The following is a 60,948-nucleotide window of genomic DNA, read 5'->3' as shown; positions in this document are numbered from 1 at the left end:
AGATGACATCTTATTGGCTTGCACTAACATGAAGTTACTCAAAGACACAAAAGCCTTCTTATCAAATAATTTTGATATGAAAGACTTGGGTGAAGCATCCTATGTCTTAGGAATTGAGATTCAAAGGGATAGAACACAAGGTGTGCTAGGCTTGTCTCAACACAATTACATTTCCAAAGTGTTGAAAAGAATTGGAATGGAAACTTGTGCTTCTGGTGAAGTTCCCATGTCCAAAGGAGATAAACTTACCAAAGGTTCCAAAATAGGGGGAAGAGTGATTCTGAAATGGAGAGCAAGCCTTATGCTAGGCTAGTAGGCAGTCTCATGTATGCACAAGTCTGTACTAGACCTGATTTATCATTTACAATAGGTATTTTATCCAGGTTTTAGTCTAATCCTAGCCATGAACACTGAATTGCTGGTAAGAAGGTACGTAGATATCTTCAAAGAACTAAAAATCACATGTTGGTCTACAGAAAAGTAAAACATTTAAAGTTAACTGGATTTACAGAGTCAGACTTTGCAGGTAATTATCTTGACACAAAGAAATCAACTAGTGGTTATGTGTTTATGCTTGCTGGTGGGGCTGTGGCATGGAAAACCATGAAACAGTCATTGATATCCACTTCCACTATGCAGGCAGAATTTATAGCAATTTATGAAGGTGTTTGTGAAGGTATCTGGATTAAAAATTTTCTGTTGCATACCAAAGTCTTGAGCTTCATTGTTTCAGATGCACTTAAAATTTTTTGTGATAATGAGGCTGCAGTTTTCTTTAGCAAGAATAGTAAAAGGTCAAACAATTCCAAACATATTGATCTTAAGTACTATAGTGTGAGAGAAAGAGTGAAGCACGGAGAAGTGAGCATTTTGAACATTGACACAGACTCTCAGCTTGCCGACCCATTTACAAAAGCATTGTCAGTTGCAGCATTCCAGAAACATGCAACAAACATGAGAATTTTGTCTGAATTGAGAGCTTGAGCTCAGTGGGAGTCAATTTTTATTTGAATTTATTTTTGTGTAATCAGTTCCTTGATTCAGCTATTTTTCAATTTTCAGTCCACTTGTAATCTTCATCTTACAAGTCATTAATAAAATGAGGTATTCCAGTTATGAATTTCTTTTGATGGTACCATTTTAGTTTTCTGGAATAATTTGTTGGATTTTAAATTGTGTGTTTTGTCAAGTGGACTATTGTGCTATGCATGAGTTTACAGGTTAAGAATCAGACTACCAAGTCCACTGGTGTAAAGAGTTAGTTGGTGTGATCTTGAGCTTACAAGATCAATGCAGCTGGACTGAGAACAAGATAACCTTGCAGGTAGATATACAATTCTCTTGTTCTCATTATTATCACATTTTGAGTTTATGTGAATCGCAGCAATTGATGTTAGTAGTCTTTAATCAGTATGGTTGTGGTAATTATAATTGATTCTTGGTTCTGCATCAGTTTCTGCATTTTGACCAAACTGAATGAATTCTGAGTATCCTTGTATTTCAGTGCACACTTTGGTTGTTGTTTGTTTTAATCTATGGTTCAATTGTTTTGGCATATAGACAATGTGAGTCCAAGTGGGAGAATGTTAGAATTAAGTGGACTTTACATTATCTATATTCATTAAGTAAATAACAATTGATTTAGTTTAAGATAAATAACAAGAAATACATGAGTTATCTCTATCTAGTTACCTATTGAGATTGTATGACTCTCTTTAGGAGTTGGAAATTCAAGTTAACCTTACCTGATTAACATTAAGATTATGTGATAAACTTTAGTCTTCTAAGCGATAAGTTTAGGCTTTATCTGGACTCCTTTATGGGATGAGTTCATCTTGATCAGTTTTGCTTATATATATAGCAGGAGATAGTCCCTGCCTCTACTACGAAAACATTCAGTTCATTTCCCATTAGTGAGGTTTATAGTAAGTAGAAGGCAGAAGGCTATTCCCTTGGAGAGTTGCTGCTGCAGATTTGCTTCATTGTTGCTGTGTTGCTGTGTTGGTGATCTGATGTCAAACATGTACTCCTTTGGCCAAACTATTCTAGATGGGATCAAGAGTGTGGATGCAGGTGAACTACTAATTCTATTAGCAATGTTCTTGAATGCATATTTATATATATAGCTGCAGTACATGTATTTGTGTAATTATGAATTGATCATGGTGAGTGTATGATGATATGGTTGCTGCATCATGTTTACAGATCGAGGCTGGAGTCTGAAGAGAGAAGAAGCTGCATGGTCGGACAAAGAGGAGGGACCGGAGGGGTTTCCTATTTTTATATGGTCGGTTCAAATTGACATGTGCTCGAGTTTTAAACAGCTAGCAATTGTCTTTGCCATCATAATGCAAACAAAATCTGTTGACGGGTACATGGGCAATTTGTATTCTTGCTGGATATGTTTGGTTGATTTATAATTTTGGTCATATGAAAGAATTTAAATAAGATTTTGATGTGTATCTACATGGGACCAACTCTATACTTAATTTGATATCAATTCTGCTGGTTGACAGTTTGACGAGGTCATGAGCATGAAACAGTAGTCAAACGAGTTAATCAAAAAAAAAAAAAAAACAGTAGTCAAACGAGTTGTATAATATCTCAAATGCATTCAAACGCTTGGTGTGCAACTCAATTTTTAATTCTCGGTGGGCTATTCATGAATATCTTTTCAAATTCTATTTATTATCTCTAACGACAATGGCTATCGGTTTCATATCATTAAAAAAAATAAAACAATATATGGCTAAGCTCAAAACTAGTTCTATGTACACTTATTATAATTGAAAATTCGATCTACAATGTACATTATGAATGAATGTTCCATGTTACTTAAATTCCGATTTACCACTGCCTTTACTACTTCCCTCTCCGCATTTACCGCTACCATTACTACCTTTTAAATGTTAACCCTACAATCAAGGTAAGTAAAGGGAAGTAATGACAATATTATAGCCGTAAATGCGGCGATCAATGCATCATTCAGTATGGCAATCATGGCCTCCAATAAGTGGCGGTTATTGCAGAAGTAAATACGTTCTTAATAGTGATTTGCAGCCCACGCCGTAATGCACCTATAAATAGAGGGCAAGACGACCAGGTATGACATCCGATTCTGATTTCTCTGACTACGCTTGACTTAGACAGTTACTGACTTAGGCATCAGAGGGTCTTTTGCAAGTACCCCCCCCCCCCCCCCCCCCCCGGATGCGGAGAGAGGTGATGTAGCGGAGAGAGGTGACGTAGCGAAGAGAGGCTACGGAGCGGAGATAGGTTACGGAGCGGAGAGGGGTAACGTAGTGGAGAGAGGTTACGGAGTGGAGAGAGGTTACGGAGTGGAGAGAGGTTACAGAGCGGGGAGAAATTACGGAGTGAAGAGAGGTTACGAAGCGAACACAGATTACGAAGTGAAGAGAGGTCTCTGCTTCGTCAACGTAAGGTCAACGACGAATAGAAGCTTCTCGATCGTCCCCTGTTCAACTCCTGCTCCAGACTACATTAATTGTTGGGTCAAATTCCTAATCGGAATTTTTCATCACTAACAATCATCTTAGACATAGGTGTCATCCTCTAGCTCTGATTTAACTTGTTACTTAGATTCTATTCTTATTTTCTCACCATAATTTTTACACCATCAAACAATAATCATGATTTTATTTTATTCTATTTTCAAAGTCAATAAACAAGAAATTAATTTTAAAAAAATTATTTCGAGATTTCGGTGTTCTATCAAGTGGAACACCTTTCAAAAATCATGCTTTAGGAATGATGAGCTTATGGTATAGAAGAATGTGAAGAGAAAATAGGATTAATAAAGTTTAACACGTTTCGGCATGTCATTGCATTCCACGAGTGCACCATAGCACCTCCCAAAGTGTCAAACTATGCAAAACCCAATTGTCATGTTTCTTAATCTTACCATAGTAACCATGACATTTAAAGTGCGTTCCAATTGCTAGACTACCAAAATCAGTAATGGATTTTTTTTTTAATGACTTTCTATGTCGAAAGATAAGAAAATTCATATATAAAAGCTTGTTTGATATTTTGATGTTCCACATGTCCAAAATTTTAAAAACCATACTTTATGAATTATTGAATACTAAGCTCATGGTGCCTGTGAATTTTAAAGGACGCGCGAAATTTAAAAGAACTCACTGTTGTCCATACATGCCAAATCATATCAATCATTATTTCTATTCAAATTCATCCATGCAATGAACTCACCCTCAATAAAACATGATTGCCAAAATAGTATTTCAATTTACAGAACTCGAACTTCAATCCCAAAGCCTCACACTTTCTTTGTCTGCTCAATCTATGCCGAAACAGGAAGAACTTGAAGCCCCTCAAACTTGAGAGAATAATGAGATAATTTTATTCTTCTCACAATGAGGTATTTATACACCAAGGTTACATATACTAACTAGGTAAGTGCTAATTATAATTAAAGGGATAATTACATTCCTAATTGCATACAATTAGTACATTCCTAATAGAATAATATTCTAAATAGGATAGTTGACTCACGCTAACACTTAAGTCCTTTCTCGTGGTCCTGGGACTTATCAACAATATTTCTGTGATTGAACATAGAACAATTTGTTAGGTACTGTTTTCATGTGGGTGCTTCACGTACATTTAGCTCTCTCTCTCTCTCTCTCTACGTACATACCAACAAATCAAAAGGCCAAATCTTGGTTTACAAAACCTGTTAATTATGTGCCTTGCAAGCATGACTTATACCAAGACCTCTTGTGTGCGTATCTGAATTCTCGGGGTTTGGGTTGCTCTTAATAAGATGATTTCACATTTCCGTTTGTGATTAAGGCTTGTGTAGCTTTGGGTGTTGTTAAGATTGGAACCTTCAATAAACCTACTTGAGTCTCTGCTGGGTGCTTGTAGCCTTGTAGAATTCATGGAAATATTGAACTTGAAGAGAAAATTGGTGGGTTGCTCTCTGAATTGGACCTTGAAAATTCATGACCACGTACACGTAATGCTTCATAATATTTATGCAGCAGCTGGAAGATGGACTTGGTCTTCGCATGCGACATTAAGGCATTGCCTTGAAGAGTCTTCCCATGGAGATTTTTGTACAAAGAACCTAAACGGAAGAGAGTTAGGATGAGATCTTTCTTCCCTACCTTCACAATCAAGTGTTTATCTCTCTCGTCACATGACCAACATTGACGTTGGACTTTCCAGTGCAAGTCCAACTTGGAGCTTTGTTGGGTAAGGAACCCAGAAAGTGCTTTGGGAGAGGCTGGAGAGTAAAGAGTGAAGAAGTCAAGAAGCTGCTTGGTCGGAGAAAATGGAAGGACTGGAGGGGTTTCCTCTGTTTATAATATGGTCGGTTCAATGTAAACACCTAGCAGTTAACTTTTGGATCACTGTGGTAAACAGTTAATGGGTCCATAATGGATCTAATGCATTTAAGGTCTCTATCCAATTTAACTCTTCCTACTTTTGTCCTCTGGCTGCGGAGAAAAGTCCTTGTGCATGCACAATGTAAAAGAGCACGTTTGGAATTGAAGGGGTTGTAAACAGCTAGTTGTTGTACTATATAAACTCAAACAGTTAAATAAGTTGGTCAAGTCTATCTAAGCGGGGAGCCAAGTCAACCAAGTGATCAAATAACCATTAATTCTCACTTAGAGTTATATATCACTATATATCCAATTAGACATTTGTTGGAAAAATAGCATACCTTGCCTCATAATCCCCATTCCATCTCTTTTAAATGACTCCAACGACAATAGTACTTCCTCCTTAGTGCCATCTAACAGAATGAACTCTTTGAACACCTTCCTGGCATAAATCAAAAACTACGATTGGCTGAGTCCTTAAACTGAAATTGCAAGCTATGTGCTGGCAAAAATTATGCAATGTGATTCTCATAGACCTTATAGTTTAATCAGAATACCATGCCAGACACAAAAAGATTCTGATACTATTTAAGTATTCAAGCTGAGAACTGGTGTGTGACTCGAGGATTTAGTTTTTTGGTAAACAACATGGGGGCAGTTCAAAAAATTCACCGTGATCAAGTGAAATGAAAGTGTTTGCCTTAATTGAAGTTATTATGCAAATGCGTACATATAAGTTCAACATATTGAGACTTCATTTAGAGCTGGGCTCAACCGATCTAGAAATGTCCTCGCATAATCTATGGATGCCTTCTTCTTCACTAATTTGTGGTTCGGAAGCCATATCTTCATTTAGTGGGATCTTGCAATGTCAAAAATAGAATGCAATGGTTGCAAACTAATTAAACTAGACTAAAGGGGGTGTATTGTATTTGGATTTGTGCAGACTTTTTTTAAATAACAGACTTTTTGAAAAGTCCACAGACTCTTTAAAAAGTTGATAGACTGTTATGGATTTCTTAAAACCATTGATTTTAGCAATAGACTTTTATTGATTCATGAAAATCTATATATTTTATTATGAATGACTTCTACAGATTTCCTAAGATGTACAAAATATTAAAAAAAAAAAACAAACAAACAAACAAAAACAAAAAACAAAAAAAATTAAAACAAATGCAGCTCAAACACAAAACAAAATAATAACTTGTTGTCTCTTCAATGCTCCAGTATCTTCTAATAGATATTGGCTCAAATAAATGATTGTTAGTCTGTCTAGCGAGTTTGTTCTTATTCCTAATCTCCCAACAACATAAATATACAATATAGATCACTTGATGTTTATGGTTAATTATTCTCATCAATTTTGTTTTCACCGATTAACATATATTGTAGCAATATTGGTCAATGTCTTGATCTATAATCAATCAATTGAAATTCAATTGTTCAACCTTTTTTTGAACCATAATATAAATTCAAATTAATGAGAATAATTATTTAATAAGATAAAATTTAGTATGGTTCAAGGTCTTAGGGTTAGACCACAATATTTGAGTTTTAGGGTTTCATAAATCATTTTTATTGCTATTAGGGTTCAAAGTACCACAATTGAACAAAAAAAAAAACAAAAATCACATTCAACGACTACAATGAACATGTTGGGTATCAAAAAAGGTTGATATCATAAAAGGGGAAATTCTACAATATGTTAACATATGACATGCATACAATTGCCTTAAAGTGGTAAAATGAGTCCTCAAAATAGTAATATTAGTCCTCAAAGTAGTAACATGAGTCCTTAAAGTTGTAAATTTTCTTAGCTACCACATGAGTTCTCAAGTGATAAAATGAGTCCTTAAAGTGGTAAAATGAGTTCTCAACTATGAAAAACATAAATATCATTCTACACTAAGAAATATTTATATATCAATAATATAATAACTTTTTCAAATGATAATTTCCTATAGCTCTAACAATATTCATTTATAAGAGTTTTACTGTATAATAAACCTATTTACAACGTAACCTCTCTAATATATAGAATTGTGATACTTAATATGGATGAATAATTAAGTAGGTTGTTAAACTAATGTTTTCATCTCTATGTAAGCAAGAATGTGCAGTCAATTATAATTATGAATGAATTTAGGGAATTTTTTTTTTTTTTTTAACTATTGGTACCCAATATGAGACTTAGTCATCAAGCATTTTTCACTAATAAATAGAAAAAATACAACAAGGGGACGTAATACCAAAACTCAGTGAATGAAAAGGAACAAGTATAACAAAAATCAATTAAATAGAATATACAATTTTTTTTTGAACTAAAGCGTCTCCAGGACATATCATTAATAAAAAAAGGTAAGGCCAGAATGACCATTACATTCCGCTATCGTCTACAGATAGACAAGAAGTTGTAATGTAAAAACACCACGTTGATACATAGGATAGGACCATTCATTCAATTGTTATGCTCACTTATTCAAAGTAAGCCTATTCAACTATGAACAAACGAAATATAGCAATAGCCTAAGTTTTTACACAAAACTAACTAAGAATTGGGTATAAAAACCCAATTGCCCTTTTGGACTCAAGAATATTAGGTCCAAAAGTCAACTGCAAAGCCTTACGCCCATCTAGTGGCCCGAGAGCCCATCAAGGGAAACACCTAGCTAGCTGCAAAACAGGTAGCCTCCAAGTTGCTACCGCCTCCATTAGAGATCCGGCCGGCCAAACATTCCATCCGACCCAGGCCGCCATCATCTCCTTCGCAAGCACCACAAGATGGGCTCGGATTGTAGCCCGCCACGCTGATCTGGACACCCTGAACCAAAGCACCCGGACACAGCTTCAAACCACAATCCATTCTAGCATCCTCTGCAACGTTGGCTAAGAAAAGGATGAGCCGCCTCCACCTGACCTCACCCATGATGGCCGTAAGAGATGAGTAACCATAAGCCAACCATCAAAGAATCCAATTCAAAACTTCCACTCCAAAAGGCAGAAGTGATTTGGTAGAGGGAGAGAGGAGTAGGGAAAGAACCATAAAAGGTTTCAACGCGGTCGGAGCCACAGTACCCATTGCTGCCACAAAGGAGCAGCGTTAGCGTGAGCACCAGGAGGAGTGCAGCTGGAAAGAGGCGGTCTCTCATTGTTATTTAAATGAAATATACCTAATGTACTAATAATGAGAGATATCACGATGTGGTTCGATCTAGCTAGTTGGATTGTTTCTATTTAGTATCATCTATGAAGTACTGTTCCTAAGTATATAGATATTGATATCGATTATGGTACTTCATCACATGTGTATTGTCTTTTTTTTATTTTTTTTATTTAATTTAATTTTTTTTATCTCTTTCACAAGCGAAATTTCGACTATAATATGCTCGGATTCAAATTTGCTCACCACTATTCCTTAGGTGGTGATACCACCACTCAATAAGAAGCTGCTATGTGTGATAACTCATAACCATGCTGATAACCATAATTAACTTAATTATCAGGAAAGAGAAAAAGAGATTTAATAATAATTCAATCTTTATCCTCTTATTCTTCTCAAAAAAAAAAAAAACCTTTATCCTCTTAATTTCCGAACGTTTGCTTCCTTTACGTGACGTATTCATTTACGTGGCAGCATAAAACAAAATTTAGGCCATCTCAATATGAAAGCCATTTCCATTTCCCACGTGGAATATGCCGTCCACCGCCATCCCAGTCTTCCTAGTATTTGCTTTCCAAACGTGACCCACACGGCCAAATCATTTCCTTTTGGTTACATAGATACCAAGCATTTTTGTTTCCTCGAATATCTGGTTCTCTTCTCTACTTCTTTTGGATGAGAAAATCTGGAAATTGTACTTCCCAGCTAGCTACAGTACTCGACTCAATAATGAAAAGCAGTGGGTCTCAAATGCCCTCGCATTCCGGCGGTTTATCCAAGGAGCAGGAGCACGCTATCATTGTCTCCGCCCTGTTACGGGTAGTCCGCGGTGGCACCACCCAGCCACCGCCGCCGCAGCTCCATTATGCCTCATCATCACTTCCTCCGACGGGTGGCACCGGCACCGATCAAGTCGTGATACCATTTTCGGATTGTGACACGTGTCAGGCATGTAATATGAAGATGGACGATTGCCTCGGCTGTGGTTTGTTCCCGCCAAGCGAGCAAGACAAAGGGAAAGGGAAAAAGATGAAGACGAGCAAGTCCAGGGGAGTGCGGCAGAGATCGGGGGGAAAATGGGCGGCGGAGATTCGTGACCCGCGTCGCACGGTTCGGGTTTGGCTCGGGACGTTCCAGACGGAGGAGGAGGCAGCCAGGGCTTATGACACGGCGGCGATCGAGTTCCGAGGAGAGAGAGCCAAGCTCAACTTCCCACTAAGCAGTGAAGCTGGTACTACTAGTGCAGCATTGACTACGCAAAGCATGGAGACTGGTGAGGTCAATCAAGTCGACGCGAGTTCTGTGAAGTCAGCGAAGCACGAAGAGGGACAGAGTAGTGATGTTAAGGACGAAGACATCCATCGCTTCATCTGGGAAATGCTTAAAGATGACGATGAAGATTTAACTTTAAGCATATGGGCAGTGGCGGAACATGAAAGTTATTTTTGGAGGGGATGAAAAATAATAATAATATCTTTATTGTTTTTCTAGAAATGTATATATTAAAATCTGTATTAATATTTGAAAAATGCTTTTTTTTTTTTTTTTTTTTAACCCCACCCCACTCCCACCCTTGATGGGACTCGAACTCTTGACCTCTCATATGAGAGACCAAAGTCTTACCACCCCACCAAACACACACACCCATTTGAAAAATGCTTGAGATTCTAAATTTTTATACAAAATTTAGATCTCAAATGATGTAGCGGCAGTCATGTCAGTGTTTGGCCTTAAATTAATGAAGTGGAATTTATCTTTTTTTTTTTTTTTTTGAATAAATTTTTTATTTTTTAATTCTTAATCCCCTACTCATCCTTTATTCTTTTCTTTGGTCCATCGTGATTTTTTTATTGATTAATTGGGTTTTGATTGCTGCACTTTAATATCAGATCACTTATTTTATTTTTCCAATGAATGATACGCTTCTCATTCTCCAATTCAACCAAACACTTCTCTGATAAAGTTTCTCCTCAGCATTTTTGCATCACTGAATCAAGCTGTCAACAAGTCTTTCATAACTTCCTTTTGCACAGATTGTGGAAACCTCAGAGGTGTAAATCAAACGAACATATGCCTCACCAAAGCTCCAAAACTATCTTTATGAAAAAGCATAATGATCTGCATCTTTTTATGAGACATTGACTAAAGCAAGCATCAAGATCCAAGTACCATCATATTATTAAGTTGGGAAATCTCAAATCTGGATATAAGTAAGAGATCGATATGAGAGTGTACGTAGTCGATCTACTGTAAACAAAATTTAAGCAACATGCATGTTCTTCCGATCCCCAGCTGGTTTTGGCAACATTATCAACCTACATACGTACCACTCTATTAATTGATAAAACATAGAAGATCCAATTTTCCAAAGTATCAAAACAGAACCTTTTAAGCCTACTTGAGACATATATTGCTGGGGACTGCCCTGTAAACCTGCAATAAGCCTACTTGAGTCTCTGCTGGGTGCTTGTAGAATTCATGGGAATATTTGAACTTAAAAGAGAAAATTGATGCCTTGCTCTCTGAATTAATGGACCCTGAAAATTGAAGACCACATGTAATGCTTCATAATATATATGCAGCAGCTGGGAGATGGACTGATGCTGATAGAGTAATTAAGGTCTAGGATGGAAAAGAGACGTTTGAGAAAAGTACCTGGACTTAATTAGTCTTCTCATGGGACTATTAAGGCATTGCCTTGAAGAGTCTCACATGGAGATTATAGTACAAATTAAGAACAACTTAACCCGAAGAGCCTGAGGACTTAGGAGCGGGTTATTGTTCTCTACCTATAGTCCTACACAATGTGTCTATCTATCTCATCACAGTACCTACAGTGCTGTTGGAGTTTCCAGTGCAATTCCGACTTGGAGCATTGTTGGGTAAAGAACCCAGAAATTGTTTTGGGACACGCTGGAGTGTAAAGAGAGAAGAAGCAGCTGCATGGTCGGAGGTCGGAGGTCGGTTCAATATGACATGTGCTCAAGTTTTTTTTTTCGGCAAGAACACGTGCTCAAATTTTAAACAGTTAGCAATTGTCTTCTATGAGAATAAATAAGCTCAACACACAATTGTCTCTGTGAAACCCAATTGGTCCCCCACACACACATATCACAACTTCAACAACACATAAACATTCAGATAAAAGAAAAACCATTCAAAAGCAAAACTTTTTTGAACACTTCACCAGAAAAATCGCCGCAATACTAATGTTGATGACCTCGTTCATTAGCTAATCAATTTTGTATCGTTAATATTGTGGCTGCTATTAGGGTATTTCCAACCCCTAGAACGTAGGCTAGAACTAAAATGAGGTCCTATATCTTAATTTGAGACTCGAAGTCTCAACAATATGTATGGAGATCATCAGTCTCTAACCATTGTCTTATCTCTAGGTCTTATATTTATTTTAATTATTTTAAAAATTATTTAACTACAATATAAACTTATATATCATAAATAATTTATTTCTATATTTATAGTCGTTAGTTGAATTCTTTTATTTTCTAAATTTTTTTTTTAAATTTCTCAAGTTTTTTCTCGTTTAAGAAATTGTTTGCCGCTGAATATAATCTTCACATATTTGATATTTCTAGCCATCAGATTCAAAATAACTAATTAGATATTAACTCTCTTTTTTTTTTTTTAGTCCTTTAATCTTGACCATTATTTGGAATCAAATGAATCTCTGCCGTTCATTTAATGACAATTGCAATTGGTCCAACGGTATGTTAGTGCGAAAAAATTTGATAGAAGATCTCTTCACCTACTTTGTTGACTGGAGTAAGAGTGAATATCTTAGGTGAGGCTGAGCGGATATCTTAGGTACCTGCACGTAGTTGTAACTTCCGCAAGTCACGCGTTAATGGATCCATAACACCACTGTTAAGATAACGTAGAGGAGGGCTTCTCGGTTGCTACAGATTCAGTTGAACTGACTGACTCCGCCTTACTTAGATCCACCTCAAAGAGATTTTGCCTTGAGAAATTTTTCAAATAAGTTGGGCCGACTCTCTCTGCCTATTTATTGACTAGAACCCGATTCCACCTTCCCCAAATCCACTCTCAGTGGATTCATCGTCGATGAAATTTCTTGATTAAGAACTCATTTCAATACTTTTTTACATCCCTACTCGGTAATTGACCACGTGCCTTCACATGTCAAAATTAATTGTAGCACGTCCCATGACGGGACAGCCGTTCTTTTTGTCTTACAGCGAGGATGGAGATCCAGTTTGGTATCTGGGACGAATTTTGAGACTAATTTTAAAAGGGTTGGAAATCCAATTTTCCTTGACCCAGTTCCAATTTGTTTTTGGGTCTAGGACTCGAGATGCACTTAGTAATTAAAAGAGTTTGGGAAGATCAGCTTTTCTTAATGCCCTAAATGCTTTTAACTTCCGACTGTTTTGGATCAGGTTATTCATCCCAAACCCCCTAAGAGCGTTTGTATTTAATTTCCTTCTTCTCTAGTCTTTTTCTTATCAAAAATAAAAATAAAAGACAAAAAAGTTTCTCGGATGCATGGCTTTAAAAATGAACTGTGCTCTTTTTAAGAAGGTAATTTGATAAGGGAAGACTGTTGTTAGTTTCTTCAGTAGTCAAGACTAGAGAGAGACAGAGAGAGAGAGAGAGAGAGATAAGAGCATCTGAAGAAGCATCAAGGGCCATATATTACTAAAATGGGGAAAAGAAATGTTCATCTGGATACAACATTGTAGATTTGTAGTACATCAACCCCAACAAAATGACCAACTCAGTTTGCAGCCAACAAAGAGTTCAGTTCAATTCAAACAAAGAAACCCAATGGACCACAACTGAAATAAATAACCACTATCCATCCCCCCTTCCTTTTTTGCCGAAAAATGCTATCACCTTGCCATTTATGCAAAACCTTCATTGGGAAAACCTAGCACAGCTAATATCTATAAATATATCTGAACAAAATCTCAATCTCAATACTAGACACGCACCTACCGATGCAATAGATGCTGCGAAAAGCAACCAAAACTTCTTTATTCCTGAACAAATATGCTTCAACCCGAGTGCTTTGCAGATGAAATCCAAGCATCTCGTCTTCATGATACCGTTGAATTGCCACTTGGGGTCTGTTTAGCCACATAAACTTGCTTCATCTTAGATGGAAAGCTCTTTTCTGCACCCATAGATTGATTCCTTCCATGGAACCCCATTCTTCTGTGGGACCACTCGCCCCCTGAACTATTTTTCTGAGATCCACCTCTCTGATAATAAGAGGAATGGCCATACTGCTGATTAGAGACGTTATTCTTGTGCTGAGAAGGCTGAGATTTGACATTAGAACTTGCGTTGTTATGTCCACTAACACTGCTACTACTGAGATTCTGATCAACATCCGTCTTGCTAGCATCCCCACTGGTGCTTAAAGCTGAGCTCTTAGTGACAACACCCTGTGTTGAGGCCCCAGTGCTGCCGGAGCTGGAAGGGTCTACTAATCCCAGTTCATCTGGAAATCGGGCGACAGTAGCATCTGTCACCACAGGAAAATTCCGACTATTATCAAAAGGTGCTGAAGCTCGAGACTCGGGGAACCTGTTCCCAGTTAATGATTGGTCAACAGGACCATGGGCATGGCTAAATTTGGAAGTGTGCATACCATCACTCTGTTGTTGCAATTGCATCGACAGAGGAACAGACTGAGGAGGTGCAGCAGGAACATGTGGCCAACGAGCTTGAACTGACATGTCAGCAGATGACTGTGCAAAACAAGTTTTATCAATGGTTAGTTTCACCAGAGGAGAAATATGGATAGTACCACAGAAATTACACTGCACCAACATTATATGCATGACATGTACACGAACAGGGGCGACGACCCAGGGGTCATACATGACATGGGAGGGAGGGGATGGTTTCAGGTCAACAGTTTGAATTTTACCTGGAAAGGAGGAACATCAAACATGGCCATAGGTGGCATAGGAAGGAGTGGTGACCCAGGTGCCAAATGCTGGATGGGAGCAGGCATGTTAGTAGGATTGCGCTGTGTAGAAACCATATTCATGTTGTTCATCTCCACTTCGCTCACACCCATGGCCGAAGATACAGGGTTGTGCTTCCAATCAGGCTGCTTTCCTGATGGGATATAGGTAGTACCCATGAAACTCAAGCCAACTTGCCCAAATTGTCCAACAGGTGCGAAGTGGTTATAAACAACCATGTGGGGTGGCCCTTGAACACCTGGTATGCCTCCAGCAGGACTGATAAAAGGACCAGTAAAACCGGCAGGAGGACCATAGAATGAATCTACCCCAGAATGGCATTGCTGCCAGGTCCCAATTGGAGCTGAAGGAGGTGCACTGTTCTTTTGGGATTGTGATAGGTTAGTGGATGCAGATTCATCAGGAGGTCCAAAAGCAAACACAGGAGCCCCCATCATTGGATTCATCTCATAAAAAGGAAAATGGGAAGGTGGGCCACCAGGAAAATGTGGAAGCATTTGGGCTGAAGGATTCTGAGGACTTGGCACAGGTGGCCATAGTGAAATTGGTGGGGTCTCTACGGATAGATCCGCTGGAAGGGAAACACTGAGAGACTCTTCGGACCTAGATTGACTGGCTAATTGCTGATCACCAGATCCACCTACCAAAGATTAAAGACCACTTTAATTTAATAATAATCATAAGAACGAGAAAATAAAGCTCATTACTAAAACCGGACAAATTAACACCTGTTGATATCACATCAACATCAACATCAGCACCTTCAACACCCTTGGGACGGGGGGCCACAACATAATTGGCTATAAGGAAATTATTCTGACTCGGTAAGGGTGGCCGTAAGGAATTCGAAGTGGTGTCAACAGAGAGATCTGCAGGAAGGGAAGCACTGAGAGACTGTGTGGCCCTTGATTGACTGGCTAATTGCTGGTCAGTAGCTCCACCTACCAAAGATTAAAGAAACTCTCATACTGAAAAAATTACGATGAGAAGAACAAGACTCATCACTAGGCAGAAAAATTACTCACCTGCAGTTATCCCATCAATACCAGCACCAACAAAACTCTTCGTATCCGCACCAGAGACAGAGCAAACACCCAAATTCCCAACAATTTCGTCACTACTGATCGCTGCAACAGCAACAGCTGAAGCAGCTGCTTCAGCTTCAGCTTCAGAGTCTTCCAACTGACCACAAGATTCAGGAGGGTGTTTTTCTTTCTCAAAGAGAAGGTTACAATCATTCTCAGCTGCAGAAAGATTTCTGGAGAGTTGAATCTCTGACCGAGATGGTCCTGGTGGGCCAATTCCATGTGGAACAGCACGGCTGCTAGATGGTAGGATTGTTGGAGATGTGACCGCGCCTGAATACAAAGGGAGAAACCCAATGAGAAATGAGAAAATGCAGCATTTAGTAACCCCCTCAAGATTTTTTAATTGCTCACCAAATTGAATTTTCTCGCCAGCAAGCAGGGAATTGATTGGATTTGCAGCAGAAGAAAACGATTTATCCTTTGTCAAGATGGATGACGATGACATGCTGGAAACTGAGGTAGTGAGAGATTCAACAGCAGCACGAGAATCAAAGTGCCCAGGCTTCATAGCATCATCAAGTTGGGTCTGTGTCAAGGACATAACCTGTCAGATGTAGTCAGTCAGTTGAGAATATATGAAACTTGCTTGATTTAATGATACATCACCAACAAAGAATGAAAAAGAAGAGAGAGTTAATAATTAGCAGTACTATGTTGGCAAGTTCTAATTAGGAATTCCTTTCTCTCTCTTCTATGTCTAAATACATGTATTGAAGATACAATCATGTTGTCAAATTTGTACTTCTGGTGTTTGTTAATTAGTGGCAAGCATTTTACTTCATGAAAGAAAACAACATGAAGGAATTTGCAGGTTGGATAAACCTTTTCTTGGCATTTATGCCAATATCACTAGATTATACTTTTAGAAGAACATGTTCTTCACCCATTAATCAGATATTAAAGACTCAGATGTACCCCTCCCACTATGCTAAACAAAATGAGATAATCAAAACACAACTAAAGCACCGATACAGTATGTGAGGACACAGGAACATACAGAGGAAACTTATAAGTTAGGGCGAGCCCAGACAAGTAAAACTACTCCAACTAAATCCCAAATAGAAGTTTTGAACAATCCAAAAAGACATGCATACTAATAGCGAAGTGTATTACACCAGTCAAACTCAAAATACTAAAGAATAAATGGACAGGGAGTTTCTATTTACAGCCAAAAAAAAAAATTCATTTCCACACCCCTTAATTTCTGAAATCACCATGTAACCTGTATTCACTAACTTTTGAAAAAACATTCAACGAACTAATAATGAAGCACCTCTCCCTCCTCCCCTCTCGCATCATCAACATACATGAAACAAAATAGCCATGGCAAGACAGCATGCCTGGTGGTGGTACCTATGCCATGGCGTTTGGGTGGCTGGTAAAATATTTAAAAAAAAGATGAGTGAAGATAAGTACAGAAACATGCAAGTGAGATTGTGTGTGTGAAATGACTAGTTTTTTGGGGTACTAGAGGCATTGAAGCAAATCATGAAAGCAATACAGAGAAACAGCAAACAGAAAAGCAACACATTGTATCACACTTTGTAAGAGTACACCTATTCAGAATTAAAACTGATGAACACAACAAAATAGTAGAATATAACTGCTCTGCACACCTGTTGATTAGACCGTGAATTACCCCATGATCCCAAAGATGACGGAACATTATCGGGGACCTTATTCTTGTTGTCAAGAATCATGCCTCGTCCAAGGTTCTTTACACCACCTGATACTACAGGAAGGGAGCTTGTGTGGAGGGACCTGTTGAGAGGAAATAAAATAGTGATTACAAATCTCGGTACAATTTACCGGGGATATAAATTTCTACAACAGACAACATACCTCATAGTTTGGGATCTGATATCAGCCTGGCCATCACTTTTCACAGCTGGAGTACCAATTGGAGCCAGCGGTTGAGTGCCAGTTGTGTTAAATCCAGCTGATACTTCAGCATTTGCCAATCCACGTCCCTCATTACCAACAAAATCAGAGCGAATGTTGTTTCCTGCTTCTCCATTTGCCACTGGAGAATTCTTACCCAAGTTGGCAGAATTTAAAGTTGAACGTGGTTTCCGCGATACCTGGAAAAATCAATAAATGCAGTTGAGCAATACTATTTCACATTAATTCAAGGCAGAGAGCAAAACTGAAACACAACAGGCATTACATTACAACCTTTGAGACCCGAGATTTTGCCTTGATTTCCTTTTCTCTCTGTTCACGTCGATCGTTCAGCATTTGCCTCTTTGATCTCACTTCAATGAAATCGTCTTCATCACTAGGAGCCTCTATGCCAGTTTGCTCAAACACCCGCACAACTCCACTTTGCAGAGGAGCATAAACATCTTCTTCAGAATGAAAATGTCTTTTAAGGTTTCCCTCTCCAGAATGTGGGAGATTCTGGCTCTTTGCCAAGGCATCTTTTCCCACACCCTTATCAGTCCTGCTTCCATACTCTATTTCTTGTGAACTACTTGAACCAGGGGTCATACCTTCTGACTCTGAAATCTGTTTTGATTGTTTATTCGACATGACAACCTTTCTAGGCCCACTTCTCACAGAAGGTCCCAAACCCCTTACAGGAGCATATTTCTCTTCCAGTCCAAGATGGTTGGATGATACTGAACCTGTAGACTGCCTTTTGTCAGCACTTGCTCGAACACGAAATTCAGTACGCTGCATATTACGTCGAGGAGGTCTCCTCTTATATCCATTAGATTCTACGTGGGTAAGCTCAGGAACTGGAAATGATCTTGAGCCAGGATTTTTAACTGTAAACACAAATTTTTTCCCTCTGCCACCACCAGGTACCGGACCATAAGCCTTTGGCCCACCTATATCTCTTCCTTTGACAACTGTCTGAGCTGACGATGCTCCAATTTGAGACCGCTTTTCAGATTCCCCGTTACCAGAAAAAGCACTGAAGTTTTTCCCAACCAAATTATTGTGTCCCTGATCTTCCGCTTGGAAAAGTGACCCAGACGTTGAACTGCTATCGCCAATATAGGATTTTGCTGCTCCCCGCTGCCCCATAACAGAGGTTTCTGCATTTTCTCCTGCTGCCTTTGGATTTACCCCTTCAGATACATACCCTTGAGATGGATCCAAGTGCCTTGAAGCAAGGCCCTGACGATTATCAGTCGGAAGTGATACAACATCATCTTTCATATTTTGAGTAGTGCCTTGACCAGATTGAATAGGCTGAGGACCTCCTGGACTCTGATTTACAGAAAAACCAGATGGAACATTGGGCTGAATAAAAGACATCGATTGAGGAGCCAATGGCAGTACTCCCTGGGATATAGGAGATGTATACCTTAGCTGTCCAAACTGGAAGAGAGGAGGCTGTGACGGGTGCATGTGAGCAAGAGAAGGGCCAACCTGAGGGTGCAGAGGAAGAGGCATCTGTATAGAACCAATTTGTATAGCTGGGACTGGAGATGGTATCAGAGATGGACCTGAAAACAGCCCAAACTGAAGCTTGACAGGTCCCTCCGTCTGATTTTGAACAGCAGATACTGTAGGCATGATAGTCTGACTAGACAACAAATGAGAGGTAAGATTAACTGAAGAAGCAACGTGATGCTGGGAAGATGGCCCAGAACTACTAGAAGCATCCACATGATCCATGCTTTCAGGAGCAGGAGACTTATGAGGGACATTATTTGGCTGAATAACTAAATTCTGCATTGCCTTCTCAGTTTCCTGGAACATTCTGGAAGAACTACCTGCACCTAGTTGAGAGGAATCATCCATATGTTGAAGGGTCTTTTCATCAGTATGAATTCCATCAAAGGACCCGTGTTCTTCAACAGTGCCAGAGCAAACCTGAGGTACAACAAATGTACTTTCTTCATTCCTTGAAGTTCTATCAAATTCATCATTTGGCATTCCAACTTCAACTCCTTCATTGAAGCATAGAACAAAGTTGTCCATATCGGGGGACTCTTTCCCCTCTAAATGCATATCTTCATGCACTTCATCTTCTTCCTCATATCCATCTTCATCCTCATCATACTCCTCTTGCTCCTGAAGTTGTTCATTGTTCTCAACAGCCCATTCTTCATCATCACCAGTCGAGACAGAACTTGAATCCTTTCCAGGAACAGTAGGTAGTACAAGGGATTCGTTCTCCTGACCAGGCAGGGTAACATTTTTACTGTTTCCTGGGGCAGATAAAACTGAAGAATCTCTGGATTCATCCAAGTCATCATGAGAAAGAGGAGTTGGAGAACTAGGGGGGCTAGACACAGAAAGAGATGACTGTGAGTCACACCTTGGAGTGGTGTCCAGTTTTTGCTCCTCATTCCCAGCATTTTCTTGTTTGACTTCAATGATTTCAGGTTGTACAAGATTCTCTGGTCGATTTCCATCATAACCTGTCTGCACGGTAGATTCACTTCTAGCTGCATGATTGTATTGCATCTCATTTTCTGGAAAAGCTGAGGGGCCAGGACGATCAGGTTCACCTCTGTAGGAGGGTTTGTGCATAGAAGCCAGTGACGGCGGTGGAAGGACACGAGGCTGCCTCACAGAATACCGTGACCTACCAAAGGAATAAGGCCCATCTGCATCAGAATTTGGATATACTGGTTCAGGATAAGAAGAATAAGGATTGCCATGGACTCGGCCCTGCCCCCATCCAACATCACTGAACTTTTCAGCAAAGTTATCATGGAAATCAGACTCAATCTCCATGTTTCTGCTATAATGATCCACATCCCCCGAAAGGTTCCACCTCTGCCCCCTTAAATGAGAAATGTCATCCATGTGAGAGTCTGCAATCCCTCCTTTATGGTATGTCCTAGAAGGCATCAATCCACCACCTCCATAGAGCTCTTTCCTTGACTGAGCTCTCCCACCAACAGATGAATCTCTATCTCTTCTCAGACTATGATGACCATTGTCCTGATCTTGTAGAAGTAAGGTTGAGTTGTTCCCATTCTCATACACATCTCTTCTCCATGAATTAACAGGTTTTCCACCATCCACAAAAGCAGAACTATCTCTAGGTAAATGAGTCCTACAACCCATCTCGAAGGACCTGTTTAAACTTGAATCAGAAGATGCGGAGGCTGTTATCCTCTCCACCATTCTTTCACCATCCTCCCAGTCCCCAATGTCCCTTGAGACATCTTTGTCTTTCACCATCCTAGACATATTTTCATCTGCAACAGCCAAAGAATTACCACCAGCCTTTGCTGTTTCAGCCTTCCTTTTGGCAATCCTCTCCTCCAATTCTATAAGCTTCTGCTTAGCAGCATGCTTCCTCCTTTCTTCCTCCATAAACAACCTCCGTTTCTCCTCTTCCCTGGCTACTCTCTGCTCTTCAGCTCTTCGCATGGCTTCAAGTTGTTCTTGTTCTGCTCTCCATGCTGCTTCCCTAGCTTCTTCTTCCATCCTTCTCTGCCTCTCTATATGTTCCTTAGCCAGCCTTACTCTCTCCTCCTCTTCTCTTCGAGCTAACTCCAAAGCTTTTTCTTGTTCTTCAAGGATCCGCTGGCGCTCCTGTTCTTGCATTTTCTGAACCCTCTCAAGTTCAGCCTCAAAAGATTCCCTAACAGGATCATGGAAATCAGTTTGTCTAGTCACGTCTTTTTTCTTCTTAACCACACCAAAAAGACCCCCAGAGAAGGGATCCCGGGTGTCAAAATCTGTACCTCCAAAGTCTTCCACATAAGGTTTTTCACTCTTTGAGAATGGACGCTTCTCCCTTCCAAAATTGAGTAATGGATCATTCACAGGTAGTCCTTTGCTACCCAAAGAGTATGAGGGTTTGGACACTGAGCTATTCTGTATGGCATCACCTCTGTATCTGTTCTGCTGTTCACTGCCATAACGGTCTCGTTTATTCCACTCAGCCCCTCGGCTTGCATGTGAATCCATAGCATTGTTCCAAGGTTGTCTCCCTCCATGTCTATACCCTGCATCCTTTCTACCGAAATTATCTTGAGGACTTTCTTGAAAAGGCATCAGATTATGCTTGTTTTCCCTAGCTGTTTCTCTGATTAGACTCAATGGCCTTGCACCAAAACCATTTCTGTCATTTCCAACTTGATCAGTAATTCCATCCTTTGGAAGAGTAGCATTTCTCCATGAGCTTCCTTCCCTTTCTTCTCTACTAGGTGTTCTTACATCTCTACCATATTGGTCCACCTTAGGGACTTCACTGGAAGAAACCTTTCCAGTTTCATTGTCACGCAGACCTCGTCTCTCAGAAAGGTTATGAACTGGCTTGTGCGGTAGAACACTTATTCTTGGCATATCAAAATCCCTATCCCAATAAGCTTCTGTGTTTGAAAACCCATGGTCTCTGCCTCGGTCTGTGAAACCATGACTCGTATCACGCTCATCATCTGCCCAATCTGATCTCGGATTCAACCGAACTAGTGGTAATGGACCGGGAAAGTAGTCCTCCTGCTTCTGTGCTTGCTCTGATGCTCTATTACCACCCAAACCCCGACTTTCACCCCCATTCCCGTTCAGTACATTGCTTGTACCACGACTTGATGTCTGCAATTGCGGGCTCGTACTGCCTCTCTGCTCATTCAGCAATTCATCGCGGACTTGTCTCTGTTTCTGATTCAAACCATCCTTCTGCTTCTGTGCGGGCCCTGATCCAGAAGGCAAAGCAGCCTGCAGAGAAGGGAAATCCTCGCCCCTCAACAGCATGGCTTTCTCCAATGAGTGATAAGCTGGAGCAGAAGCAGTAGCAATCGGTCCCACTGAACCAGGCCGAGCTGAAGGAGGCATATAAACACTGTTCCCCCTACCGGCCCCATCATTACCATGCACACTAGTCTGGTCAATTCCATTCCCATCAGCTCCATGATCACCAAACCCTTCTTTCTCCTGCAATGCAACAGCAGCAGTGGGCTTCGTCCACCCCATTCCCGCCGAATTAGGCCTCGACCCACTCCCCGACACCCCTGCGCCAGCCGGCCCACCTCCCGAACCGGCCGAATCAAATCTCTCGTGCTCTTTGCGCAGCGAGGGCAGATTCAAGGGGGGTGGTACAGAAAGCTTCGGCCCAGCCTTGTGCGCACTGCGAGGCCTCGAAAGGACCACCATTCCTCCAGTGGCATGACTCCCGCCGGGTCTGGACCGATTGGGGCCGTAGGAGCCAGGGTGCGGCGGATGGTGATGATGAGAAGGCTGCCCATACGATTTGTTGAGATTGACAGATACAAACTTTGCCCCGACTCCGGGATTAGCCATATCTCACTCCTCCGACCCAATCCAATTAGCCGGCACCGAATTCCGCCAACGCATCAAAAACCCTAACCCTAGCCTTTCTGCTCCCGCCCGCCCGCCCAGATTTTATTCAATCACAGACTGTTCCCCCTTTCACGGATCTCAGATTAACCAAACCCTAGAAATTAACCCCTGATCGATCAAAACCAAAAAAAAAAAAAAAATCAATTATCACAACAAAAACAAACAAACGATCCCGAATTTCGATTAATTAAACTAAACACACTAATCCTAGTTTCTAAACAATAACAGCTTCCAAACTGCGATTACCCATTTTGTTAGGGTTAGGTCGCTGTAGGATAGTGTAATAAGAGAAGAATGATAATGGGGAGAAAGAAGGGGGAGTAGGATAAGGAAGCTTACCTCCGGGAGCGTGAGATAGAGAACGGCGGGGGTAAACGTGCGCCGCGGTTAGGAAGGCGTAAGATAGAAGAAGAAGCCCTACCGTCTCACCGGAAAAAAAAAAACAGAGAAGAGAAAAAAGAGGGAATGAAACGAAAAATGAGCTAAGCACACGAGAGACGAGAGGAAACCAAAGAATGAATGGGTCTTTTTCTTTTCCACTTTCCTCCCCTCTATTTTCCGGGTTATTATATTTCTGACCTAAGGGTTTTTGTAAATTGTATTACTAGCCTCGCCTGAGGCGGTTTGGTTTGGTTTGGATCCCCGTGCCACGAGGGTCACAGTTAGAAATTACAGAGTACGGAAACCGCTTAGAATTTAACGGGTTCAGACATAAGTCGTGAGTGTACCAAGTACTGAGAGTACTTTGTCTTTGACTTTCTGAGTGATGACTGTGATGTAACTACGGTACTCACCTCTCTTTTATGTTTGTACATTACTATCTTATCTCGAAAGCTTAATAAACACTCATCGGTGCCTACCCAATTCGTCTTGTACTGTTGAATCCTAACCCCTGAGGTACTGTTTGAATGGTTTTTCGTTTTCTAATCAAAACTTGAATTGGCTCCACAAACGACCTGAAATGAGTTTAATTAGAAATAATAATTTTAGCTGAGGCGAATTCAAGATTAGAAAACATCATTCAAATTTGATCATCTTAAAGTTTAATTAGCAATCTCACACGCGTGATGCATGTGCAATTTAAAGACTTTCACATCATTCATGTACCAGAGGGCAAACAAAATAAAGAAATTCAGCCTCTATTATCAAAGATGAGCCGTTATGAGAACAAACAGCTAGCCTTTCGATACGCATTAAATTTGGGAGAGGATCCTCTCCTAAGCTTCTTATTTGCCTAAGCTTCCTAACCTTTTTTTATGAAAAAGTGACACGTGTACAGAATGAATCTAACGGGTAATATGAGTTTTTCCTACTGCTTTATTATTTTATCTTGTCAATCCTTCCCCCGACCAAATTCTACTCCTTCATCTTCTTCAAGTTCAAACTCAAGACTTTTCAACACTTCATCATCTTTCTCTCAAATCATGGTCATAGACTCATAGCAGAGCTTATTTTTATTTGTTCCCTTCCTTAGTTATCTCACTCTTGCCATTATTTTTCTTTGCTCTTCTTAATTGATGTTCATAATTTTTGTCTAATAGTCAGAAGGGGTTGTAAATAATTCATAGCCTACCCATCTCTAAAAACAGAGGATGATGGAATTGAAGCATAAGAAAATTTATTCCGTGAAATCTTTGAACATAAAACAATGATTTTTGACTGGTGGATCATTTTGTTTTAGCTCTCATTTAGATTGAAATCTATCTGTCTTCATGTTTTTTTTTAAATCTTTTTTCTTTTCTCTAAATGGTGTTGTTGTTCATATATGGGTTTTGTTCAATCTGCTACAAGATTTTTGTCTTAATTTGATGTCTTAATATTTGATTTCTTGGTTTTCTTCCTTCTAGCCCTAACTCTCTTCCTTTCTTCGTTAGAATCGAAGATAGTTGTTCTTCCTTATCATGGATTTTTTTTTTTCACAAACTAACACAACACATGAAGGAGAGACTCACCCTCCCATTTCCAGATTAAACCAAAATCCAGATAACTCAATGACACATATAAGATTTTTTCTATGCAATTTTGGGTTGTGAGAGTGAAGACCAAGGGGAAAAGAAGAACATAAGAGAGAGAAGAGAAAGGAAAAGAAGAACAGAAGAGAGAAAGAGAAGAAAGAAAGTGGCTGTGAAGGAAAAAGGAAGGGAAATAAAATTGAGAAATTGTAGACCATTAGATTTGAGAGATCCACGTGTCTTTATCTGCTTCAAAGCTTAGGAAGCTCAGATAAATAAAGAGCTTAGGAGAGGATCCTAAGCCATTAAATTTAGGGTTTTTGTCCATTTACCCCATTTCTAGATATTTTTTTCCCACTTACCCCATTAAGTTTTTTTAATTCCCTCTTACCCAAAACACTCTAAGGAGGTCTTCCCTAATACCCCATTAAGATTTTTTTTTTTGTTTTTATTTTTTTTTTAATACCATTTTACCCTCACCTTTGTTACTTAGAGAGAGAGAGAGAGAGAAACCATAGGGGACTTTGCCGGAGCCCGGTCACCGGCCGCCGGATTCCGGCCACCGGTCGCCGGATTCCGGCCAACTTTCGCCGGATTCCGGCCACCGGTCGCCGGATTCCGGTCACCGGCCAACGCCCACCAGACTTTTCTAAAAACCTCACCGGAAAGGTTTATTGCCCCCAATAGACATCTATTGCCCCCCAATAGAGGGGCAATAGACCTCTATTGCTCCCCAATAGACGTATATTGCCCCAATAGTCTATTGCCCCCAAATAGACGTCTATTGCCCCCCAATAGACGACTATCAGCCATGTATTGCCCCCCAATAGACGACTATCAGCCGTGTATTGCTCCCCAATAGACGTCTATTACCCCCCAATAAGACTTTCAGTCGCCAGAATGAGAACTAATCTCCCTAAATTTAGACAAATAAAACTTTGATTACAACAAAAAAACAAGGAGATTACATCAATTCAAAACGTCTATTGCCCCCCAATAGACGTCTATTAGGAGGCAATAGACCTTTAACAGACCTCTATTACCCCAATAGAGGTGTTTTCTTTTTTTCATTTTTATCTCATTCTGGGCCCTGTGCCCCATTTTACCAACAGAAAAAAAAAAAAAAAACTGATTTGGGCACCCGGATTATCATTCTCCACTGCCACCCGCTTGAGTCGAGCGCCGGAGAGCTGAGTTGAGCGTCGGAGACGTCCGGGCTCTCCAATCTCAAATGATGACGTTGACCCTGACGACGAATCGGGGACAGAGCTCTGGAGCATCGGCATCCGGTCACCAAAATCGTCTTCCGGCGATGTGGATCATCTTCCTCTGTTGCCAGTCACCAAAATTGTCTTCGGGTCCGGAATCAAGGCTAGGCCTTGTCGATTGGAATCGGAGGCGTCGGGTTGAGAAGGATGAGAGAGTCTTGATCTGGATTTGGAGGCTTCGGTCGCCGGCAAGGAGTCTCGATCTGGATTTGGAGGCTCCGATCGCCGTCGCTATCGGTAACTTCGTCGCCGGTGAGAACGTCGTTGACTAAGAGTGGAGCGACGGGGGGAGAGAGAGAGAGAGTTGTATGAGAGAGAACCAGCGTCTGGAGAAAGAGAGAGAGAGAGAGAGAGAGAGTCGTCTGGAGACAGAGGAGACAGAGTGGCAGCAACTGTAATTCCGTAATTGTGTTGAGGGCAAAATGGTCATATTGTGTAAGTGGGAACAAAAAACTGTTGCTGGGGTAAGTGGGATAATTTTTTCTTATTTTGGTGCTTTGGGTCAAGGACCCTTAAATTTACACACATCGTTACGCAACAGCTCGTTTTTAAAGGGAGAGCCAATTCTAAAATGGAACTAGATAATGCGCCCGCGCGATGCTGCGGGAACATGATCAATGTCGTTCGATTCAATGCTACTGAATTTAGTAACATTTGTTTATATTACATTACTACATTATATCTTATATATTATTTTACACGTTCAAAAATCTGGTAACTTAGCCAGATTTCGAATGGTTTAGGCTTGTAGTGGTGACCAACTATTTTACATAAGCTACTCAAATGTGTCTACAAAGTCAGATTCATCATTTGCAACAGATGATAGCTCCTTTGAAATTTCAGCTGAGTTGTTGTAGATAGCACAACAAAAGTCTAAATAGCACAACCTGTCTTCCAAACTCTTAACTGTACCTCTCTAACCGTCTAGAACATTTCCCTGAAATAATAAACAAACAAAGTTCAATCTTTAGATAACTATGGAATTCAAATTACGCTCAAGATATATGCTTGCTACAAAAAGAAAACTGCCAATATTTAATTGTTTTTTTTTTCCCGACAAAGTGCCAATATTTACTTATTACTAATTCTGCCTTCATCTTCTCTTAAAACCTATTATTAAAAAGTGTACGTATATGCATCTATGCAGTTGGTAAATTTGCCATGTAAATGGAGTATCTGCAGTAATGAAGTAAACAATAAGTGTGCAGTTTCAATCTATTGTCTGCCACATTACTCTTACCACATTAATTTATACAATTACAATATTTTGACAAATACAAATACCATACTTTGCCATTTCAGAGTTCCTTTTTGCTTACACTCATCTATCCTTTCACACGCAACTGATAATTCCAGTGTTACTAATGCTCACTATCTAAATTTCTTTTAGTCTCATTTGCAAGCTTAAGTGGATACTCTTTTAGCTTGTGTGTATTATTTATAGTCATGCATTTGCTTACTGAGTTACAATTTCACTATCAAAACGATGCATTCCCGTTTAATTTTTAATCTCAAAGTAACTACCTATTTCCAAATCAAATGAAAACTAATTCCAAGGAACAAACTCCTTCATCGTATAACCATTATAGGTTATTTCTCCTTGAAGTTAAAAATCTGTGAATAAGTAATTACCCCTTATAAGAGTTTAAGTACATAACTACCTTTGCTTGCACTTGAACTACCTTCTGATCCTACAAAACCAGTACACAATTCCACCACAAAAGGCAATAGCTATCCCTACTCTCTATTAACCACCATAACCAAACAGTTTTTCCTGGATTCCACGCTCCCTTTCCAAAGCACCAATTCACTCACTGGTAACCCCAAAACCCTATAGCTAAAGCTTGTCCCAATCTCCAGTTTCTCTTTCTAAAGCACTAACACAAACAAAGCAAAAGGTGCAAGAAAGAAATATAAAACAAAATGCCTCACCCTTGAGTTTAAACTCTGGAGCTTTGGCACTTTAGCTGCTGTTCTGTTTTAAACCTGCACAAAAGAGGTCGGTCAACTACAACCTTTCGTATTTTGTAATATAATTGGGGTATAGTGTATGTCTTTTACGTTCACAAAGAAATCAAAAGTATTCTGTGAGAATGAATTAGAGGTGTCATTGCAGATTAAAAGAGAAAATCCAATTAAATGCGCTGCTATCTAAGCATTTGCAGTAGCCAAAAAAAAAAAAAAAAACAGAGCTAAAGGAGAGTATCTTTGACTAAATGTGAAATGTCAACAATGCAATTCCAAAATCACAAAGCAAAAAAATAAAAATAAAAAAACAATAAAAAAAGAGAAGAATGAATGTTCTGATAGTTTAATTAAGCTATGCAGAAGACAAAAAAGCTTTAATCAACAAAGTGCAAGCAAAGTTCTTTCATACTGGGCTTGTGAACACAAAGGAAGAAAACCAAGACAACCAAAATGTTCTATGAAGATAAAGAAGTTTGCCTCTTTAAAAAGTTTGTCAATTCACAATTGAATTGGGTGATAAAGAGAATTTGGCCTCACCCACAAAACGACGGAGACTTTGAATTGGATGCAGACTAATGGATAGCTGTAGCCAATATTCTTGTGAAATGCAATAGAAAGGGTCTCAGTACTTAGCCTTCATTACAAAGCTAGATGTGAGAGCAAGGAGGAGAAGGTCTTTACCCAATTTCTCACAGGAAGAAGCAATACAGCAAATTTTCAAGCTTCCAGAGTTGAGAAATTCCTTCTAGATATATACAAAACTTGTATCACAATTTCAACAAAGACATACATAAATCTATCTCCTCTAATCCCTAATGAAGCTATATATTACTACATGTCATTCATTAACTTCTCACATTCAAAAGCCTACTGAAACAGTATGATCTGTGAATTTTACTGCACTTTATGATGAAAATTTTAGATTTTGAATGAAATCAAAGACTGGAGACATAAAACTCTTGATTAAATGCTACAAATACATCTATTGTCAATAATTGAATCTGGTTTTAAAAAGTTTGCTTTTTGGAGTTATTCAAAGGCTACAGGAAACACTACAAAATGAAATCAGATTTCAGATATGAATAATTGAATTAGATAATGTTTAATTAACAAAACAGATAAACAATAGAGGTTTCTGTTTTGACAAATTTCAAACTTGAGAAATCAATCATTATCAAGATAAACAACTCGTTCTAATCAATGTTATAATTCAAGAATATGCGATGTACCTTTTCCAAAACAAACACAAATTGATTCGTGGTCTCCTCCTTTGCATCTCAGTGTTTGAACTTTGATAGAGTTTGCAAACAACAGAAAACAGATTTCAGATCAATCGCTTTCAGAAAGATAATAATACCGTTAAAATCAAACGCAATAACTTTGGATATATGAACAAAAAGTGAATAGATCAAACACATATATTGATATATATGATTTCAGAAAGAAGAACATGGCCATGATAAAAGACCCAACGAAAACTGCATTATCACAAAATCACACATTGAAAAAAACATAGAATACACAACCAACAAACGATTCAACCCTCTGAACTGAAATTAAAGGGGATAATGAGCAGAAAGAGAAAAAGCAAATCCAAATTCACCGATCAAAAGCAACGAACCAAACTCTTTCAATGTCACTTATACAGCAGTGGAAGACATGGAAGAATCGGGGTAGTGGCACGATTGTGATCAACGATTTGGGTATTTGGGTGTAACAACGGAGGTCGGTGTAAAGTTGTAAACATCTCTTTCTGCTTGGTCTTGGGTATGTCCAGACTCTAGACAAAGAAATATAGCGAGGACTCTTTTCTTTAAATTTTTTTTTTTTTTTTGGGTCAAATTGATGTGTCTGTTTTTGGAGGATTGATGTCTATCTCTTTCGGGGGCAAATCCGGTAAATCACTGTATTACTATTCATTCAACAGTACCAAAGACATTTTACTTTTATATATGTATAATGGGCAAGTCCAAATCCACCTCTGGGCCTGGGCCTCTGATAAGATGTGGCATTTCGACATTCGAAGCCGAAGGTGAGTTCGGTTCAGGTCTGTAAAACAAGGAAAGAAACAAAAGAAAGTGTCGAGTTTGGTTGAAACTTAGAACCATGGCGATTGATGCCATTGAAGCTCCCTCTCCTCCATCTCTATCACCTTCCCATTTCAGGTTTCATTCATCTCATGCTTCTATTTCTCAAATCTTTTTTTTTTTAATTTGTAAACAAAAAAAAATAATGTTCTGGTTGCAGTCAACAGCGCCACTTCTATCTCGCCGTCGACAGACTCCAGTTCAAGTTGGTATGTTTCTTCGATCCCTATTATATATATATATATATATATATATATATATATATATATATACACACACTTTACAGACGGAGACGTTGAGATTAGAATGAACTGAATCTGTGAATTGAATTGAGCAGGAGACATTTATGGACCTGTTGGGCGTGGCGGGAAGGCGCCCCTGTCTTCCAATGATGGTCTGCTGCAGCTCACGTGACGAACTCGACGCCGTCAGCTCCGCCGTCGCAACCGTCCCCTATATCTCTATGGCCCCTCTGGTAATTTGACACTAGAATGCCTATTATACTTTGTCTTACATATTTACATATCTATTTGATTTTGTATTTTAAGTATTCCCATTTGCGTTACAGATGAGCTAATATCGTCTAATCCTCTATTTACATAAAAAGAAATAAAAAAAATCTATTTCATTGTGTATCTATGTTAAGTAAAATATTGGAATCAACAGTGAAAAACAGAGAAGAGATAAGCTGGTGTAGGAAGCTTTGGTGTTGGCATTGTAGCCGGCTCAATGATGTTTAAGTCAGATGTAGAGGAGGAAGAAACAGATCATAGTTTGTGCTATAGCTGTTGCCGTTCTAACCTTGAAATTGTTGTTGTCTATGCGGTATGGAAGATGACATTGCGGTATTCTTATGCTAGAGTAATTTGTGATGAGTTAATTTGCTAATAGGAACTGATAGTTCTGAACAATACAATAGATGGACTTTTGGGACTTTGAAGGCGTGATATGCGGTTCATTTACATTAGTTGTTACGGTTATCTCATGAACTTTTGCAACAGTGTCACTGATGTTTAGAGACATTTATCTTGAAATTTCCCACTACTGTTAATGTCTTTGATTAATACAGTCTGCAAATCATATCTTGTATCACAGTACACTGACCTAGCTGAAGCAGACCGAGCTGCGATATTAGAGTCCTTCAAGCAAGCAACCATCAGGTGGAACCCAGAAGTTGGTGCTCAATCAGCTGATGACAGTGAGCCTGTGAAAGAGGAACAAAAATCTCATATGATAGTTGCTACAGATGCATGCATTCCGCTTCTTGCTTCTGGGGAGTCACCTATTTCTGCTCGTGTTCTTATAAACTATGAGTTACCTGCAAAGAAGGTCCGGTTCTATTTCTTCCCTTAGAACTGATAATGTGCTGCAATTGCCTGCATTCATTTTTGCTGATTATTACTCTTATAGACTATTACTTTACGGTATACATCGAATATTCCAATTTCAGTGTAGGGGATGTTCTATTTTTTTCAGTTATATTCTAAATTAATCATCTGCAAAAATCCCAAGGACCTGATGTCTTGCTTCAAAGTTTAATATAAACTTGAATGTTTACAAGAGGCTTGTGGTTCTTGGATTGAATAGGCTTTAAGGCTAAGACCATACGCTTACTCAGTCCTCAAAAGTTTTGTCAACTTTGTGCTCAGTTGCTTCTCTTGTTGTACATCAGATTCCGTGGGCACTGTTTTTGCAGTTTCTTGGGTAGTTCTTAGATATTTTGCTTCATATGTTGTGGTGGGGGGGGGGGGGGGGCGCCACCAATTGCTTCCTCTGTTGAACCTCAACAGTCTACCATATGTTCATCATCTGCATCTAGAGGATGCCACTGAAACTTCCATAATACGGGAAGCATGGCTCTCATTCTTAGTTTCCCTCAGAAAGAATTATTTGTACTTCTTTTGTTGTCCCTCTGTTTACTAGGCATTCTGGTAATTTAAGCTCTTAGCAACAAGCCATTAATTCTTATCTGCACATGTTTGCTTTGCCACCTTAAACTTGCATTACACACTGTTTACCTTCTACTTTCTCTTGTATTTACTTTCTCCTCCCCAAATTATTTTGTAGGAAATATATATGAGGCGTATGGCAGCTTGTTTGGCTGCAGGTTCTTCCCTACTATGCTGTACTTCTTTGTTAGTTGCATAAAATGGGGTTTTGCAGTCTTGCAGTAACTTCATCTAAAATGTGTGCAGATGGGATTGTAATCAATATGGTTGTGGGGGGTGAGGTAGTAACTCTCAAAAGTATTGAAGAAAGCAGCAACCTACTCATAGCTGAGATGCCCATAAATGTAAGTTCATTCCATGTTCACATTTCGTTTAGTTGTCCTTTACTTTCTGTATCTCGCACATCTTCACTCACTCATACACTCATTTTGATATGAGATGATTCATTTTATTGCAGATTTCTGAGATTTTATGAAGACATATGATCTCTCCTATGCCAGACGACAAGTTAAAGGACCAGATCCCTCGTACTGTGCGATGGTTGAAGCACTTAAATGTGATGCTGGTGCATTTTGAGTAGTCACTTGTATAAACTTAATCTGATATGAGTTTTGTATCACTTTTTTCATAGCTAAACCGAGAGACAGTAGTTGGCTAGAAAAGGCCGCATGACGATCACAGCAACACTATATCTTTGGCTCTTGTGTAGTTGTGAGGCATGTTCAAAGAATTATGTTCAAGTAGCTTTGCTGACTGTTACGACTGTGTACACAAGATTTATAGGGCAGTAAAGTGTATGTTTGATCTTTTTTGTAACTAGTTTAAATGGGATAAATGTGAATTTTACAAATCTTCTGTTTATATCAATGTGGAAGACCAATTAGCAATATTGCTTTCTTATTCAAGTCTCTGTTTATTTTGTTTTCAATATCAATAGTCAGAAATATCCAACCAAGATACCATATTATTTCACATTTTTCTGTGTTTATTTAATATCGTCGAACTAACGCACAAGTTGTTTCTCTATTAGATCTAAGTCCAAAATTCACACCCCTTATTAGATATAGTCCAGTTGATTTTTTTTTTTGTCGCGGTCCTATGACTCAGCTGCCACGTTGGATTTCTTTCTATTTATATTTTGCTGACTCAACACTACCAATTTTCATTTTCGTGCATTCCGAATATACCCTTATTAAATACGGTAAAAGCTGAAAATACTAATTTTAAAGGCATTCATTGTATTCTTGATTAATTGCAATGTAATCAATACTTTGAAATTTATGGAAAAATGTAACATTAGCAATATTTTATTGTCCAATTGATTACTTGTTTGAAATTGATAACTAAAGTATATCACCTTCAGTCCAACTACAATTATGATATAATTTATCTTTTGTTGAATATATCATTGTTCAAGCTCGGCTCGTTTTTTTGTCGAGCTTAATATTGAGCTCAAGCTCGGCTCATTTATCTTACAGACACGAGCCGAACGAGCTAAAATCGAGCCGAATATGAGTCAAACACGAGCTGTATCGAGCCTATTTACAGCCCTAGGCATGACTCAGGAAAAAAAAAAAAAAAAAAAACTAAAAAGGTAAAAGTAACGATAAATTGACAAGAAATATAATGACAATAATAATGATTAATTCAAATAGGAATCAAGAAAATCATGACCTAAATAAGAATTAACATTCAATTTTATTTTTTAAGAAAAAAATTAACTAGATTTTTAACTTAATAATAAAAATTAATTAATAAATTAGAGCGCTTATTTAGGTTAGAGAATATAAACAAATTTTTTTTTGTAAATTCAAGTTATTAAGAGACTGATTTTGAAAAATTCTGCATCTACCATTATTATCTAGATTATGACAAGATTTTCAAAATTTGTTGCTAAAATAACTGGGACAGTTTGGACCCAAAAAGAAATCAATTTCAATATATTATGAGTTATTATGTGTACTTGAAGTCTTGAACAAAGAAGAATAAAATAAGAGATCTTTTCATTATTTTTGTATTTATTTTCATGCTAAGAGTTGCTTAACTCATAATTCTCGTTTTTCTGACTCACATATATTGTGATCATAACTGTCATTGAGTCGATTGAGTTTGATTATACTCGAAAAGTTTTTTTTCCAGCACAGACAGAGCATATGGATGGACTGTCAGTTTGCCACACAAACCCAGAAGACGTATGAAATGCGTGTGATTTAGCTATGAACTGCTGAGAATCCAGCCATTCGTCGGTCTCTTGGCGAAAACGACGAATTGGCCTGCATGGCTACTTTTACCTTCCTATTCACCATCACTAAACCCTGACCAACCCTCCAAAGACAAAGACAAAACTTGTCAAGTATCCATAGCAAGTAAAGAAATTTACTCGACAGTATAAGAAGTAAAACCTATGCTATAAATAAGTGTCAGTAGAGCTACTGCTTCAATGCATTGAGATATAGAGCATCGATCAAGAGGGATAAAGCCTAGAAAAGGAATGTTATTATTTTCATAAAAATAATTAACATTCCTGAGAGATCCGGAGAAATCAATCAACCTCTTTTATTTCTCCATAATTTGAGTATCATCCTTTTCAATTCCTTCTCAGATCTACCAACACCCAAATCCCTTTCAATCCTCTCATCAAGATGCGTCTCATCAAGATGCCTAATAATGATAATCAGGTTATTTCAGGTAAGCCTGAAACTCTGTTTCCCAACTCATTATTCCGCAACAAGGAGGACGGGATCAAACTGGCCCTAGAAGATCAACTATGCCGAGACTTCCAACTTCCATGGTCGGACGAAGAAGAGGAGCAAGAGGGGCTCGTTACCCAACGCCCCAAAATCACCACTGTGGTCAGTACCATATGACGCTACCCTTGTCTTGTACCATGCATGTTGTCCTTGAATTAACTCAGTCCTTTGAATTATTTCATCACCAGGTTTTTGACGAAATTAAGGCACTGTACACTCTTGCCATCCCCATGATCTTATCCGGCCTCTTAAACTACTCAAAGGCAGCCATCTCCATGTTTTTCATGGGGAAGCTTGGGAAATCTGCTCTGGCAGGAGGAAGCCTCGCCATAGGTGTTGCAAACATCACCGGATACTCTTTCATCTCCGGTCTCGCTACCGGGATGGATGGAATCGCTTCACAAGCATTTGGTGCTCGTAACGGCTGTCTTCTGTCACACACTCTACAGAGGACAATAGTTCTCCTACTCATCCTTTGCATGCCCGTCACTTTGTTGTGGTATAACTTCGAATCTGTCCTTATCCACTCTGGCCAAAACCCATCCATCTCATCCATAGCCATTGCCTATCTCAGATTCTCCATCCCAACCCTCTTGTTTCAGTCCCTCATCCACCCCATTAAAATTTACCTAAGGAGCCAGAAAGTCACCAGCCCTTTTACGCTCAGCACTGCCTTTTCGCTAGCCGTTCACATCCCAGCCAACTACGTCGCCGTTTACTGTCTTGACCTTGGCCTGGAAGGGATTGCACTCGCCGGTTGCTTGGCCGACTTCAATATCATGATGTCTCTTCTGGTTTATCTCTTTTTTTCTGGCCATCTTACTGTGAATTCTCTATGGTTCTGGCGAGACTGTGCGTCGTTTAGACACTATGAAGACTGGAGCCCCATTTTCAGTCTGGCGCTTCCGAGTTGCGCGTCGGTGTGTTTAGAGTGGTGGTGGTATGAGATCATGATTGTTTTCTCTGGACTTCTTGTCAATGCACCCGAGGCTGTGGCCACCGTGGGAATACTGATCCAGATGACCGCATTGATTTATCAGTTTCCTATCTCGTTGAACCAGGCCGTGTCGACTAGGGTGGGGAACGAGTTGGGGGCCGACAGACCGAAGCAAGCTCTGATGGCGTCTGTAGTTGCACTGGCATGTGCTATTTTCACAGGCATTGTCGCCATGAGTTTCATGATCGGAATGCGCAACGTTTGGGGGGGAATGTTCACGTCTGATCAGGCCATTATATCGCTGGTGGCGTCGGTCTTGCCGGTGGTAGGGCTTTGTGAGCTCGGGAACTGCCCCCAGACCACCGTCTGTGGAGTTTTGAGAGGCTGTGCACGGCCAACTTTGGCTGCGTACATAAACTTTGGCTCGTTTTATGGTGTGGGATTGCCTGCGGCCCTTGTGTTGGGCTTTGGGCTGGAGTTGGGCTTATTGGGCCTGTGGTTGGGCTTACTTGCGGCCCAAATGGTTTGCTTTGGGATCATGGTAGTGGCATTACTTCGAACGGACTGGGAGGAACAAGCAAATCGAGCATATGTACTCACATGTAGCTATCTAGGGGAGGAAGAAAATGAAACAAGCAAGGAAGAACCAGCACCTCCGGTTGTGGTTGTGAACTAGACTAGTTACAAGTCGTAGGGTTTTTTCTATGGTTAATCCGTCCAAGTTTTGTCAAACTTAGCTATGGTTGTGCCTGTTTAACTATGTATACTATTAGCTCAGTAGTTAGAGCACCCATTACCTAAAATCCAGGTCATGGGTTCGAGTCACCATGGGGATAGGAGTGAAATCCTTTGATCCTCTTTAAATTTTAAAAAAAGTTAAAAAAAAAAAAGTGTAACGTATGTTGTACCAGTTGTAAAACAGCTTTGGTTAGAACCCTTTTAAGGGAGTTTGATCAAGGTCCTTGATCGAGTATGTCCGCAGTTGTAAAACTGGGTCTTAGACCCCATCAAGCTATGTATTGTATGTTTTAATATTAGATGTGTATTAATCATACTAAATATGACGTCACTCACAAGAGAAAACAAAGCAAACGCATGACTCACTATTACGTAAATTTCATTGTGAATAGATAATTTGGAATTTATAAGTGGTTCAAAATTAATGTCGGACCATTGCAAAACATGCTTTATTTAAGCTCACGAATGGCAAGAAAACGTGATTTGTCACAAATATAATGCACAAAAGCTATTTACTTAACTACAAATTGCTCGAATTCAAAATGAACAAAGGAAAATTATAAGACAAGCTTATGCAATTTGCAGAAGAAACAGTTAGGTCCTAATCAGGTATATGGTGTGTATAAAGTTTACCATAATGTGTGTTGTTTTTTTTTAGGGAAAATGTCACAAACAGTATCCCAACTTAAAGTCATTCTACACTTTAGTACCTCATTTTCTAAATATATCACTTTAGTACCTCAACTTATTACTTATGCATAACATTCATACACGCTGTTAATAACACCGTTAACTCAAGTGTCATGTAGCTTTCTGTCATGGGTACTTTTGTCTATTTATGTTTTCCCACCATAAATCTCATGGTATTTGCCACTTAACAAAAACCCACTCTGTTAGTTCATATTATTTCTTTGAAAGGAATTCACATTTATTTTTATTAAAGAATCAAAAAATAACAAAAACATTTGCTACATCCTTCTTCATGGCCGAGAAAACCAAACAACCATGGATCTATATTTAAAAAGTAAGCAAATAACTACAACAATCATAGATCCTAAAAGTTTCTATCAACTTTTACAACTCTACTAGACAATATGCTATGATTGGTACTGAAATTGATTATGCATAATGAATTGAACAAGATTTTTCCTTTTTTGTCTGAAGAGTTCTTTAATTAAAAGGGGAAAGGCTCAAAGCCCAAAACTTCAAAGAAAATCAGTATCTACCCAACAAATTACACTTGAAGAGCTAAGATAAGATGATATAGAATCAACAATTAATAAAGCTAGCAGACAATCTGATCTCATCCAGGCCACTCTCTATTTGTGGATTAGCGGGATAAAGAACGATAAATCTCTCACCTCTTCTTATTTTAATTATTATGTTTAATGGGATCATAGCAATAATTGTGGATTAGCAGGCTGAAAAATGATAAATCTTTCACCTCTTCTCAATTTAATTATTCTGTTTACTGGGATCATAGCAATGAGGCAAAATTTTCCATACAATAACTTAAATTGGTCTTCCATAAACCCAAATATAATATTTTCCTTGATTGACATATTTTATTTTCAGCAAAAAGAAAGGAATTTTACTCTCCCATGGAATTTTTGATGGGAAAACATAAATGAACAAAAATACCCATGGCAGAAAGCTACATGATACTTAAGTTGACGGTGTTATTAACTGTTAATGTCTAAAAGTTCGGCGGTAGCTGAACCTTTGTTAACGCTGATCCGGTGGGCGGATCGATGCTTGTGATGCACTCAAAGCTTCCGCTACCTGTCAAGTAAAATACAAAGGGCGTCAGAGGGAGACCGCGTTGGGCGGTCTTCAACTCTCCGATGCCTAAGTTAGTCAATGTATTTATGTTGACAAAGTAACAGTAGGTAAGTATTGAATGCGTAATTAATGACGAGAGAAGAGAGAACCTTTTATAGGTGAGGAGGAGGCTGACCTCCTTCTTGTTTTTGATGTGGGACTGATGTGCTTCAGTTCCCAGATTCAGAAGCTTCTGATGCTATCTTGGCGCGGCGCGTGGCGGCGCGTCGGCGGTGATCTGGAGGTGATCCGACGCTGAGGTTGTAGCCCGCCTGGCGGTGTGTCTGCATGTCATTCCTTTGGTTGGAATTAGTACCTTTGGAGGTACAATGAGCGTGGCCCATTATAGCTAATTATGCTTGCAAATGTACATGTATGTACAAGTCCCCCAAGTCCCCAGTCAAGGAGGGCAATCTTGGTTGGGGAGTTGTTCGGCGGTTTGAAGCGTTTTCTTCCGCTAGACTTGCAAGAGCATAATTAGCGTCAATGCGTTGTCAACCATGGATTTAGTGAGAAAATGCTTTATACCCTTTCGGGTGGGCCCCTGCTAGGCCCCCCAGGGAGTCCCCCACTTTCCGGCCAAGGTAGACCTCCGGATGGTCGGCGAATTGTTTTTTGAGGGGGAGCTGCACGGAGCAGAGGGTGTTGGGTAGCGAGCCCAATCTTAGTACCCGAGTGACGGGGGTCAACGTGCCTGATCAGGGCCGTCGTAGACTGTTGACAAGTCCCCGTGTCCCGTAGGGACCGTCTGACCGTAACGCCGCTTGGCGGTCGTTGTCAGAGTGAGGCGTGGCCTTGGGATCCGCCGCTGGCGGATATCCCCCCGCTGACTGTAGCAGGAAGCAGTGTCCAGTAGACGTGCTTAGCGGTATGTTATTGAGCGGTATTGCTCTGAGCAATCGTACGCTGTTTTCCAGATGACCAGAAGGTTCCGCTAGAAGTTTTGTAGCGGAAGGTTCCCCGCTGGAAAGATTGGGATGGTGAAGTTCCGCTGGCGGGGTTTCGCTCAGCGGAGACTTCGTCACTTGGAAGATGACAAGGGAGAAGTTCCGCTGGCGGGGTTTCGCTCAGCGGAGACTTCATCACTTGGAAGATGACAAGGGAGAAGTTCCGCTGGTGGGGTTTCGCTCAGCGGAAACTTCATCACTTGGAAGATGACAAGGGAGAAGTTCCGCTGGCGGGGTTTCGCTCAGCGGAGACTTCATCACTTGGAAGATGACAAGGGAGAAGTTCGGCTGGCGGGGTTTCGCTCAGCGGAGACTTCATCACTTGGAAGATGACAAGGGAGAAGTTCCGCTGGCGGGGTTTCGCTCAGCGGAGACTTCAGACGGTTGGTGAACTCATCCCAAGTGGTTACTTCCACTAGACGCTTCGTCTGGTGGTGGGTGACACGTGGCCAACCCGTAGAGGGTTAGCGTGCGGAGGCCTGTCCCCTAAGCCTGGCCGTCTTCTCGCCATTAATGATAGTAATTATGGATTTCGTAACCGAGGCGACGCCTCGGTTAATCCGGAGAGTAAGTGGAGACTGGCGACACGTGTACGGCTGGTATGTGATGTCGTTTTTGAGCGAACGGCTGAGAACGCGCTGATGTTGACATAAAGGGGGGGAACTTTAGCGAGATTTGACATTTTGTGAAAACTTCAAACCTGAGTCGTCGTCTTCAAGCTCTGTGCGATTTGCGAAAAGAGTTCTGTGGGACGAAAGCTGTTAGAGTTATCGGATCTTGGGGACGAGGCTTCCACCAGTTAGGACAAGCGCCTTCAATCACACCAAAGATTTAACGTTTGAGGTTGGTGCTCGAAATCTCATCCCTGTTCCATTGAATTTGTGTGTGTTTGCTTCTGTCAGTTTTTGCGTTTCTTTATTTTGGGGTGTTCGAGTGTGTAAAGTGGGTTTTGGTGTTTTTGACACAGTTGGGATTTCTGGGTCTACTAGATGGTCAAATCTGGGTTAAGTGTCTGCGGGTTGTTTGTTCTTGTTTTGGTGTTTTCTGGGTATTGTTGCTGATGTTCTTGGCGATAATTGATGTAAGAATAGGCTAGATCTGTGTTTGTGCTAACTAGTGTGGGTTTTAGGGTTTGGGATGGCTAACGTCATAGAGATTTCGAGCAGTGAGGATTCCAGGTCTGACGTGTCGTTCAGCGCGGCGGACAAAATATTTATTGACTCGTTGCGTCCGTCTGCCCATGCAGGAACCTCACTGCCAGAACCGCTAGAGGTTGAGCCGCTACAGACCATACCTTGGGAAGTAGCCATGGGTCGTGCTTCACGTCCAGAGAGTTCTAGGGCGGGTGAGGCCGCTGCGGCCAAAGCTAGGCGCGACGAGCGGTTGGCAAGCAACAGCGCTGCCAGCGGCTCCGCTGGGGAAGAAGAAGCAGCGGGGGAGGACGCTGAGTCAGCGTGGTTCCTCCAGGATGGCACCGCCGTTGACGAGGCAGGAGGGCGGATGAATGCCGCCGCCGTCACTCAGTTGAAGCGGATGTTCCGGTTGCCGGGTTCGGTGAAGCTGCACCCGCCGACGGCGGATGAGAAGGCGTCGATTCTCCCAAAGGGGTTTGCCGCCGTGCATGAGGCGATATTCCGCCAAGGAGTGACACTCCCGCTGGTTCCAAATCTTCAAATCCTGGTGTGCGAATTTGTCCTTGCCTTCGGTCAAATTTGCCCCAACATGTGGCGGTTGATGCTTGCGCTAAACTCTCTGTGGCGGTTGTCCGGATGTGAGGGGCCTACTGTGGCGGAGGTGCTTCACTTCTACGAGCTGGTCTACGTGAAGCGCCAGGGTTGCAGAGGGCAAGTGAACTTGAGCCGCCGCCAGGGAGCGCCCAAGCTGATCGAGAATCTAAGGGATTCTATGTCCTACTGGCGGGGGACCTTCTGCGTCGCCACAGAGGGGTGGGAGTATCAGGCTGGGTCGAACGAGGAAGGGCCGACGTTTAGGATTAAGTCGGAGTTCCAACCCATCCGAGGTTGGTAACCGGTTTCCGCTGAACGTAGTTGGCGGGTTCTTGTATTTGCAGACTAGTATTTTTACTAACGACTATTGTGTTTGTGCAGCGGGACTGCGGTATAACCTAACGCGCGAAGAAGAGTGTCGCGTAGCACGGATCAGAGTTTGCTGGCGGAACCGCAACTTGCTGGACTTCCGACTTCTGACCGGTTGGGAGTTGCTGGTCGATCAGCGGCTAACTCGCTCCGTTGGTAAGAAATCTCCGCCATAGCGCTTTTTTTATAATAAGTACCGTAGGCTGACTGGTTTTTTTTTTTTTTTTTTTTTAGAACATCCGCCGGGTAACACTCGCAGTCGCGACGCTTTCAAAAAAGCGATGGATCGTGCGGAGGTTGACAACTTCCTGGAGTCGATGTATGCCGAGGGTCTGGCAGCCCAGAAGACTCTGGTGAACCCTGAGACACTGGCGCTGAGCCAATCTGAGGTTCCCGTGGTGCTGCCAATGCCGCACCACTCCCATCTTGGTGACGACGGCCTGCCTGTCGTCCAGGCGGGGGTCTCCATGGGCGGCGGGAAAAAGGGGGCCACAACAGCGGCTTCGCAAAAGGAGAGGGTACCCGCCAACAGGCGTGGTCTCCATAAAGAAAGGGCGGTGTAGCCGGCAGAGACTGCCGCCGCGCCCAGGGAGGAGCCGCCGGCGAGGGTGACGAGGGCCGCTGCCGGGAACCCAAAGGCTCTTGAGAGGAAGCGCCAGCAGATTGACTCTCCCGACGAGGAAGAGGGGGAGGATGTGGAGACAGTCGAGGTCCGTCAGCAGAAGAAGGCCAGTCAAGCTCCGTCGAAAACTGCCGTGGTGGAGGGGGAGGCGCCCGCCGCCAGTGACTTGGATTCATTTGCCGCGTATGCGGAGTTTATGACGGATGGTGAGCGGGAGTTCCTCTTTCACCTGTGCGAACGGCTAGGGTTCGGCGGCCTAGCGGGGATCTCGCGCCCCACGACGATTGACCAGTCTCCCTACAGCTCAGCGTTTGGTCAAATATCAGATGGGCTGCACGACATGTTTGAGGCGGCAAAGAAGCAGCCTCTGGTCGAAAGGGAGCTTAGGGAGGAAATCCAAAGTCTCCAGAGGGAGCTGGCGGAGGCGAGGGAGAAGCTGGCGGAGGTGGAGCGGCGCCTGGCAAAGGCGGAGTGTGACTTCGCGGACGCCCGAGGCAAGCTGACGGTGGCCATCGAGCGGGACTTGGAGAGGAATGAACGCGTCTCCAAGTTGGAGCAGGACATCGCCCTGATGCAGGAGCGGATAGCCGCCAAGGACAAAAAGCGCATTATCGTGCAGCGGGAATCCGCCACCAGAATAACGGAGGTGAAGCGGCTAGAGGGTCAGGTTGCCCGCCTGAGGGTTGAAGGGGATACTGCCGCGGCCGCCGCTGTTGAGGCATTCAAACAGTCGGCGGAGTACAAGAAAGCTCTGACCGAGTCGGCGAAGGCTGGGGCCCTAGCGAACATAGACATGCTGAAGCGGAAGGGCGCCATCGACTTCGCAAAAGCATCCCAGCCCGACGTGCCGCCGGCAAAGAGTACCCTGCCGGAGAAAGGTGTCGTCGCTGCCCTCGCAGAAGGTGATCGCTCAGGTAGTGGAGAAAGTGGCGCACGCCCGGCGGAAGGATCCCAGCAGACTCCTCCTACCCAGTCGGAGGTGTCACGTGCTGGCTTCCTGGCGGCGCACACCCGAGCGGACGGCACAATAGAAACTCCAAGTCCCACAGCCCAAGGGTCTGATCAAACGAGCCGCGCCATTGCGCCGCCGCATGCTGAAGCAGAAGATGCCGAGGGCAACCCCTGAAGCTGGAACCTCTACTGTGTTCTCTTTTTTTTTTCTTTTTTTTTTTTCTGTAGCCGCTGAGGCATAACAATATGTAACAAGTATTTTGCAATGGAATGAAGTTTTGAATTTGCGTTTGTTATGATGTGTTTGTACCGCTAGTACCTTGACTTAGAGTTTTCTTTTGTCAATTAATGAAACATTAAAGGAATTAAGATTGGTCCAAGTGCACCACGTAGCGGACGTGGTCCGCTGACGATTGATGGCGTTGCCAGTTGCCCTCGGTGCTGGACTTGGGAACAATGGTTTGAATAATTCCTCGTTTCATTGATAGCTGATTGATCAGCGTGTACAAAAGTGGGGTAGTACCCGTTGGGTAGCTTCCCTTAGCTAAATATTGAACAAAAATTAGGCTAAGTCAAGATGCTCCTGGGTAGCGGATGACTATTTGTAATAATACCGAAGGTGTTCGGTATTCCAAGGGTGGGTCGTCGTGACGCCATCCTTGCCCATTAAGTAGAAGGTGCCTGGGCTAATGACTTCCACAATTTTGTATGGACCTTCCCAAGTTGGGCGGAGTTTTGTTGGCGGTGGAATGACTTCCTTCATTACCCAGTCCCCCAGTTGGAGGTTCCGAGCCTTGACTCTGGCGTTGTAGAAACGCGATACCCGCTGCTTGTTTTGTAAGTTGTGCAAGTGGGCCTTTTGTCGTTTTTCTTCTAGGAGGTCCCTGTCCAGGTTGATGCCGTCGCCGTTGGTCTCTGGGCAGTAGCCTTCGACCCTAGCGGTAGGCTGAGTGACCTCAATAGGTAGGACAGCCTCTGTTCCGAACATCATACAGAAGGGTGTTTCGCCGGTGGCGGAGGTTGGAGTTGTTCGGATGGCCCATAGAACTTCTGGAAGCTTCTCCGCCCACAAACCCTTGGCGTCGTCGAGTTTCTTTTTTAGCAGCTTCTTGATTATCTTGTTTGCTGCTTCGACCTGGCCGTTGGTTTGGGGATGGGCGACAGACGCAAAACTCAATTTGGTGCCAAGGTTGGCGGTAAAGGAGATGAGTTCCTTGTTGTTGAACTGCGTGCCGTTGTCTGTAATGATTGTATGTGGGACACCATAGCGGCAGTAGATGTTCTTCCAGAGGAAGTGAGTTACCTTGGCTGTGGTTATCGCCGTCAGTGGCTCCGCCTCTATCCACTTGCTGTTATAGTCGATAGCAACAATGATGTACTTGAACTGGCCCTTGGCGGTTTGGAATTTTCCCATCAAATCGAGGCCCCACGTGGAGTGAATCCAAGGGCCGATGATGACTGACAGCGGTTCTGCCGGTGCATGTGGGAGATCTGCAAACTGTTGGCATTTGTGGCAAGACCTCGAAATCCGCCGGGCGTCATCACCAAGTGTGGGCCAGAAGTAGCCTTGTCGCATTGTGCGATTGGCCAAGGATCTGGCGCCTGAGTGGTTTCCACATTCGCCGCCGTGGATTTCCGCTAACACGACCCTTCCCTCCTCTGGGGTTAGGCAGCGGAGGTTGGGGTGGGTGAATCCCTGGCGGTAAAGATTGCCATTCTGGATGTTGTAGCGGGTTGCTCTCCGCTTGAGCTGTCGTGCCTGTATCTTGTCCTCCGGCAACGTCCCGCTGCGCTTGTATGCGATAATCTCGTCCATCCAGCTAGGATTGACCTCAATGTTGAAGATTTCCGCCAGGGTCTTTGTGATACTTGGCCTGTCAAGGCACTCCACTCTTGTGTCCGCTGGACTCTGATGTGGCTGGGCGGTTGCCAGTCTTGCCAGTGAATCAGCCTTGGCATTCTTCTCCCTGGGGATTTGTGTGATGGTGTGAAATTTGAATTTTTTTAGCAGCGTCTTGACGTACCCCAAATATGCCGCTAACTGTTGGTCCTTGGCCTGGAAGCTGTCGTTGACCTGGTTAACGACTAATAGGGAGTCGCTGAATATGTTGACGCTGTCAGTACCTGAGTCAATGGCGAGGAGTAGGCCGGCGATGAGTGCTTCGTACTCCGCCATGTTGTTTGAAGCTTTGAAGTTGAATTTCAACGCGTACTCTGCGTTCAGTCCCCCGGCTCCTGTCAGGATGACTCCGGCACCGCTGGCCTTGGTGCTAGAGGAGTCGTCCACATGCAGGTTCCAATCTGAGTGTGGGGGAGCTATTTCCGCGGTGGTGACCATTTCTGTTCCAGGCTCTGTCTCGGTACCGGGTGCTGGTTGACGCTCGGTGAGCTCAGCAATGAAGTCCGCCACTGCCTGGCCCTTCATGGCGGTTCTTGGCTTGTAATCAATATCGAACTCACTGAGCTCAATGGCCCACTTGCTGAGGCGCCCCGAGTGTTCAGGGTTCTGCATCACTTGCCTCAGCGGTTGATTGGTTAGCACATGGATTGTGTGAGCCTAAAAGTATTGGCGGAGACGCCTAGCGGCAACGATGAGTGCGAGGGCTAGTTGCTCCAAGGGAGGATACCTTGTTTCTACTCCGTTCATGCCTCTGCCGGCGTAGTACACTGGGAGCTCATCCTGGCCTTCCCGCCGGACAATGGCGCAGCTTACCGCTGATACTGATACCGCTAGGTAGATGAACAGTGTCTCTCCTTGCATAGGGACAGAAAGAAGAGGGACTGCCGCTAGGTATTCCTTCAGGCCCTGGAATGCCGCTTAACACTCTGGGTTCCAGTTGATGACTTTCTTGTGAGTCGTTTTGAGGAGCTTGAAAAATGGGGCACACTTATCAGTGAGTCTGGAGATGAATCGAGAAAGGGCGGTTAACTTGCCCTGGAGGCATTGGACGTCCACCTTATATTCCGGGTCCGCCAGGTCAAGGATGGCCTGTACCTTGTCCGGGTTAGCCTCGATGCCTCGCTCGCTGACGATGTAACCCAGAAATTTGCTGGCGGTGACCCCAAAGAAACATTTTTCTGGGTTGAGGCGCATACCATAGGCCAGGAGAATGGTTACTATGATCTTGAGGTTTGCCACATGTCCGCTGGCCTTTATGCTCTTAACTAGCATGTCGTCCACGTAGACCTCGATGATTTTTCCCAGATGCTCAGCGAACATGGCGTTCATCAACCGCTGATAAGTTGCACCGGCGTTCTTCAGACCGAAAGGCATGACATTGTAGCAGTAGAGGCCTTTGTCGGTGGTGAAGGTGGTGCACTCCTGGTCGCCGGGATGCATCTTGATCATTACCAAATTGGATCGGGAGAAAGCGTCCATCATGCTGAGGAGCTCATGTCCGGCGGTTGCATCGACTAGCTGATCGATACGAGGTAGTGAGAAACTGTCCTTTGGGCATGCCTTGTTGAGATTTTTGAAGTCGACACACATCCGCCACTTGCCGCTGGGCTTCTTGACCATTACCAAATTGGAGATCCACTGGGGATAGGGCTGGGCACGGTCCCAGACCGGCACGGTTTTACAGGGATCGGGACCGGGACCGGTAATCCCACTTCGGGCCGGTTTTGCAGTTGCACAAAACAGGGACCGGGATCAGCCCGGACCGGTAATTGTTTTATAGGGACCGGGACCGGAACCGGGACCGAAAATCTTACTTCAGGCCTGGACCGTAGTTGCATATAACAAGGACCGGGATAAACCCGGACCGGGACAAAACCGGTCCCTTTTTCGGGTTTCCGGTTCCAGGCAATCTTTGCTGCTTGACCTGCTTCTGTTTAGAGAGTATAAAGAGTAATGCAATATGATTCTATGAACTAGCAACATTGCTGCAATGCTGAAAAAAAAAAAAAACCAATAAACCATTCTGCAAAGTGCAATCTGCACTAGCAGCAAGGTTGCACATAAATCCATCTTGCAAAATAACCATTCAAAGCAAGCAACCAACACAATTACACAGCAAGTTCACCAACACATATTGTCTTAACAACATAACAAATTAAAAACCGAAACAATGTTCGACAAGACAACAAGAGCAGTTTAAAAAGACATGCAGCTGCTCCATGCAATTGCTGCCATGCAGCTGCTCCTCCAGTCCTCCATCTTCAAATTTTTTTCCCTACACAATTCAGTTTAAAAAGACATTGTATTACACATTTATACATTATATAGTTATATACACATTTATACTTTGCACCAATGCAACATCATATAAACAAAAACCAAAAAAAAGGCAGCAAGGCAATAAATTGATATACCTTTAGCTTTTCTTAGTGGCAGCAGCCCTTGTTTTGGTGGTTTTGCAGATTTTGAGGTCCCAGCAGCGGCACTTGTTGAAGGAGACACATCATTTCCATCATTCCCAACAACAACCATTTCATCATTATCACCATCATAATGAGAACTGACTGTATGACTTGAATCCGATGAGGTTGCCATCAATTTTCAAGGTGTAGAATTTACTGAGAATCTGAGATTTTCATAGCTCTACCTCAAACACAAAAACAAATATAGTATCAAGTCTGAGTTATGAATTGCATATAATCATATATCAATATGGGTGCCCCCAATATGTTAATAATGTTATATATTGCATGAACTCTGATCAAATAATGAAATGAAAGAGTAAAACTATAAAAACACATCCATACACATTTCACTGAGAACTTTGAACTTCGGATTTGAACTTGGACAAGTTCGAGTCTTGGATCATCTCATTCTATTCACACAATACACACCAATTAGCATAACATGCAGAAAGCAAAACTGAAGGCATGGGGTATATAAAGATGTGCAGGAAAGTCACACTAAACACGAAGTCCTTACTTTCTGCTGCTCTGCCTTGGAAACAAACGACTGAGACACATTCTCCAAGCTGTCATTCAAAACTTCAGTGATGGCAACTCAAAAAAAAAAAATAGCATGTATATATGCACTTTTAAACATGAAAGAAAAAAAAAACAAACAGAATCAAGGATAAGAGACTGTGAATTATATTATATGCAGAAACATACCGGAATCTGGCTTTGGTTTGATGATGGAGCTAGCTAGAAGAGTAGTCTTGTATGGATCTCCATAGAATAGTAGAAGCAAATCAAGGGAATACACAAAGACAACTGATGAACTCGATCGAGCAACCGAAGACAACTGATGAACTCAATCAAGGGCCCAGGCTTGCTCGGAGGCGTATCGGACGACGGCGAGATCTTTCTCTCTCTCTCTTTCTCTGTGCAGCCGGATCTTTCTCTCTCTCTTTCTCTGTGCAGCAGGATCTTTCTCTTCCCTGCAGAAAAAAGGCAAAGAATGAGAGAGATAGAGTGAGAGACTGAAGAGACCAAGAATGAGAGGCCGGACCGCCGGAGGCGACGTCGAGGAGAAGACCAGAGGTGAGGAATACCGATTTAGCGATTTCTGGGGGCTAAGTGAGTGAGTGACTGAGGGCTGAGGAAGATCGAGCAGTCCGGATCGATTGTGACTGAGAGAGTTGGAGGCGGAGTCGGCCGAGGAGCAGTCCGGATCGATTGTGAGGAGAGAGTGAGAGACTGAGAGAGTTGGAGCCTTGGAGGCGGAGTCGGCCGAGTTAGAGATTGAGTTTAGCCGTTTAGGTCTATTAACTAATCAGTAATCACATGTGATGGCATCCACACTAACACAATATACTTCAAAAATAAACCTATAATTGAACGACACGTACATAAGCTCGGTTTTCCGGTCCATGCAGTCAAGAACCGCCAAGAACCGAACCTGGACCGCCAAGTTCATTTAGGGACCGAACCGGCCATAACATACTTATTTTCATGAACCGGGACCGGACCACCACCAAGTGTATAGGGACCGAACCGGTCCGAAAACACTTATTTTCCTTCTAAAACCCGGACCGAACCGGCCGGTCCGGATAGGTCCCTTCCGGTCTTTCGGTCATTTTTGCCCACCCCTAACTGGGGATAGATGACTTGGCGGATGAACCCAATGCCCTGGAGCTTGGCAACTTCCTCTCCAATTGCCTGGTACTTTTCTTCATCAAAGGCCCTCCGCTTCTGCTTGATGGGATAAAAGGAGGGTTTGATGGTCAGCTTGTGAGTGATAATTTCAGGAGAAATACCTGGCATGTCCACGTAGGACCATGCAAAGACGGCGGCGTTATCACGCAGGAATTGAGTGAGCTCCGCCGCCACCTCTGGGGGTCTAGCTGGGCGCCTATGCGGATCGTCCGCTCAGGGTGTTCGTCCGAGATGCAGACAACCTTTAACGACGTCTCCGGGTTGACCGGCTCCTTCTTCACATACTTCTTCTCCTCATCTCTAGGATCCTCAAAGATGTTTGGTGGCGGTGCCTGATTACCCACCGTCAGGATTTCATGGCGGCGTGCTGACCGCGCTATAGTCGTTGAATAGCATTCTCGTGCCAATTGCTGACTTCCCCTCACACAGCCCGTGCCGTTGGGCGTGGGGAACTTCATGAGAAGCATGTATCCGGCGATGATGCACTTGAGCTTGTTGAGTGCCGGCCGCCCAATGATGGCGTTATACGAACTGAAGCAATCGATAATTATGAATTTCGTATGTACCTCCGCCATGCATGAACTAGTGCCAATAACCAGTCGCATGTAATCTGACCCCAGCGGTTATGTGACCTCGCCGGAGAAGCTGAGCAGTGGCTCGTGATCCTGGAGTAGCTTCTTGTTCCGCTTGAGGTGATTGTAGCATCCGCTGAAGATGACGTTGACAGCGGACCCGCTATCCACCAAGATTCTCCCCACTGAGAATTTGCCAAGAATGGCATCAACCAAGAATGGGTCGTCGTGGGGTAAATGCACTCCGCGCTCCTCCTCCTCTGAGAAGGTGATAGGTTCCCAACTTGATTTTGGGAGCTTGGCGGACCTCTCGTAGCGGATGTTGCAGACCTCATTTGGATGATTAGCGTGTGCATAGCGCTTTCTTGCCTTGTGAGACATGCTGGTGAGTGGAGCACCGCCATCGATGGTGTTGATGCGGCCCAAAGTCTCAACGTTGGCAATTACTGGTGGTGGTTGGCGCACCTTGAACTGCTCCATCTTGCCGTCACGATACAAAGTCTCAATGGCCGTTTTGAGAGCATTGCAGCTATTGGTGTTGTGACCGCTGTCCTCGTGGTATTTGCACCACTTGCCGGTGTTCCTTGGTTTACCCGTTTTTGGGTACCTTGGCGGGGGTGGCGGTGGGATCTGATCCTTGCATTGATTGTATATCTCCTCATACGAGGCTGTGAGGACAGTAAACACTGCATACCGCTGAGAGGACTCCGCCTGCTTATTGCGATTATCCCCATGGGTTGGGCGGTTGCCCTTGTTGTAGTGCTGGTCCCTCTGCCGCTTGTTCTGGTGGTGGCCCTGCTGCCACTCCCTCTTCTTGTCAGTTGGCGGTGTTGAAGGGGTTTTGGTAGCGGTTTCCTGGTGACTGGAGGATGGCTGTGTTGACTTTGTTGGAGTTGCTGGTGGTGGCGGTGGGGTTTCTCCATATGTGAGGAATTCCGCCTGGGCGTGGATGACCGCCTCACTCATGACGTGGTCATACGCCGCATTAGGATGATTGTAGTTGAGGTGATAGAGGAATGGCCCCTTGAGAAGTCCCTGCTTGAAGGCCGCCGATGCCATTGTTTTATCTAGGTCATGGCACTGAGACGCTGCCGCCCGCCACCTCGTGACGAATGCCTTCAGTGATTCATCCGCCCCTTGCTTGACGCCGAATAGCTGACTCGTGTTGTGATGTCCGGCAGACAATAGGATGAACCGAGAGAGGAAGGCGTGTGATAGTGCATGGAATGAGTCAATGGACCCTGGAGGACATTCGAAAAACCAGCTCATTGCCTCATCGTCCAATGTTTCGCTGAACAAGTGACACAGGGTGGCGTCGTCAAACCCCTTGTTGTTGGTGACTTTCTTGAAGGTGTCCATGTGGACGAAGGGATCAGACATTCCGCCGTAATGCGACATTTTTAGGGTTTTTGCGTACGCCGGCCTGACAGCTTGCATAATCGCAGCGGTGAAGGGCCCAGGCCTGGAGGCGAAAAGTGGATTCTGAGTTGGCGCTGGGGCGCCCGACTCTGCCCGGATTAATATCTGCTCCAGCTGTTGCATCCTTTCCAATATCTAGGCGGTTGCATCACCGGCGGAACCAACTTGGATATTCCGCTGGACCTGTCTGCGCCTTGACGCAGGTGGATTGCCCTCGGTCCTTGCCCTAGCTTCCGAGCGGTTGGTGCGCGGCAGTGATTCCGCCTCCTGTTCTAACATTAGCTGGGGGATGGGCGGTGGTCCCATCCCCAAAAGTTCAGGTGGGTCCAGCGGTACCTGCATATGTATGATTGGCCCCGGTACCAATGTGCCAGTGCCGGGTCGACTACGCCTGGTGCTACGTGACTGTTCGCTTTGCGCTGGATTGGTGGTGGCCTCCAGCGTCCTCTTTAGTTCATCAAAACGTGACATCAGCGTAGCCAACTGTCTTTGAGCCTCAGCCTTCTCCTTGCGCTCCTCCTCACGTTCTCTGTTTGCCTTATGAAGATCCGCCAGTGCCAGCTCGTACATAGTGACGAGATCTTGGGCCGGCGGGCGGCTGCTGCTTGGATTTGCCTCGACACCGGGGTTGGCCGGTGTTGTGAATAGCGCGCGGTTAACGCCTACCGCTGGGTCGGAGGGTTGGGGAATGGCGGATTGGTCCGCCTGCTCCTCAGCATTTCCCCCGCTACCGTTAGTCATGGTGATTGTGGTGGGATGACCTTTTGTTCAAGGGTTCCCACAGACGGCGCCAATGTTAATGTCTAAAAGTTCGGCGGTAGCTGAACCTTTGTTAACGCTGATCCGGTGGGCGGATCGATGCTTGTGATGCACTCAAAGCTTCCGCTACCTGTCAAGTAAAATACAAAGGGCGTCAGAGGGAGACCGCGTTGGGCGGTCTTCAACTCTCCGATGCCTAAGTTAGTCAATGTATTTATGTTGACAAAGTAACAGTAGGTAAGTATTGAATGCATAATTAATGACGAGAGAAGAGAGAACCTTTTATAGGTGAGGAGGAGGCTGACCTCCTTCTTGTTTTCGATGTGGGACTGATGTGCTTCAGTTCCCAGATTCAGAAGCTTCTGATGCTATCTTGGCGCGGCGCGTGGCGGCGCGTCGGCGGTGATCTGGAGGTGATCCGACGCTGAGGTTGTAGCCCGCCTGGCGGTGTGTCTGCATGTCATTCCTTTGGTTGGAATTAGTACCTTTGGCGGTACAATGAGCGTGGCCCATTATAGCTAATTATGCTTGCAAATGTACATGTATGTACATTAACAGTGTGTACTAATGTTATCCATGAGTAATAAGTTGAGGTACTAAAGTGATATATTTAGAAGATGAAGTATCAAAGTGTAGAATGATTTTAAATTTGGGTACTGTTTGTGACTTTTTCCTTTTTTTTTTTAACTCGACGTGACTTGAAAAGAAATAGAAAATAACTCACAACCACAATAAATTATATATAATTCTCTCTGAATTATCACTTGAGTATGAAGCTTGAAACATACTCAAGTTTTTAACGCTATAAAAACTTTCCAAAACCAAAATGACTTGAGGAAATTTGGTATGCATTGTTTAGACTGCATTAACCAGGGTATTAATTATGGTGCGTTTCAAGTTTATCTGTCGAGCAACATGCTTTCAATTTTCTCCATGAGTGAATGATGATGCAATATCAGGGCCGACCCTGAGGCAGCCTACGAAGAATAACAAAAAATTGTATATAGCTTACAGAAGTTATATATTATATTTTTGCAAAAACTAATTGTTATGCACATATACTCCAGCACTCCAGCACTGCTGGATACTATATCTTCTTCCCTTGCAAGCAGTGTTCGAGTCTTGCTGCTGTTTTTTTTTTAATTATTATTATTAAACTACCTTTACCTCAATAAAAGAAAAAAAAATACAAAATAAATATAATACCAACTGGTGTGCGTCTCTAGCCAGTCTCTCTGCGAGGGTTTGGGCCTCTTTGTTTGGGCCTGGATCATATGGGCTCAGCCTCCTCTGGGTCCATGTTGTTTCTGTGTGAGAATACGGAACGGGAACTAAGTATGAGGCAAGGTTGAGAGGGAGAGAGAAATGACACAAGCATGTATAGTGGTTCACTTTGCCCTTGAGGCAAGGCTACGTCCACTTAGAAGTTCCACTATGAGTGAGGCCAAGTAGCCTTTGTAGTATACAAGTGTGAGGATCATGGATCCCTCCCTTTCTTGAAAGGGAGGACTTCCTCTTATAGCTAAAGGAAGTCTCATTCTATTCTACATTTCCGATGTGGGACATAATACACATATTGCTTCTCTTGAAGCCCTTTTGGAGAGCATGGGAGAGTGGCCTCCCGATTAGATATATACTGGCCGACCTCCGCCATGGAAACGTAGCTCGGGTGTCAGTCTACCGGAGGCATGTCGTAGGAGGGACTAACCATGTTGCGGGGGCCACCTATGAGGTCGTTGCTTATGCTTGGCGGTATGTGATATAGGCGGTATGCACACATGTAAGTAGGTCTGATTCTATTTTGAATTGGGCTAGGTTGGAGGATGTCTTGACACCCTGACTTATTACTTAGTGCTTTAGGGACTGGCCTGGGCCAAGAGTTTGATCTCCTTGGGCGATGTTGGACCTTTTTACGGTCTCTAAAGTGTCAATCGTAATTCATATCATGATTCTATGAAATTGGTAATTATCTGAGTTGGACTGGAGAAATGGCCATATGTATGAGGATTTGGCCCCTATTTATATGTTGGGAAGTAGCATTTTGCTATTTCATACCACAATTGCGTGTCGATGGATGGAAGACTAGTTGATAATTTTTCCCTAGAAGACACGAAGTTAGTCTTTGTGTATATGTTCATTTTAGAAGTGAGCTAGCTTAATTTGTCTTGTAATGATTTGCAATGCTTTGATAAGAATTTGGTTGTTATCCCGCCAATTTTCTATCTTTGAATATTTGTAGTCTCTGGCTTTTTAGTCCTGATCTAATGCATTTGACTTGTATTTCAAAAAAAAAAAAAAGGATTAGAATTATAACTCGTCAACCTATATACACAACTATACTTATCCAAGAAAAAAAATTAAGATTACATTAAGAGAAATTTTATATACACACCCCCAATTACTTAATGCACACCCTATATTTTTTTGTCATCAAACTTCCATTTATACCCCTACTCATTAATAAATAATAAAAAACAAAGATGAATCCACAAAAATAAAATAAGAATTAAATGCTTTGTATATCAACCTATTAATGAAATATTTTCTGATAGGTCACATTTTCTTCTGGTCTTCATGATACAACTGACCTCTCTTCAAGATCATATGTGAATGTCAATGGCAGATGAAATAATTGAAATATACATGAAGAATTATCAAGCAACCAAATTGGTTGAAACATATTGAAAAGATATTATAAAACCATCAAATATATCTTGGATACATGAATACATTATCATCAATCAATTCGTTTGCAAAAAAACCACCATGGCTCATTATTTACTGATTTTAATATTGACAATGACTATATAGATCATGAAGATATTGACATATATTGAACCTTAGAGGCATCAAGTTTTTCAACTTGAAGAACAACTAGGGGGCCAAACTTACTGCTGAGGGCTAAGCGTAAGGCTGTGGATCACGTAGGTAAGAGGTATGTTTCAAATCCGGAACCTTTGCTCCAGGTTGATGAGGGCATGCAACTTGTCTTGCAACATCAAAATGGACAGTTGATTGTTTCACCTAGAAAGAAGACATTGGGAAGGCCCAAGGGTAGTAAGAATAGGTCTAAGGGTAGTAAGAATAGGCCTAAGTGTGCTAAAGTTCTTGAGAAAGAGCTACATGGAAGGAAGTCCAAGAAGTGGAGACTTCATGTTGTTACATTTTAATATTTTATTTATTATTGAAATTAAATTTGGGTGAATTTATTTTGTGTTTAATTTCTGAATTTATTTGTGTGTTTAAATTCAGAATTTATTTTGAATTTTATTTTGTAACTCATGGTGTTTTATTTTGATTTATTTTGGGTTTTAATTCTTGTAACCTATGGCTTTTGGTTACTACCCTATTAATGGTAGGGAGTGTCCTAAGAACCTATAAATAGCACCATTTGTTGCATGTTAAAACAGATCAAACTTTTACTCAACTATATATTCACCCATCAACTTTCTTTCCAAAATCCCCCAAAGAGTCTTGTGTGTTTTTTGGCCAGAGAAAGGTGTTATTTTGGTGGAGCTTTGAGTTTCTCCAATTTGTGCAGATTGGTGTGAGCCAGACAACTTGTTGTTTGGCTGTTGTATCCTGGAGGGGACAAGTCAAGAGATTTCTGGTGCACCGGCATTGTTCCGCAGATGGCTTGAATCTCCTTAAAGAGAGCGAGATACCCGCGCCTCAGCCTTTTGTCAACGAGTTTCTCATATAGAAATTATAATTTTATTGTAATTTCACCAACACTTCATGATAGTGATCGTGAGGTTCAAGCTTCTGTGGAGAAGGAAACATGTAAGACTCCTGAGACTGAACTTATGTAGGAAGCGCATGCAGATGTTGGAATTGTAGGGGATGCAGGAGCAGCATCCTCAACTAGTAATGTTTTTTTTCCCTTGGGTCGTAAGATCTAGTTGCTCGGTTGTCACTTTTATTGTTTTTGCTTCTGAGTCTCTAGGTTTTGTTAGAATAAAGGTGCTTAATTGTCCTTAAAAGGTGGGTGCACCCGGGAGTGCGAGGCTTTGTCTTCTTAGTATAGGTCATTTGTATGTCCTAAATGACGGCTCTTTCTGTCGACCCCTCTGGGGTGTATCGTTTTTGGTACTGCTTGCTGAAATATAAATGTGACTGACCTCTTTTGATTCAAAAAAAAAAAAAGCTTTACCATTCTTTTATAAGATTTGTATGACAAAATATTACAAAATGGTATGTTAAAGAATTCAATATGTGATTTGGTGCTGAATTCTAGTAACTTTGGCATATGTCACTAAATTGTGGCAGCTGGGTCATCCATTAAAGCCCGCTGTTTCATTTGAACATGAATTGCGCCGGGTGAATATTTTCGGTCCAAACCGTGTGCTAATTCCACAAATTGTTCTTCGTAACTTGCTAGCTAGACCATTAAATATACGCACAAGCAACATGATAAGATGCGCAATGAATAAAAATAAAGGTACACACAAAAAATCTACAATTCAGTGATGGCGTCATGCAAACCGAAATTAATTGAGAGTCGGAATATGAATCAAGAAGATAATGATCACAACATTGCCCACCCACGTACAAGCTTTTTAAAAGTGACCGGAAGAATAAGAACCTTACAAAAATATAGTATATGGATGTGCTCCATTTTCTAAAACTTTGAATCAGAATTAGTTGATGTTACAATCGCGTATAATTTCATTGGTAGTTCATATTATTCCTCAAAGGATAAGAAGAAGCTAACACGAAGCCGAAGCTTATATAAGACAGTTGTTACTTGTTCTTGTTTTATTCATACTAGCTAGAACCATCTGATCGAACATTAAATCAAAATGTCACATTTCAGCTTTCTAGGGTTTCAGTACGGCTCATTCACACTGAGAAAGTCTCGCAATAAACCAGCGCCCAAATTGAGTACTAATGTCTCCAAAGAGAGACAGAGTTCTAGCGTGTCAAGGTCTTCATCCCAGCCAAAAATGGAGGAGATAAGATGGGTGTTTGATAAATTTGACACCAACAAAGACGGGAAGATAAGTCGGGAGGAGTACAAGTCGGCGTTGAAAACCCTCGACAAAGAAATGACAGAAGCTGAGATTGCCAAGACATTCAAGGCCCTTGATTCTGACGGAGACGGGTCCATAGGCTGGACGGAGTTTGTGGAGATGTTCAACATGGGAGCTGATGAGGCCAAGAAAGCTGACATTGAAGGCGCTTTTCGGGTGTTTGATTTGGATGGAAATGGGAAGATAAGCGCAGAGGAGTTGTCTCTTGTTCTCAAGAAGCTGGGAGAGAATTGCAGCCTTGGGGCTTGTAAGAAAATGGTGAAAGGGGTGGATGTTGATGGTGATGGTTTGATAGATATAAATGAGTTTACCAAAATGATGGGAAGCTTCAAGAAACCAAGTACTTGAAAAGAGATATCCTTGTTGGTTTGGTACTCGTGTATCCCTGGAGGGCTTAAGTTTCTTGTGTTTTTTATACTCTTGCTTCTAATACTCATAAGTATGCAAGAGCAAATAAATGATAACTATATATGCTTGAGCCCAAGAACAAATTGAAGCAAATAATGAATTTATAGTTTAATTTGTGTCTCAAGGTCGAATAGTTCGTACTTGCTACTTAGCACATCCACTTGATTTAGTTTATCTAAATGGTGCTATTAGTACTCGATCATCAGCTTATGTATTGTAGATTCTTGTATCAACTTTCCGATGTGAGATTAACTCCATCTACATATTCATGACTCACACAACTCTAACACACACACACAAAAGCATGTCTTTATAGTTTATACAGTGTTAAAATGAATTAAAATGAAGAAAAACAGAAGTAGACTAACGACAGCATGTATGTAGTTTGACCATTATATCTTAAATCCATGGCACAAAGCATCAAACTAAGTGGGTGCAGTTGCTTCTGTTAGAGTATCTGCTGCATAAAAACAGCTGTAGCTGTAAAAACACTGAGGTCAATAATCATATCCGAGAAATCTTAAGGACTTCAAAAGAGAATTCACCCCGAGTTATACATAGTTCAAGATGAAGCATTGATATATGAAATCTATTAGTCAATGCAAAAGTATTGTTCCCAATTACTATTTCGATCTCTTGTCAGTGTTAAATGCAGAGTCTCCATTCTGTCCAGATAAGTATGGATGGCTCTTGAATGAAGATTTTCAATGATAAGATCAAACAGTGTCATCAATTAAAGACCAATATTCTACATAGAAAATCTTCCACAAAGTCTGTTAAGAAAATATCATGTTACGAAAATTACTGCATGAGTCATTGAGCTTTATCTATCATAAGTTCATAACTATATATGTCCACTACATATATTCTCTTTCCCTTGTTTTTAGTGTTCAACTTTTATCATAACTCTATCATATCCACCACAATATTCTCTTTCAAGACAATTGAGACTTGATTGGACCCTTCTGTTATAATATGGAGTAATATATAGCCTAGCATATATATATGCATGCCTAATTTGCAAGCATAGTATTGAATGGCATAGCTTGAAAGAACCAATGGTGATTGCGGTAAAAGATGCCAATTAATCAAAAGAGTTGGGCCATATCCCAATAGCTTGATTCGATTCTCCACTATACATGTATGTTTTATATCCCACCCATGCAATCCAACTAATCCTATCCAATTCCAATCAATTCAAGCTTTTGCTCATCTACAATTTTCCTTGCATCTCTTCAAATTTTAAGAGACTTTCCAAGCAGATAGAGCAAAAACTCAAAAACTCAAAATGGCCATAATGTGTTGTATTCAGGTGCAGCCTCACCAGGAGATGACAGTGGACGAGTTCAAAGCGTGGCTGCGCCGGTTCGACAATGATCACAATGGACAGATCAGCCGGGAGGAGCTAAAAGAAGCTCTTCACAGCTTGAGGATTTGGTTCGGGTGGTGGAGAAGTCGTCAAGTAATGAAGCAAGCAGACTCCAATAGAGATGGCCAAATAGACAACGCCAAGGAATTCGAAAAGCTGGTGAACTATGCTCAGCAAAATTTGCACATGAAGATTTATGAGAGTAATGGGTGGTGATCGATCCAAAACAGATTCATATATATGTTTGCGTGGGAATTGTATTTTCTAAATGAAATAATTGGTGATGCTGCTATCTCCCTCTCTCTCTCTCCTTTTTTTTTTTTTTGTTGTCATGCATCTTTTCTCTGTATGTTTAGCCATATTGCATGAGTGGTTATATTATTTTCTTCCGAGTTTCGGATCCAGGCAGTGGCGGATCCAGAAAAGTTTATTAGGTAAGGCAAGATTCAAGGCAAATAAGAAAAACCCAGCCTAGGTAAGGCAAGATTCATCTGGTTTTGCCCTTTTCTGCTATGTTTTAGGTAGCTTCCTTCACGCAACATATATAAATTAAGGTAGACAAGAAAAACTCAGTCTAGGCAAGTGCCCAAGCTGACCTATATGTGGCTCCGCCCCTGGATCCAGGTTTCACTTTGGTTGTTATACTTTAGGGTTTTGCAATAATCATATTCTACAACTCTGTTAACTCTCTTATCAAAAAAAAAAAAAAACTCTGTTAACTCTGGAGGTCGAAGTTGTGTCCTTGTGAGAGTTGGTATTAATTATGTTTTTTGTGTGAAAAGGCTGATAAATGTGATCAATCAAAGAATTAGTAATAGATTAGTCGTTGCAATATTTTCGAGTGGAGGACGGGGATTGCAGACAATCAGCGTTTCAGAATTCATTGGCACCCTCATCTTTTTCCCGATTCCCGTTTCAAATATTCTGGGGATTCACATCCCCATTCATGTTGGAGAATAGACCAGGACCAAATCCCATCCATTCTCATTTGTAAATGTATCATATTAATATATGGATAATACAATAAGGCGGATTAATTCTTGTAAATCCCACACTGGTTGGAAAAACTTTGGGTCTCCACAAGTTCGGATACATGCATCATTACAATAGCTAATAACATTATGAAGTTATGGACTAATTAATAAGTTGAAAGAAATATGATCTTGGATTCATGCACATGCAATATACTTCAAACTTTAGACAGACCGGGATCAAATTCACCAAGTACAACTATATAGAGATTAGAGAAAGAAAAACTGTCATCTAACTAAACTTTGTCCCTCGCATAAAAAAAAAACTAAACTTCGTACCGCTAAAATTAAAAATGAAGGTTTTTTTTCATTAACAATAGGCTTAATAAGCATTTTGAAAGCATGTGAGATGCAAGGGTACAACCCGACATAAAAATGGAAACATACATAACTTTGGTCGCAATGTGGATGCTCAATAATCCAGGAAGAGAACAAAGCAAAATCTACATTGGAGCAACTGATTGATTAGAAAGCTTTGTCCTCAAATGAGCTAAAAAGTATGCATAATTTTGCATTGAATTGTTAGAGAAATCTGACTGGCTTAGAGCATTTTTAGCAATGATAGTCATTTTTGAGTCAAATTTTAGCTAAAGTAGCTAAAAAGTCATTTTGGCTAGCTAGTTTAGAAATATGTCTGCATCAGTGCTATCTATTTTAGCTAGTTTTGAATTTATATTATTTTTTAAATGAAGATTAAATAGATTAAATGTATTTATAAATTACATAAAATAACTCAAAATGAATGTTTTAAATTATAGAGAACCTCATCTCGCTCTCTATATTTAGGAGCGAGATAGCTAAAAGTTATAATGGAAAGCCACTTAGGAGTCTGGTGCAGCTGCTAAAATATATAAAAAGCTAAACATGCTCTCCAAAATAGCTAAGGAACCAAACTAGAGAGTCTGCTAAAGATACTCTTAGAATATGAAATCATATGATCGATTTGACATTGATTAACTAAGGAATATCCGTGATAAAAGAGAACAACAGATACACTACTTATTTCAAAAGATTTCTTACTTCCGTACATTATTAATATTAGAGTGGCTAAACTGAAAGAAATATTAGTGTAATTTCAATCAAGCAGAAATTTAAACGACAATTTTGAAACATAAGCATGGTTATTACTTTACAAATCAGTATATATAGCACCTGGATCACTCCACACAATAGTAGTATAGGACTAACACCTAAATGCAACTAGCATTATACGCATGCATATAGGATCGATCCAAGTTAATTTGCAACGGAATATAAAAGGGTGTGAGTGTAGGCAACTTCTCCGCTTAAATGTAGTGCAAAGATATTAGAACCAAAATATTTGTAGACAAGCTG

The 60,948-nt window shown here is 41.7% G+C and overlaps 5 protein-coding genes and 1 long non-coding RNA gene across 9 annotated transcripts; 4 read left to right on the top strand and 2 right to left on the bottom strand.

Moving 5' to 3' along the window:
- Positions 1 to 9,149: 9,149 nt before the first annotated feature.
- Positions 9,150 to 10,298, top strand: LOC133727371 (ethylene-responsive transcription factor ERF109-like). Its single transcript, XM_062154965.1, has one exon. It carries the CDS (start codon positions 9,211 to 9,213, stop codon positions 9,991 to 9,993), a length of 783 nt encoding a protein of 260 aa, XP_062010949.1. The 5' UTR covers positions 9,150 to 9,210; the 3' UTR covers positions 9,994 to 10,298.
- Positions 10,299 to 13,183: 2,885 nt separating this feature from the next.
- LOC133720542 (uncharacterized) lies at positions 13,184 to 23,408 on the bottom strand. Of its 4 annotated transcripts, XM_062146925.1 has the most exons (10): positions 23,219 to 23,407; positions 17,777 to 22,987; positions 17,444 to 17,682; positions 17,218 to 17,362; positions 15,953 to 16,145; positions 15,539 to 15,871; positions 15,242 to 15,454; positions 14,453 to 15,153; positions 14,171 to 14,270; positions 13,184 to 14,044 (listed from the first exon to the last, which is right to left on the bottom strand). In XM_062146925.1, exons 2-10 carry the CDS (start codon positions 22,817 to 22,819, stop codon positions 13,614 to 13,616), a joined length of 7,398 nt encoding a protein of 2,465 aa, XP_062002909.1. In that variant the 5' UTR covers positions 22,820 to 22,987; positions 23,219 to 23,407; the 3' UTR covers positions 13,184 to 13,613. The 4 variants fall into 4 exon arrangements, with proteins under 4 accessions (XP_062002909.1, XP_062002893.1, XP_062002901.1 ...); XM_062146909.1 differs by having other exon boundaries at positions 13,184 to 14,270; positions 15,953 to 16,127; positions 23,219 to 23,408; XM_062146917.1 differs by having other exon boundaries at positions 13,184 to 14,270; positions 15,275 to 15,454.
- A 3,319-nt stretch (positions 23,409 to 26,727) lies between these two features.
- LOC133734626 (uncharacterized) lies at positions 26,728 to 29,862 on the bottom strand. The gene is made up of 4 exons (XR_009858636.1): positions 29,297 to 29,862; positions 28,749 to 28,812; positions 28,032 to 28,085; positions 26,728 to 27,036 (listed from the first exon to the last, which is right to left on the bottom strand). It is a non-coding gene; the product is annotated as an uncharacterized LOC133734626 (long non-coding RNA).
- Positions 29,863 to 30,071: 209 nt separating this feature from the next.
- On the top strand, positions 30,072 to 32,990 carry LOC133727368 (uncharacterized). The gene is made up of 7 exons (XM_062154963.1): positions 30,072 to 30,232; positions 30,315 to 30,363; positions 30,492 to 30,629; positions 31,250 to 31,483; positions 32,222 to 32,261; positions 32,350 to 32,447; positions 32,561 to 32,990. The coding sequence occupies exons 1-7, from the start codon at positions 30,174 to 30,176 to the stop codon at positions 32,576 to 32,578; spliced, it is 636 nt and encodes a 211-aa protein (XP_062010947.1). The 5' UTR covers positions 30,072 to 30,173; the 3' UTR covers positions 32,579 to 32,990.
- Positions 32,991 to 34,745: 1,755 nt separating this feature from the next.
- On the top strand, positions 34,746 to 36,466 carry LOC133711600 (protein DETOXIFICATION 49-like). The gene is made up of 2 exons (XM_062137726.1): positions 34,746 to 34,955; positions 35,042 to 36,466. The coding sequence occupies exons 1-2, from the start codon at positions 34,746 to 34,748 to the stop codon at positions 36,464 to 36,466; spliced, it is 1,635 nt and encodes a 544-aa protein (XP_061993710.1).
- A 20,059-nt stretch (positions 36,467 to 56,525) lies between these two features.
- LOC133727367 (calmodulin-like protein 30) lies at positions 56,526 to 57,337 on the top strand. The gene has a single exon (XM_062154962.1). It carries the CDS (start codon positions 56,575 to 56,577, stop codon positions 57,151 to 57,153), a length of 579 nt encoding a protein of 192 aa, XP_062010946.1. The 5' UTR covers positions 56,526 to 56,574; the 3' UTR covers positions 57,154 to 57,337.
- The last annotated feature ends 3,611 nt before the right edge of the window (positions 57,338 to 60,948 follow it).

The sequence above is a fragment of the Rosa rugosa genome, chromosome 1 (assembly GCF_958449725.1).
Source record: "Rosa rugosa chromosome 1, drRosRugo1.1, whole genome shotgun sequence".
In the NCBI taxonomy this organism is placed as follows: Eukaryota; Viridiplantae; Streptophyta; class Magnoliopsida; order Rosales; family Rosaceae; genus Rosa; species Rosa rugosa.
The sequence above is the reverse complement of the archived record's forward strand: the minus strand, read 5'-3'. Positions and strand labels throughout refer to the sequence as shown.

Bases quoted from the DNA above. Each gene is read 5' to 3' on its own strand.
- LOC133727371 (XM_062154965.1), top strand. From the start codon at position 9,211: ATGAGAAAATCTGGAAATTGTACTTCCCAGCTAGCTACAGTACTCGAC.
- LOC133720542 (XM_062146898.1), bottom strand. From the start codon at position 22,819: ATGGCTAATCCCGGAGTCGGGGCAAAGTTTGTATCTGTCAATCTCAAC. The intron at 17,363-17,443 runs GTATGTTGTCTG...TCCTCTCAACAG, and splicing joins ATCAGATCCCAAACTATGAG to GTCCCTCCACACAAGCTCCC. The intron at 15,455-15,538 runs GTGAGTAATTTT...AATCTTTGGTAG, and splicing joins TATTGATGGGATAACTGCAG to GTGGAGCTACTGACCAGCAA.
- LOC133727368 (XM_062154963.1), top strand. From the start codon at position 30,174: ATGGCGATTGATGCCATTGAAGCTCCCTCTCCTCCATCTCTATCACCT. The intron at 30,233-30,314 runs GTTTCATTCATC...TTCTGGTTGCAG, and splicing joins CTATCACCTTCCCATTTCAG to TCAACAGCGCCACTTCTATC. The intron at 30,364-30,491 runs GTATGTTTCTTC...TGAATTGAGCAG, and splicing joins ACAGACTCCAGTTCAAGTTG to GAGACATTTATGGACCTGTT.
- LOC133711600 (XM_062137726.1), top strand. From the start codon at position 34,746: ATGCGTCTCATCAAGATGCCTAATAATGATAATCAGGTTATTTCAGGT. The intron at 34,956-35,041 runs GTCAGTACCATA...TTTCATCACCAG, and splicing joins GCCCCAAAATCACCACTGTG to GTTTTTGACGAAATTAAGGC.
- LOC133727367 (XM_062154962.1), top strand. From the start codon at position 56,575: ATGTCACATTTCAGCTTTCTAGGGTTTCAGTACGGCTCATTCACACTG.